General features: G+C 44.6%; 1 protein-coding gene across 1 annotated transcript; it reads left to right on the forward strand.

Annotated features, from left to right (window-relative positions):
- The first annotated feature begins 10003 nt into the window (after positions 1 to 10003).
- Positions 10004 to 38903, forward strand: SERPINF2 (serpin family F member 2). Its single transcript, XM_044283879.1, has 8 exons — positions 10004 to 10097; positions 10241 to 10298; positions 20773 to 21205; positions 21425 to 21568; positions 26879 to 27082; positions 29722 to 29864; positions 36884 to 37088; positions 38218 to 38903. Exons 2-8 carry the CDS (start codon positions 10242 to 10244, stop codon positions 38541 to 38543), a joined length of 1512 nt encoding a protein of 503 aa, XP_044139814.1. The 5' UTR covers positions 10004 to 10097; position 10241; the 3' UTR covers positions 38544 to 38903.
- Positions 38904 to 72089: the final 33186 nt, after the last annotated feature.

The following is a 72089-nucleotide window of genomic DNA, read 5'->3' on the forward strand; positions in this document are numbered from 1 at the left end:
TACCTATCTCCTCATAGATTGTAAGCTCTTGTGAGCAGGGCCCTCATTCCTCTTGTTCTTATTATTGACTTGTCTGTTGCTATGTAATTTATGACTGTTGGTACATAAACCCATGAACTGTAAAGAGCTGCGGAATATGTTGGCGCTATATAAATAAAGATGATTATTATTATTATTATTATATTGGCTATGAATCTTAGATTTTATCATATCAGAGTGAGGGCTTGGTCTGTGTATTATATTCGTGTATTATATGTGTTAGTGCATTATTTTCTGTGATTTTTCTTTTATAAATGTAGCTATGCACATCTGCATATTCATTTATCATATCCTGCAGGATGTTTTTTTTTCTTTTTCAGTGATTTTTGTTTAGTCTGTAGTATATACTTGAAGGAGTGGCACCTTCAGGTGTGAATGCGCTTCTATTTCCTGGGAGTAGCATTCTTGTGCACTTTAGCCCTGCCTTTCCCACAGGCGACCTTGATTAGGTGGTACATATAGGTGTGCGTGCTCCTCCTCTCATTGGTTGCTTGGTGCACACAGAGGTAACTAGGAGCAGCACACTATATGTGAAGGGTCTGCTCTCCTGAATGTAGATGCCCAATGGCAGTAGGTATAGAGTAGGACCTGCCTGACTGGGACCACCTTGACGCTGGTAGGCGGGCACAGATGTGTCTTGATTAAAATACAGAGTGGGCCATTTATATGGATACACCTTAATAAAATGGGAATGGTTGGTGATATTAACTTCCTGTTTGTGGCACATTAATATATGTGAGGGGGAAACTATTCAAGATGGGTGGTGACCATGGCGGCCATTTTGAAGTCGGCCATTTGAATCCAACTTTTGTTTTTTCAATAGGAAGAGAAGAATGTGTTCAATGTGCTGCCCCTTGTGTTTGTCAATGCAACCCTCTTCTCCCACTCTTCACACACTGATAGCAAAACCGCAGGAGAAATGCTAGCACAGGCTTCCAGTAGCCGTAGTTTCAGGTGCTACACATCTCGTATCTTCACAGCATATGCTGTGCAGCACCTGAAACTACGGATACTGGAAGCCTGTGCTAGCATTTCTCCTGCAGTGTTGCTATCAGTGTGTGAAGAGTGGGAGAAGAGGGTTGCATTGACAATCCAACACAATGGGCAGCACATTGAACACATTTTATAAGTGGTCAGAAACTTGTAATTAACTCATGAAAGAATAAAGTTACGTTAAAACCAAGCACACCATTGTTTTTCTTGTGAACTTCCCAATAAGTTTGATGTGTCACATGACCCTCTTCCTATTGAAAAAACAAAAGTTGGATTCAAAATGGCCGACTTCAAAATGGCCATGGTCACCACCCATCTTGAAAAGTTTCCCCCCTCACATATACTAATGTGCCACAAACAGGAAGTTAATATCACCAACCATTCCCATTTTATTAAGGTGTATCCATATAAATGGCCCACCCTGTACATTGGCTGAGAGTCTCAGATTTTATCATATCGGAGTCAGTGCTTAGTCCATATAATATATTTGCATCTATTGTGTTAGTGAATTATTTTCAGTGATTTTTCTTGTATAAATGTAGCCATCTTCTTCAGTGATTTTTGTTTGGTCTCGGCCAGAAACCTATCACAGGCTGCCCATAGAGCCCTTTTCCTCACACGGATCCAGAGATCTCCCATTCATTGCTCCAATACATTTTCCAAGTCTTCAGGCAGGTATCTTAGGGGGGGTGTCCTTCCTCAGGGGGCATGTTCCTTCTGCTCCACCTCTGTCCCTGTAACTGTCACCTCATCTAACAGTTGAAGGATGGAACTAAGCATGTGCATCCACCTTAGTGATATAACAGGTGGACGGAGAAATTAGAAAAAGAACAAACAGCAGGTGGCGCTATAGAGATCCATTTTATTGAATAGCTCAGTGGCTTTACTAAATTACAAATTAGAAGCAATCACAACAGTGTTCAGATCCAAGTGCTGGTTTGAAAAAAGTGGAATATTGTTAATGGGAGAACCCTTTTAATGATGTTACAATGTAGGAATAAGCACAACGCTATCAGAAAAGTAGAATACACTTATTAGCAGTCCATTAGCTATCGTGATATTCTTATTCTCTCGATACACACTGACTGTGCACTGTAAATTAATAAAGCAATTATTAACCACATGGAAGATAGAACAAGCTCCAATTTCTGATTCCGCCTATTCCATAACAATAATAATCTGAAGTAGTCGACAACATAAAGCAATTAATAGGAGAACATAATTAACCCCTTAAGGACTTAGGGCGTACCGGTACGCCATGTTTGCCAAGTTCTTAAGGACCCAGGGCGTACCGATGCGTCCTAACTCTAACTTTAAAATTACATTGCGGCGTGGCGGGGGTCAATCGGAACAGGATGTCCGCTGAAATCATTCAGCGGGCATCCTGTCACAACGCCAGGGAGGGGTCATGTGACCCCCCGTATCGGCAATCGCCGCAAACCGCAGGTCAATTCAGACCTGCGGTTTGCGGTTTTACCTTATACGGCGGGTGGCAGTGTCATCGGGTCCCCATGCAGCTGTAGCGGGGACCCGATGGCATGGAAGGCAGCACAATGCTTTCCTTAGGCATCTGTGCTGCCTTCTGCTGATGAGCCTGTGAGATCCAGCCCCCTGGATCTCACAGGTCGGAAGCTGTATGAGTAATACACACAGTATTATTCATACAGCCAATACATTCCAATACAGAAGTATTGGAATGCATTGTAAAAGGGATTAGACCCCCAAAAGTAGAAGTCCCAAAGTGGGACAAAAAATAAAGTAAAAAAAAGTTGAAAAAAATAAAGTTTTCCCCCCCAAAATTTAAAGTTTCAAGTAAAAATAAACAAAAACGTCATTTTCCCCAAATAAAGTTAAAAAAATAGGAAAAAAAAAGAGAAGACATAATAGGTATCGCCGCGTCCGTATCGACCGGCTCTATAAACATATCACATGACCTAACCCCTCATATGAACACCGTAAAAAATAAAAAATAAAAACTGTGCTACCAGTGATCATAAAGGCGTTTGCCCACCAAAATAGTACCAATCTAACCGTCACCTCATCCCGCAAAAAATTATGGCTTAGAATATGGAGACACTAAAACATGATTTTTTATTTGTTTAAAAAATGATATTATTGTGTAAAACTTACATAATCAAAATAAAGTATACATATAAGGTATCGCCGGGTCCGTATCGACCGGCTCTATAAAAATATCCCATGATCTAACCCCTCAGATGAACATCGTAAAAAATGTAAAATAAAAACTGTGCTAAATAAACCATTTTTTATCACCTTACATCACAAAAAGTGTAATAGCAAGAGATCAAAAAGTCACCCCAAAATAGTGCCAATAAAACCCATCATCTCATCCCGCAAAAATCATACCCTACCCAAGGTAATCGCCCCAAAATCTAAAAAATTATGGCTCTCAGACTATGGAAACACTAAAACATGATTTTTTTTGTTTCAAAAAAGAAATCATTGTGTAAAACTTACATAAATAAAAAAAAGTATACATATTAGGTATCGCCGCATCCGTGACAATCTGGTCTATAAAAATATCACATGATCTAGCCTGTCAGATGAATGTTGTAAATAACAAAAAAATAAAAACGGTGCCAAAACAGCTATTTCTTGTTACCTTGCCTCACAAAAAGTGTAATATAGATCAACCAAAAATCATATGTACCCTAAACTAGTACCAACAATACTGCCACCCTATCCCGTAGTTTCTAAAATGGGGTCACTTTTTGGGAGTTTCTACTCTGGGGCGCATCAGGGGGGCTTCAAATGGGACATGGTGTCAAAAAAAACAGTCCAGCAAAATCTGCCTTCCAAAAACCGTATGGCATTCCATAAATATTGAGTTTTGTTTGGCTGTTAACCCTTGCTTTGTAACTGGAAAAAAATCATTAGAATGGAAAATCTGCCCAAAAAGTTAGATTTTGAAATGGTATTTCTATTTTCCATTAATTCTTGTGGAACACATAAAGGGTTAACAAAGTTTGTAAAATCTGTTTTGAATACCTTGAGGGGTGTAGTTTCTTAGATGGGGTCACTTTTATGGAGTTTCTACTCTAGGGGTGCATCAGGGGGCAGGGGCGTAGCTATAAATGCATGGGCCCCATAGCAAAAAAAAATTATGGGCCCCCCCCCAGCCCCTACATATCTATCGGGCCTCCCACCATCCCTTCCAGAGCTCCCACCCAAACACCCATCCTAGATCTCCCACCGCCATGAGCAGTTTCACACTTGCAAGTAGTTTCACACTTGTGGCAGGACGGATCCGACAGGCTGTTCAGCCTGTTGGATCCGTCCTGCCGCTATTTCGCCTTGCCGCCACTCCATCCCCATTGACTATAATGAGAACGGGGACAGAGCTCCAGTGCAGCGCGGCAGTGTGCGGTGAAAGGCTGGCTGCCTAAAAGTACTGCAAGTCCGACTTTTTTGTCTGGTGACCTCTCACCGCCGTGCTGCGCCGGAGCTCCGCCCCCATCCCCATTATAGTCAATGAGGACAGAGCAGCGGTCCAGCGAAATAGCGGCAGGACGGATCCGACAGGCTGAACAGCCTGCCGGATCCGTCCTGCCGCAAGTGTAAAAGTACCCTTAGTCTGTCATATAAGGGCATTGGCATATACTTCTGCTGTGGGCCACAGCAGAAGTATATGCCAATCGTCCACCAGCAAGGCAGCTGGCACTGGGATCTCCATGTTATTGGTCAGTTAATACATCAGGGACCCCCTGGCATAGCTAAGTGCAAGCTGGGTGATCCATAGGCAGGACTGAGTGGCTGCCCTCATCCACCAGCCCGTCCCTAATGCCAGTCAATACCCATACATCAGATGTGAGAGCAGCAGCGATCGATCAGCCAGGATTAATGTGCACAGTGGGAGGCCTCCCTTAGGCAAGTGACAAACTGCCCCCCTCATTATTAGGCAAGTGACAAACTCAGCTCTGCTACATCTACAATGAGCAACTACAACAAATGTAATGCCAAACTGCAGTTCCTCTATGTGATGCCTTGGATAGCTTCCACTGGACCCATGGAACTGCAGTTTGACATTACATTTGTTGTAGTTGCTCATTGTAGATGTAGCAGAGCTGGGTTTGTCACTTGCCTAAGATTGAGGAGGGGGGGCAGTTTGTCACTTGCCTAAGGCCAGGCCAGGGTAATGGGGGCCTCCCACTCAGGCTGTGCACATTAATCCTGGCTGATCGATCGCTTCAGGCCTGCTACTGTGCTGCCTGCAGTCACATCTGATGAGAGTAGTAGTACTAGTACTGGCTGATATTTGTTTCCTAAAGGAGGGGGACGGGTATTGACTGGTCTGGGGCTGCTGGGCTTAAGTTATCACTATCTATGTCACCGCCACCGGCGCTCCTACCAGGCGGGTAGGGGCCCCGGACTCACTCAGGGAGGGAGTAGGGACAGTCACAGACACTTAGACTGGTCTGGACCGGACCACCAGGACCCCGGTCCGGTCGGATGGTCCGTCCAGCCACTCTCACCTCAGCAGACAGGAGTCAGGCAGCGGCGCAGTCGCACTCGTCGCAGGATCAGCCGCTCAGGATAGGAGGAGGGGAGCTCTCAGCCAGGAGAGGAGACGAGTCAGTCAGATAAGACAGTGAGTCACTCGCACAGTCACTGGCAGGCAGCCAGCACCGCTGCACACAGTTTCCTCTTTCGTCTTCCGACCTCAACTGAAGCCGCTCCCTGCTCCCTCCTCCCTCCTCCCTCCTCCTCCCTCCTCCCTTAGCCTGCCCTGCACAGTGCGAGTCACGCACGGCCTCGCCTCCGCTCCGCCCCCTGTGAATCTGATTTCACTCATTTATCAGCTGCGGGCAGTGTTCTCCTGGCTTGAGGGGGCCCCATGGGCCCCCCTGACTTAGGGGCCCGGTCGCAATTGCGACCGCTGCGACCCCTATAGCTACGCCACTGTCAGGGGGGCTTCAAATGGGACATGGTGTAAAAAAAAAAACAGTCCAGCAAAACCTGCCTTCCAAAAACCGTATGGCATTCCCTTCCTTCTGCGCACTGCCGTGTGCCCGTACAGCGGTTTACGACCACATATGGGGTGTTTCTGTAAACTACAGAATCAGGGCCATAAATATTGAGTTTGGTTTGGCTGTTAATCCTTGCTTTGTAACTGGAAAAAAATTATTAAAATGGAAAATCTGCCAAAAAAGTGAAATTTTGAAATTGTATCTCTATTTTCCATTAATTCTTGTGGAACACATAAATGGTTAACAAAGTTTGTAAAATCAGTTTTGAATACCTTGAGGGGTGTAGTTTATAGAATGGGGTCATTTTTGGGTGGTTTGTGGTTATGTAAGCTTTGCAAAGTGACTTACTTCAGACCTAAACTGTTCCCTAAAAATTGGGTTTTTGAAAATTTCTGAAAAATTTCAAGATTTGCTTCTAAACTTCTAAGCCTTGTAACATCCCCAAAAAATAAAATATCATTCCCAAATGATCCAACCATGAAGTAGACATATGGGGAATGTAAAGTAATAACTATTTTTGGAGGTATCACTATGTATTATAGAAGTAGAGAAATTAAAACTTGAAAATTTGCAATTTAAAAAAGAAATTTGGGTAAATTTGGTATTTTTTTATAAATAAAAATGAATGGCCTGGATAAGTCAAAGCGTTTTAGAATTATCAGCAATTAAAGTTACACCGGTCAGATTTGCAAAAAATGGCCAAGTCCTAAAGGTGAAATAGGGCTGAGTCCTTAAGGGGTTAAAGACTGACCCGAGGGTCATAAATCTGATTCACAACCAGAATAATCTACATCTTAGTCTTATTTCCTAAATAATTATATTTTTTTTAACCATGTGTATACTCAAAAACAAATTATAAAGATTTTGTGTGCAAAGGAATTAGGAAAAAGGCAAAAAGTTGCATGAACCCTAGGAGGCCAACAGGATCGAAAAGAAATAGTTTCACGTCTTTCATCTTAGTTTCATCATAGGGAGTCTAGCACCTCCGAAATTGGTTTCAAAGAATTTATACCACCACATAGGGTAGGTGCCCTAAAATATAACCATACTTTTTTTTTATTTTTATTTTTTTATCCAGTCCGCTAATCCTGAGAAATGCTTCTTTTTCATGCAAATAAGGTTTTGGATGCACCTTGGGCAGAGCCATTCTGTTTGGTGCACTAGTGCTCTTCCAGTCAGGCCGCCCTATGCCTCCTCCTCTTGTTTGATTGAAAGTCCCTGAGATTTCCAAGCTGGTAGCAATGATGCAGGGGAAGCCAGGTGCACTGAATGGAGCAACCTTGGCCACGATGCACCAAAAACCTTATTTGCATAAAATCAAAAATACTTATTTCTCAGGATAGATTTTCAGAAGAAAAGAATGGCCATGTTTCGGGGCCTATATTATTATTATTATTACTGATTATTAAAGTGCTATTCATTCCATTGGCGCTGTACATATGATAAGGGGTATACATACATAATACAGACAATTGCATGAACAACACGAGTTACAAACTGGTACAGAAGGAGAGAGGGCCCTGCCCTCGAGAGTTTATGATCTACGATGAGGGTATTCTTACACTGAAACATATTTTAGAGGTCTCAGACTCATAATTCTCCATATATGCATGGAACCTTATATATATATATATATATATATACAGGCCATGTGCACAAGCTGTTTCCATGCGAGTTACTGGACACATCTGCTAGTATCATAAGAAATGCGGCTCAATATTATCCCTGATGCCTGTTGAGATGGTTAGCAGGTGTTGGATAAGCCTGTGAAGCCACTTGATCCCATCTTGTGTGCACAACCGTAATTAAAGTATTAATAGCAGCAGTGATTGGATACTGATATGGATATTACAGGACTCAGTAGCGTCACAGCGACCAGCCCACTCCTCCCAAGAGGCGAGGAACAGGATGATCAACCCTGCTCCTACCAACTATTGCTATATCTTCCTTGCTGGTAGTGATCGCCAGGAAACGAACAGTGAAATACGATATATAACAATAAACTATTTGAAGTACCCCTACTCTGGGGTACTACAGTTCTTCAAACCACCCTTCCACTGCACCCATCCACAGGAAGCAACAGCCTAAAGGGAATACACTGTGAAACAACCATCTCATCAAAGCCACTACCACTCCCATCATCTGCACCGGTCTTTAGGGACTTGCTGCAAACTCTGTTTTAAAATAGTTGTAAAACAGGGCTCAGTTTTGGACAGTACTGTAGGTAAGAAAATTTGGGTGGTTAGCTATGTTAATGACTTTTTTCCACATGTACTGTATGACTGAGACTTTTTTAAGAAGTTGGAAAAAAAAAAAGAGTCCCAAACCCAATCCCATAGTGGGATCGTATAGAAAACTGGAGTAGCGTTTCTAGACAAAAGTGTTAGGGCTCTTTCACACGAGCGCGTCCCTTGTGGGAATCACGGTCTGTGTGAGAGAGGGATTGTGGGGTCTGGACTACAGAAGCGCAGGGTATTATCATGATTGATAATGCTGTGTACGCTTCTGTAGTCCAGACCGCACGATCATTAAAAAAGTTGCAAAAAGAGAGTTAGAGACTTTTTTTTAAACCTAAAACAGGCATTGTGCGCTTTGTAAATGACCCCCAATCATACAAACAATTGACATGCTGCATAAAGGATATGCAAAATGTACAAGAGATTTGGCAAATCTCCTTCACTTTGCTGGTACTGTATTAGGGCTCGTTCACACGACTGTGTGAAGCCTGTGCCCGTGCTGTGGACCGCAATGCACGGGCCCCGACCGTGGCCCAGCCGCATGGGGATCGTGGACCCATTCACTTGAATGGGTCCGCGATCCCTCAGTTCCGCAAAAAGATAGAGCATGTAGTGTTCCGTTCCATGCTTCCGTTTCGCATCTCCGGATTTGCGGACCCATTGAAGTGAATGGGTCTGCATCCGTGATGCGGAATGCACACAGAACGGTGCCTGTGTATTGCGGATCCGCAAATGCGGTCCGCAATACGGTAACGGGCAGCACACGTTCGTGTGAACGAGCATTTACTCTGTGGTTTTTCCAGACGAAAATCAACACCAAAAATAAATGCAGAACTTTTCTATTGATTCCAATAGGTGATCCACATAGCGCTTTTTTTCAGCTTGCAGTTTTAAAAACCGCTCCGCAGAAAAAAAGTGTTCTGTCCATTCTTGACGCATCCCCAATTTCCATTGAAGATTGGCAGGAATAAAAATCATCACCGAAACCACACACAAAAAAAAACTGTGAAAAAAAACACACCTAAAAAATATGGTACAGATTCCGCATCAGGTTTTTTCCCGGTCAGAAAATACTATCTATGAACATACCCTATGGGGGCTGTCGGTCCGTGAAAAAATGGTTGTGTGAATCGAATATATAGGCCTCATTTATCAAAACTGTCTTAGGGCTCATGCACATGGACGTAGTTTTGGTCTGATCTGTGTTTTTTTCATTTCAATGGGGCTGCAAAAGATGCGGACAGCGCACCCGTGTCTTGTCCGCATCTGTAAGTCCGTTCTACGGCCCTACAAAAAAATAGAACCTGTCCTATTCTTGCCCGTTTCGCAGACAAGGATAGGACATTTTTGCAGGAGTTAAAAAAAATATGGGATCCGCGATTTGTGGACTGCAAAAACAGATATGGTCGTGTGCAGGAGGCCTTAGTTGCGCATAGCAGTAGCTTTCATTTTTGTAAAGCCCTTTAGAAAAGGAAAGCTGCCTCATTTACTAATGTATCTGAGCCAAAAAAAACCTAGATGTACCAAATTGTGCCACATTTTTGCCACAGATACCTTAGTAAATCTGGGCCAGAGTGTGAATGTACCCTAAGTGAAAAAAAGTTTCCCCCTACAGAGTGGAGGCGCAAGAGTGTAACTGTCTTTTTAATTGGAGTGGCCTGTGCTGGATTTCCTAGCGTGCACCTATTACTAACCTGTTGCACTGGGTGATTGTGAAGCTCGTGTTTGTTTGAGGTAGTAGATGGGGAACTAGTGACTTCATGAGTGGGAGGACCTGGTGTTGAAATGCTGAGATCCTGCAGTTGGTCTCTTTTCTGAGAGTGTAGGCGACACGGGACAGGTGAGGTTTTCTGCTAGTCTGGTTTCTTATCTACCTTCACTGATGATTAGTGCTCCATTAGTATTGTCCATGGTGAGATATCACTGATCATTCCAGAGCAGCGATCAGATTGTGTATAACCTTCTGTTCTTCTCCTCCTGTAGGATGGATAAAGTGGTGTTCTGCCTCCTGGTCCTGGCTGGTATATGCTGTTCATCAGCTGTAAGTCTGACTTCTCTTTCATTACTTGTAGTGCCATGCTTAAGCTGCTTTCAGGTAGACTGTGATTCCGTCTGGGTTTAGAGCAAGCAGGACCCTGGCTGAACACTGACCCATTCAGCTGGGTATATTCCCTGGAGAGATGGTCTACCTATTGTCTGATCTTCCTGCAAGACTTGCTTATCCTAGTGAATGGGACAGCACACGGATTTCATCCATGTGTGGTCCGTTTACATACTTGTCCCCGTGTTACTGACCAGACTACGGACGAGTGTCCTATTTCTTTTCTGTAAGAGGCTTTAATGCGTCCTTCACAAACAAGTTGTTTTTTGTGTTTTGCATCTGCCTCAAAACCTACTCTGAAATACTCTGTGTTAGGGCTCATGCCGGCTGTGCCCGTATTGCGGCTCGCAAACGGAGGGTCCACAATATATGGGCACCGGCCATGTGCACACTCACGGATATACAACCCATTCACTTGAATGGCTCCGCAATCCGGAAAATATGGAGTGGAAGGCCGCAGAAGCACTATGGTGCGCTTCCGTGGAATTCCGGTCCGTGCCTCCACACTGCAAAACAAAATAGAATGTGCTCTCCATTTAAGTTGAATGGGTCTGCATCCGTCAGCGCAGGCCACACAGACAGTGCCAGTGCATTTGTGGTCCCCATGACTAAACACCATGAGATGGATGTGGTGACTTTTCTAGTCGTAAAATGTATTACTAAAGAAAAAAATTAGTACAGTATTTAAAAATGTTGTTATTGGCTAAAATGTAAATAATATATATATTTATTTATTTTGCAATGCAATTGAGAACTTTTTTTTTTGTTAAAGGAAAATTTGATGAAATGCCCTTTATAAAATGGTATAATTAACTGATAGGGTTAATTTGACTCGTGCGAGATATGGTTATTTGTTGCAGAAATTGTCACACAAAAAAACACTTAATTTGTTGAGATTCAGTTGGATGGGATAGTTGCAATGCAGACATTTCTGAAACAAATCTGCCACATGTGAATACTCCCTTATGTTGTATTCTTTCATCCCCATTGAGCAACATTCAGGGGGGAAAATTGAGCGTTTTTGCTTGTATAGTGTCCAAAGTGTTTTAATGGCTAACTAATGGCACAAGGGCATGTATGTGATTGCACAGGAGTTGATTTGGTTAATGATAGTAGGAGGCCAAATTTTGCCCACGCTTCTGAGTATCGCTTTACATTCTCTGCCCTTACCCAATAGACCTCATGCTAAATGCAAATATTTGCACATTGAATGTCAAAACTGAATTGCCAGGGAAATCTGATGTCAATATTGGGTAAGTTAGAAATGGATACATATGGCTATTGCTCAACTGATTCTTACAGGGAACCTGTCACCATGAAAATGCAGTGCAGTCTGCAGGCGGCATGTTCTAGAGCAGAATGATATACGTTTATGAGAAGCGATTAAGTAAAACTTTTATTTTCTCTGCTCTTTCTGAGCTCAGTAGCCATGTTGGCGGTGCAATCATTGACAGCCTTAGGCCTCATGCACACAAACGTGTGCCGGCCGAGCCCGTGCTGAGGACCGCAAATGCACGGGCACCGACCGTGGGGCCGCTGCATGCGATTCGCGGACCCATTCAGTTGAATGAGGTCCGCAATCCGCATCTGACTGTCTGCACTGCAAAAAAGTAGTGCGTGCACTACTTTTTTGCGGTGCGGAGGCACGGACAGAAAACCCACGGAAGCACACTGTAGTGCTTCCAATCCGTGCCTCCGTTCCGCACCGCATCTCCCTGACTGTGGCCGTGTGCATGAGCCCTTAGTTGTATAAGCCTGTATACATGTAGCATTCCCCTAAGGAGCTGGTGCAGAGGATGGGAGTAGTAGTGGCCCCGATGAGGTGTTGTCTTTTGGTTTGAATAATTAGGCCGGAAGTAAGGCTAGGTCTGCGTGACACATAGGGCACAACTACGCTGCAACATGTGTTGCGTGACATTTTGTCGAACAACAATTTTTATAATGATAGTCAGTCGCAGAAAAATCCATTTTGTCACAGTGTGACACCATAGATTATCATTATAAAAATTGTGGTGCGACAAATGTCCTCGTGTAGACCTAGCCTAAAAGTCTCTCTTTACTTAAAGGGCTTCTGTCACTTTTTTTGGGGGGGGAGGGGGGGGGGGCTAGTTAAATTCCTTATACTGCGATATATGAAAATATAATGGTGTTACTTTCCTTCAGCAGTTTCTTATAAAAACAAAGTTTTATAATATGTAAATCAGGTCTCTACCAGCAGGTAGGGCGTCTACTTGCTGGTAGCCGCCGCAAAAAAGCCCCCTCGTCGTGTTAATTGACAGGGCCAGCCGCGATCTCCGCCGGCCAGCCAGCCGGCCCGGTCAGCATTTCAAAAATCGCGTGCCTCTGTTCATTCGGCGCAGGTGCTCTGAGATGAGGAGGCTCTCTTTCGGTGATGTCATCGGCGCAGGAGACGAGCCTCCTCATCTCAGAGCGCCTGCGCCGAATGAACAGAGGTGCGCGATTTTTGAAATGCTGACCCGGCCGGAGGAGGAGATCGCGGCTGGCCCTGTCAATCAACACGACGAGGGGGCGGTTTTTTGCGGCGGCTACCAGCAAGTAGACGCCCTACTTGCTGGTAGAGACCTGATTTACATATTATAAAACTTCGTTTTTATAAGAAACTGCTGAAGGAAAGTAAGTAACACCATTATATTTTCATATATCACAGTATAAGGAATTTAACTAGCCCCCCCCCCCCCCCAAAAAAAAAATGACTTTAGTGGGGTCCAAGAGCGAAGCTCAAAGTGGTCTCTGTAGGTCAAGGAGAGCCACCAAGAATTCAGTTTTGCCTATAAACAGAATGGTGCTTCCCTGTTTGAGTACCAGTGCATCCCACTGACATCATTATGCATCATTGTGCCCAAAATACCGCGTCATACATGAAGTCAGGATGCCTCGATGCACGCCTGCCCACTTCAGGTGCCGGGAGCCAATCCGGCAAGGCGCAGGTGTATCCAGGAGATGGAAACAGTAGTGCAGAATGAAAGTACTGCACCTTGTGCGCAGTATGATATTCAATAGGGCTTTTTGGCACTCAGTGGGTGTAAACATAAAAAGCAGAGCATAATGGGTTACATTAGATGGTGAATAACAAATATAAATTTTAAAGAAAGGGGAGAGGATAAATCATGAAGGGGGGGGGGGGGGATAAGGGATGGGCAGCAATAAATTCATGACAATGTAGAGCGGCAATGTATGAAGATCAACTCATAGAGGCCCCTGTATGCGTAAGGATAGAGATAAATGGCTGGATGGTGGCAAAGACCGCCATAAATTGCCTGACCTTAGCCACAATAGAGTGAGCCCACTCCCACAGGAGGGGAGGAACAGGGTGGTTAGCCCTGCTCCTGCCAACCATACCTCCTCAGCAGAAATACATGGCGTAAATATAATACAGAATAAAACATTTGCAGATAGCCCCAGGTCTGGGGTACTGCATACACAGCTGCGGACCGTATACGAAACCATTCATTTCAATGGGTCCGCATAAAAAACGGAAGTTACTCCATGTGCATTCCATTTCCGTATGTCCGTATTTCTGTTCCGCAAAAAAATAGAACATGTCCTATTATTGTCTGCATTACAGACAAGGATAGGACCGTTCTATTAGGGGCCAGCTGCTCCGTTCCGCAAAATACTCAATGCAAATGGACGTCATCCGTATTTTTTGCGGACCGCAAAATACATACAGTACGTCGTATGCATGAGCCCTTACACGGTGGATCCTGGACAAATCTTCTGGCACTTGTGGTTAAAAAACTGCTAATCTTTATTTCAAGTGCATAAAAACCTTGTTATGCAATATAAAAAAGCTATGCGTTTCCGGTGAAACACTTCATCTTTCCTCATGGCCACAGTGACTCTGTGGCGCTCCGGTGACTACTTCTGGCGCCAGAGCTACTGAAGAACTGCTTTAGGCTAGTTTCACACTAGCGTTCGTCGGTCCGCTCGTGAGCTCCGTTTGAAGGAGCTCACGAGCGGACCCGAACGCCTCCGTCCAGCCCTGATGCAGTCTGAATGGAGCGGATCCGCTCAGACTGCATCAGTCTGGCGGCGTTCAGCCTCCGCTCCGCTCGCCTCCGCACGGACAGGCGGACAGCTGAACGCTGCTTGCAGCGTTCAGCTGTCCGCCTGGCCGTGCGGAGGCGAGCGGATCCGTTCAGACTTACAATGTAAGTCAATGGGAACGGATCCGCTTGAAGAGGTCACCCTATGGCTCAATCTTCAAGCGGATCCGTCCCCCATTGACTTTACATTGAAAGTCTGAACGGATCCGCTCAGGCATCTTGCGCACTTAGAAATTTTTCTAAGTTATTAATGCAGACGGATCCGTACTGAACGGAGCCTCCGTCTGCATTAATATGATCGGATCCGTTCAGAACGGATCCGATCAAGCGCTAGTGTGAAAGTAGCCTTAGACGATTATGCAGCATACCCCAAACATCTGTTGGAAGATTTATTCAATTGCTTTAAATGTCGTGGTCAAATTAAATCCTTGCTTTTGCAGATTTTCATTAGATAGGTTAGTTGCATTAGTTTTTGTGGCGTTTTTTGTTTTTTTAGTTTTCTCCATTCACAGTGAATGAAATTTCCTTTCCATTAGGTCCTAAATGTAGCCATAAAAAAAAAAAAAAAAAAAAAAAGGGCTTGACCATGCAACGGGCGCCTCCGCCCTAGGGCCCTCTATAGCGCGACCCAGGTATAGGAATGGAGTGGTATAGTGCGGTCTAAAATGTCCCTCTGTGTGTCACGGTGCGCCTACCTGGATACTGCTGGCCCCCAGGCTTTGGCTCCGAAGCAATAAATAGGGGGAATAATTGAGGGATAGAAGAATAACTTGAGTCCAAACCTTGTATGTAGTTGAACAGCAGCTTTAGGCCTCATGCACACGACCGTATGTGTTTTGCGGTTCCCAAATTGCGGATCCACAAAAAAACTAATGTTCCGTATGGCATACGTTTGTTTTTTTTTTTTTTTTTTTGCGGATCCATTGTAATAATGCCAATCCTTGTCCGCAAACTAGAAAAAAATAGGACATGCGCTATTTTTTGGGGCGGAGCAACGGAACGAACATATCTTCATTATGCATCATTGTGCCCGAAATACCGCGTCATACATGAAGTCAGGATGCCTCGATGCACGCCTGCCCACTTTAGGTGCCGGGAGCCAATCCGGCAAGGAGCAGGTGTATCCAGGAGATGGAAACAGTAGTGCAGAATGAAAGCACTGCACCTTGTGCGCAGTATGATATTCAATAGGGCTTTTTGGCACTCAGTGGGTGTAAACATAAAAAGCAGAGCATAATGGGTTACATTAGATGGTGAATAACAAATATAAATTTTAAAGAAAGGGGAGAGGATAAATCATGAAGGGGGGGGGGATAGGGGATGGGCAGCAATAAATTCATGACAATGTAGAGCGGCAATGTATGAAGATCAACTCATAGAGGCCCCTGTATGCGGACAGTCCGCGTTTTTTGCGGACCCATTGAAATGAATGAGTCCGCATCCTATCCGCAAAAAAAAAAAAAGGAACGGACACGGAAACAAAATACGGTCGTGTGCATGAGGCCTTACTTTGCATAAACGTTCTCCAAAATGGTTTACAGGCTTTGTCTTGATTCCAGCAGGCTTTAGCATTAAACTAGCAGGCTTCTTCAATAACTCTGCTTGCTTTCTCTCTCTGCTATACTGATAAGCTGAATAGGTAACGGCTTCCTCTAAAAGCTGCACTTTCTCTCTGTAGTTATGCCAGGGAACTTACCTCCTGGATCCTGAGGCTTTAAGCTTTGGCCTCATGGCCAGCAGAGCTTGAGGTGCTCTGGCTGGCATGGTCACGTCCAGCAGAGACTTGCCCCTGCACACCTGTCCCCTAGCAGGTGGTATACTAGACTTCTGCCCCACCCTTCCTGAAGGAAGTAGGACACAACCCACTTTTCTCTGGGGGGGGGGGGGGGGGTGTAGAATGGAAAGTTCCATCCTAAGTATAGCTCTGCCGTGTTTGCTGCCACCTGCTGGTGTACCAGGCACATTACCTATGAACGGTTACATAACATTGGAAATGCACAGTGTATACAGACGTGGACAAAATTGTTGGTACCCTTTGGTCAATGAAAGAAAAAGTCACAATGGTCACAGAAATAACTTTAATCTGACAAAAGTAATAATAAATTAAAATTCTATAAATGTTAACCAATGAAAGTCAGACATTGTTTTTCAACCATGCTTCAACAGAATTATGTAAAAAAATAAACTCATGAAACAGGCATGGACAAAAATGATGGTACCCCTAACTTAATATTTTGTTGCGCAACCTTTTGAGGCAATCACTGCAATCAAACGCTTCCTGTAACTGTCAATGAGACATCTGCACCTCTCAGCAGGTATTTTGGCCCACTCCTCATGAGCAAACTGCTCCAGTTGTGTCCGGTTTGAAGGGTGCCTTTTCCAGACTGCATGTTTCAGCTCCTTCCAAAGATGCTCAATAGGATTGAGGTCAGGGCTCATAGAAGGCCACTTTAGAATAGTCCAATTTTTTCCTCTTAGCCATTCTTGGGTGTTTTTAGCGGTGTGTTTTGGGTCATTGTCCTGTTGCAAGACCCATGACCTGCGACTGAGACCAAGCTTTCTGACACTGGCTAGTACATTTCTCTCTAGAATTCCTTGATAGTCTTGAGATTTCATTGTACCCTGCACAGATTCAAGACACCCTGTGCCAGACGCAGCAAAGCAGCCCCAGAACATAACAGAGCCTCCTCCATGTTTCACAGTAGGGACAGTGTTCTTTTCTTGATATGCTTCATTTTTTCGTCTGTGAACATACAGCTGATGTGCCTTGGCAAAAACTTCGATTTTTGTCTCATCTGTCCACAGGACATTCTCCCAGAAGCTTTGTGGCTTGTCAACATGTAGTTTGGCATATTCCAGTCTTGCTTTTTTATGATTCGTTTTCAACAATGGTGTCCTCCTTGGTCGTCTCCCATGTAGTCCACTTTGGCTCAAACAACGACGGATGGTGCGATCTGACACTGATGTTCCTTGAGCATGAAGTTCACCTTGAATCTCTTTAGAAGTCTTTCTAGGCTCTTTTGTTACCATTCGGATTATCCGTCTCTTAGATTTGTCATCAATTTTCCTCCTGCGGCCACGTCCAGGGAGGTTGGCTACAGTCCCATGGATCTTAAACTTATGAATAATATGTGCAACTGTACTCACAGGAACATCTAGTTGCTTGGAGATGGTCTTATAGCCTTTACCTTTAACATGCTTGTCTATAATTTTCTTTCTGATCTCTTGAGACAGCTCTTTCCTTTGCTTCCTCTGGTCCATGTCGAGTGTGGTACACACCATATCACCAAACAACACAGTGATTACCTGGAGCCATATATATAGGCCCAATGGCTGATTACAAGGTTGTAGACACCTGTGATGCTAATTAGTGGACACACCTTGAATTAACATGTCTCTTTGGTCACATTATGTTCTGTGTTTTCTAGGGGTACCATCATTTTTGTCCATGCCTGTTTCATGAGTTTATTTTTTTACATAATTCTGTTGAAGCATGGTTGAAAAACAATGTCTGACTTTCATTGGTTAACATTTATAGAATTTTAATTTATTATTACTTTTGTCAGATTAAAGTTATTTCTGTGACCATTGTGACTTTTTCTTTCATTGACCAAAGGGTACCAACAATTTTGTCCACGTCTGTAGGACCTGGAATAAATGCATAAAGGTTAGACCAATAAAGACAGTAGCAAGGTGCAGAAGTGGTAACACCACTCTGGGGTGTTACAACCGTTAGCCATGAACAGCATTGACAATTTTTGTTAGGGCAGGTTTTATGAATTGACAGAACAGAGAGCAGAGCAGTCAATGACAGCACATCTTCCATTTCCTAACCAGTGTTGAAAATATGTTGCTATAGGCAACTGCTTTTGCATCTGCAATAAACTAGTACGATATAGCGTAGCTTGGCAGTGAAATTGCCGCATTTCTGTGAATGGCACTGTGACTTCAGTGTGTCACTATGATTTAATTGACCGTGCGACTATTGCAAAAATTCTTGCAAGTGCAATGAGCTGGACCGTGGGTGCAGTTATACGGATGCCAATTATGCAGTGGGTCAGGATATGAGTGTAATAGTCAATTGTTTTTGTTTGTGACGCCAATTGCAGCATGCACAGGGTACTAATACAGGGCCCTTTAAGGTGTTGCAACTCGCGTACCAGGTTAGGAATGCCAGAGTGGTATAATGTCTCTGTATGGTAGTGGTTATAGTGTCAACGGTGTCGCCTACCTTTTGTACGGCTGGACTCCTGGATCCTGGCTCACTTGCAATAAATGAGTGTGTTGCTAGTAGGAGTAATTGAGGAACTTGGTAGTAATGAATGAGATCCAGACTTGGACTATAATTCAACTTGTCTTTACTGGAGGCAGCATTAATCCACACGGGATACAGCAATAGTCTTGGGTCCCAGCAGATATTGGCAATGTATGGCAGGAATCTGTCTTCTGCTTCTATCATATGCCTGGAGAATATGACAGGAATTACTATCTTCTGCTGTGTATGGGACCGACTAGCTGAGGAGGAATTTGGCTTCTCCTGGTCTCTGGACGTTACTCACAGTTAGCTCACAGGGTATGGTTCTTCCTGGAGTTTTGGAGGTGGCTGCTGCTTGTCACCAGCTGAGGCTGATGGCTCAGACTGGGAATGGTGATCTTTGGTCTCAGCCGAGACATGATCCTGGCTTGGGAACCCTAGAACTGGGAGCTCCTACCAGCACAGCCTTCCCCTAGCCGGGGTGGCTGGCACACTAACTGTAACTTCCTTCCCCACGCATGAGGCAGGATGTGGGCGAGCCCACTCTGCTCAAAGAGGGGGGAGCTAAACTGGAATATACTATTCCAGTCTAAAAAACCGAAACTGTTACTAAGGCCCTGCTAAACATTGCTACCACCTGCTGGTGTACATGTAAATTACAGCAAATACATGTACAAGGCTTAGAAAATGCACATTTGTGAGAATGTGATGTTAATTTACAAAGGATGACAATGCAGATACACCTAACAGGTTGTAGCGGGATAAAAGAGTTTCGTAACATAACTCTGGTAAGTTTCATAAGGGTCATTAGCGACTGATTTTATGACTTGCAGAAAAGGCTACAGAGCCTAAATGTTTATACTGTTAGAGGTCTAAAGCAGAAGAAACTAAACCGTAAATGGAGCCTTCATCCACTGTATAGTCTCCTGCAGCTGCCCAAAACAGGTGATCGGTGCGGGAGTCGGAACCCCATGGATCTGATATTGATGACTTGGGCTACATGCACACGACCGTTGTGTGTTATGCGGTCCGCAAAACACTGATGGCGTCCGTGTGCGTTCCCCAATTTGCGGAACGGCACGGACAGCCTTTAATATAACTGCCTATTCTTGTCTGCAAAGCGCGGACAACAATAGGACATGTTATTTTTTATTTTTTTTGCGAACCACGGAAACGGAGCAACGAGGAGTGCTGTCCGCATCTTTTGCGGCCCGATTGAAGTGAATGGGTCTGCATCCAAGCCGCCAAAACATCGGCCGTGTGCGTGAGGCCTTATCCTGGGGTTTAATAAAATATATAGTAGACATCTCTTTTTTTCCTGGGGCCAATTTCCATATCCCATAGGATATTGTATGTACCTATAATTCATACATTGAAGTAGGGCCTTAACAGACAGGATTGAGTATAGACATGGGTACGGGGACAGGGTACCTCCACCACTAGGGGTATCCCTGGGCACAGGTCTTAGTTCTCCAGGGATGTCTAGGGAAAGGTAATCTTTTCCCGTACATTATCCCCCCCCCCCCTCGTCTCCATATAGCCACACCAGATACCTATGTGAGTATTTATCTTTCCCTGCGAGCATCTCTCTTGATATTTTCTCTATGGTGGGAGTTTTCTTAAAGTATCTGTCTTTAAGTATTGGTTATCACTTGAGCAGTTTCTTGCTCCGTTACCCCCTAATATTATTAATAAAGGTATTATTTTAATAAGCACGTTATTTCCTCTCTACTTACTTAGGCCTTATCCTGAGGATAGTCCTGGAAAACCCGAATAGTCTAAAGTTGGTTATATGATCACTGAAGATAAGGCCTCATGCACACAACCATATGTCTTTTACGGTCCGAAAACACATACCCGCCATGTGCATGCATTTATTTTCTTTTTTAAATAACTTCTGTAGAAATGTCCTATCCTTGTCCACAAAATGGACAACGATAGGACATCTTTTTTGCAGCCCTATAGAAATGAATGGTTCCGCATCCGATCCCCACAAAATGAGGCCTAAAAGAAACAAAACTATTGTAAGAAATCAGGATTATTGATAAGATTGCAATTTAGCTAACTTGATTGATTCTACTTGTCTACACAGGAAGTGAATGTCGAAGATTTTTTTACAGATGCAACAGAAACAACGTCTTTTCATACAACTCCTCGTCCAGAAGCATCGCACCCGCCTATTGTAGAGTCCACCTCAGACACTCTATCAGATATCTATCCTGATCACACAGAATTCTTCACAACTACAACATCAACGGCAGCACCAGAAGAAGCATCTGTACCTGATCCTTCAGCAGTGTTTCAGGATGATGAACACTCGAATGAAGAAGAGGAAGAAGTAGCATCCTCATCATCTGAAAATGTTTGTGATGGGGAGCTGTCACATGCAGACATGCAAACATTTGAACACGCAATGAATGCATTTAGCAAGGACCTTCTGAAACAGGTTGAGCTGGAATCTGAAAGCCCAAATGTTGTGGTGTCCCCTTTTAGCATTGGTCTTGGTCTCCTACAGTTGACACTAGGTAATGACTTCATTCCTATTCAGATCAAATGTTTGAGGAGTTGCATGAGCAAAGCATATTTGAATGGAGTTTCAGCTGTATTGGGTTATCATAAGCAAACATAATCCTTAATCCATATTTTTATGTCCAGAAATGATGGCATTTTACCTTTTTGAAGCTAGTTAAAATCCTAATATTTCTGTATTACTTTGGTATTAATCATTTCTATTTTATATTTAGGTGCTGAGAATGCAACAGAAAAGAAGATCCTGGAGACACTCCATGTGGAGTCATTACAATGTCTACACGAGAAGTTGCAGAAAGTCACAAAGCGACTGGTGGCAAGTTCTTTAAGTGTAGCTACTCGCATGTACGTCAAGAAAGGTGTGTCTGTTAGATGGAGAAACGTTTATTTATGTGTTTTTGTTTTATTTTTATATATATATTTTTAATGTTTTTAGTGTTAACTTTTTCTGCCATAAATGCATTTCTGCTAATGTTCAAGTTGGCAGCTAATGGTCTTGTACATGTCAACGTATGACCAGCATAATTTTTAACCCCTCTATCTTCAAACTATAATGTCTTCACAGCATGAATCTAATGTTAAACAGTAATGCCATACATTTGTAAGGGTCCTTAGGGTGATGGCTAGAGATATTTAGAAATTTGTTTGCGCTTCGTTTGGTGGTAAAAGCAGAATTGCATTATGGATTCCGTTACCACGGACCATATTGCGATTCTATGACGGAATGCATAACGGAATGCCTTTAGAGGCATTCTGTTATTCATTCCGTCATAATAGAAGTCTATGGGGTGCATAACGGATCCATCCCGTTTCCGTTATGCAGGGGAGTCCTCTCCTGCATAATGGAAACGGGATGGGTCCGTTATGCAGGCCATAGACTTCTATTATGACGGAATGCCTTTAAAGGCATTAAGTTATGCATTCCTTCATAGAATTGCTTTATGGTCCGTGGTAACGGAATCCATAACACAATTCTGCTTTTACCACCAAACGAAGCGCAAACGAATTTCATAACCTGAAATTTGCTCTTCCCTAGTGATGGCACACAGCGCAGTTCTGACATGCACTCAGGACGCAGTTTTCAATCTAGCAGCCTCGTTTAAACCCTGGTGTTCTGCATAGTGAAAATAATGTAATTTATACTTGCTACAATAAAAAACTGCATCCTGAAGGCATTTTATTTATTTTTTTTTCCCTTCAGTGTCTTACCACTGACATTTTATACATGGTGTTTTTCCCTGTAGAGAGGGTACAGATGTATCTCAATAAATTAGAATATCATCAAAAACTTACTTTATTTCAGTAATTTAATTCAAAAAGTAAAACTTGTATAGATCCATTACATACGGTGGTCTATTTATTTTAGGGCTCATACACACGACCGTATGTATTTTGCGGTCCGCAGAAAATGCGAATGATGTCCATGTGCATTCCATATTTTGCAGAACGGAACAGCTGGCCTCTAATAGAACAGTACTATCCTTGTCCATAATGCGGACAATAATAGGACATGTTCTATATTTTTTTTTTCGTAACGTAAATACAGATACACAGAAAATACGTTCGTGTGCATGAGCCCTTAGTGTTTATTATGATTAGTGTTGAGCGGGTCCGTACCGAACTTTGCGACTTCGGGTACCTGGACTTAAACCTGAACTTTGCAGCAAAAGTTCGAGTTCGGTGTTCGGGCATTTAATGAAGCTTGTTGAAAGGCTGCAGGGCAGCCAATTAACAAGCTTTTAAGCTGTGGGCACTTAGAAGCCATCACAGCCATACCTAGTAATGGCATGGCTGTGATTGGCCGGTGCATCATGTGACCCAGTCTCTATACAAGCTGGATCACATGAAGCACCGCCCATCATTTCTGAGTAGTGCAGGGACAGGAAAAAGTCAGCTGAAGTGAGGGAGAGGATTAGGAATCTCATCTGGCTATTTATTTATTCTGTGGGTGACCTACAGCGATCTTTGTGTGGGTGCAATGCACCATCTTTGTACCCCTGACACAAAAATATAATAGTTAATCCGTCTGTTAGTTCGGTGGGTGACATATAGCCGTTTTTGGTGTGAGGTACACCTGCACTGCATACGTGACAGGAAAATTTAATATAGTTAACCTGTTAGTTCAGTGGGTGACCTCAAAGAATGCACGACACCATCTGTGGCAAGGTCCACAAACCACCGATACGTAGACCAGTAAGCACGGGCAGGGACGTTATAGCTCCCTAACTGCACACTGGGTAAATGCAGTGGAGATTGGGACTGAGGCGGATAGCAGTTTGGCGCTTGTCCTTCCGCCACCGAGGATTGCAGGGCATTTCTTGTTGCCTCCTTCTTCTACTCCACTTCCTTCTTATCCAGTCAGCGTAACGCCTTCACCACCAATTTCAGCACAGCCAGGGGTAAACAACAGTAGGCTGTTTTGAAACTCATCTGTTTGGGGGGGAAAAAACCCACACCGCGCAGGAGCTGTGGATGGGCATGGAACAACAGACCGATGAGTGGTTGGTGCCACTGATCCTCAAGCCCGGCCTGGTGGTGTGCTATAATGGGTGAAATCTCGTAGCAGCTCTGGGCCTAGCCGATTTGATGCACATCCCTTGCCTGGCGCATGTGCTGAATTTGGTGGTGTAGAGGTTCCTGAAAAATTACCCCTATATGTCAAAGATGCTTGCAGAAAGTGCGGGCCATCTGTGCGCTCTTTTGGCGCTCTCAACCTTGCTGCTGCTCGCCTGTCTGCACTGCAGCGTAACTTCGGCCTTCCCGCTCACCGTCTCATATGCGACGTACCCACAAGGTCGAACTCCACCTTGCGCATGTTGGAGAGACTGTGCGAGCAGCAGCAGGTGATAGTGGAGTTTCTGCTGCAGCACGCACGGGTGAGTCGCTCTGTGGAACAGCACCACTTCACCACCAATGAGTGGGCCTCCATGCGGGATGTGTGTGCTGTGTTGCTCTGTTTCAAGTACTCCACCAACATGGCCAGTGCCGATGATGCTGTCCTCAGCGTTACTATCCCACTTCTATGTCTCCTGGAAAAACCGCTTTGGGCGATGATGGAAGAGGATGTGGCACATGAGGCAGGAGGAAGAGGGATCATTTCCACGGTTATCAGGCCAGTCATTCAAATGTGTCTCGGAGCGTGGGTTCCTGTACCAACAGAGGCCAGGTACACAACTGTCCAGCCAGGACACAGTTCTGGAGGATGAGGAGGAGGAACTGTGTTCGCAGCAGGGTGACACCCAAAGCAGCTCATGGACATCACTGGAGCGTGGCTGGGGGGATACAGAGGACACAGACGATACACCTCCCACAGAGGACAGCTTGTCGTTGCCTCCGGGCAGCCTGGCACACATGAGCAACTACATGCTGCAGTGCTTGAGCAATGACCACCAAGTTGCCCACATTCTAACCAGTGCTGATTACTGGGTGGCCACCCTGCTGGATCCCCGCTACAAGGACAATGTGACGTACTTAATTCCGTCACTGGAGCGTGATCGGAAGATGCGCTGGTTCAATCACATGCTGGTAGACGCGCAGCTGATGGCATTCCCACCTGACAGCGGGGGCTCAGTGGAAGCACAAGGCAGAGGAGGAGCAGGAAGAAGTTACCAATGCAGCTGGGACACCGCCAGCACCCCAGAAGGGAGGGTTAGCATGGCCAAAATGTGGTGTGCCGACAAAGCTTTTCCACAACAACCAGCACCACCAGCTGATATGGAACGTCTTAGCAGGAGGCAGCATTTCAGCAACATGGTGTAACAGTAAGTGTGCACACGTCTACTCGTACTGACTGATGGGTCTGCCCCATTCAACTTCTGGGTCTCCAAATTGGGCACATGGCCTGAACTTGCCCTTTAAGCCTTGGAGGTGCTGGCCTGCCCTGCGGCCAGTGTATTGTCCGAACTTGTGTTTAGCACAGCTGGGGGCGTTATCATAGACAAGCGCAGCCGCCTGTCCACAGTAAACATGGACAAGCTCGCGTTCATTAAAATGAACCAGGCATGAATCCCACAGGACTTGTCCATACCTTGTGCTGAATAGACAAGTATACCGGCCGCACCCAGCCATTGTTATACTCCAGTGCACTTTCTCTTTCCATTCTCTTTTCCATTTCCCAATGTATAAAAAAATAAAGGGGGGAAAAAAACCAAAAACAAAGTCTTGGCTATCTCCTCCTTTTCCACCGCTGCTTCTACCTACACTGCCTCCTCAACCTCCTACTCCACTTTGACCTCCGCCTCCTAGTTCAAGATTATTATTAAAAAAAATTATATTAAGTAATTTCCCTATTCACATTTGTTTGCAGGGCAATTATCCTGCTCTTACCCCCATTTTTGCTTCCTTTTGCAGCCCTTACTATTACAGCCATTTTAGTGCACCAAAGTTCGGGTCCCTATTGAGTTCAATGGGGTTCGAGTTCGGGTCCTGAACCCGTAGTTTGGCCGAACCTGAACATCTACGGGTCCGCTGATCCCTAATTATGATTATGACTTGCATAAAACCCAAAAGTCAGTATCTCAGAAAATTGTAATATTGTAAAGTTCAATATTGTAAACTCATGGTTTCAAACGCTAATCAACACAAAACACCTGCAAAAGTTTCCGAAGCCTTTAAATGATCCGTCTGTCTGCATCAGTAAAATACACAATCATGGGTAAGACTGCTGACTTGACAGTTGTCCAGAAGATGTTACATGCAAAAGGAGCCCCTTGGTCTAGTATAATCAAATTTTCAGAGATTGGGTTTTCATTACCTGTAAGCCATAAATATCAACATTAAAAGAAATACACTTGAAATGGATCACTGTTTGTAATGACTGAGTTTCACTTTCTGAACTTTTTGATATTCTAATTTGAGATGTAACTTTAAAAAGCCAACTATTGAGCAAAAACCCCAGTAGCAAATGTTCTGCATTTTATATTTCACATAGACATTCAGCTAGCATCTGCTGGTAGTTTTACAACAAAAAAGTGACAAACACAAAAATGTTGAAAAGCGCAAAAAATTAAGTAAATATGAAAGCACCCCAATGCACTTCTCACCCAAGGGGCTCAACTCTTCCCATAACTGGGTTATCCAATCTGCCACTTATGCAGCAACAGTAGCTGCATATAGGTGCTTATTCCCCAACATCCATAGGAATTCAATAACATATGTGTTTGAGAACAACAAACCACGCACATTTTGTCCTTGGTCAGACTTGAACCCAGGACCCCTGAACTGCCTTGCAATAATGCTAACCTGGAGCCACCTTGTTGGCTATCGACCCTACAGGGATAAATTCCCAGGTGGCCACCCAAGCCCTCCTCATGGCCACCAGCCTGGTACATAAAGATCTGATGTTCTCTGCATTAATGTAGAAGCACCAGGTACATATGCACATGGCCAGCATGATACAGTTTCATACTGTGTTTCGGGCAGCGGTATTTTGTGCTGCACTGTGGTATTTGGGTCTGCATGATGGGATTGCTGTCCCTGCCTACTTGTGTTGCCCCACCATCTGTCAATTTGAACCCGCCTACAAAATGGGGTCACTTTTAGGCTTTTTCCAATGCCACTTCAAGTTCCCAATCAGCCCCTGCCTTTCTGCTTCTACTTACATCTTTGCTGCACAAGTGAATATTTTTTTTTTTTCAGTGCTACATTTTTTGATTTCTGTTTTTCCTTAGATTTTCATATTAAAAGAAAATTCCTAAAGAGATCTGAGCAGTTTTATGGAACTAAACCAGTGAACTTCAAGCAGAATATGCGGCAGACTCTGGAGGCTATAAACAAGTGGGTTAGTGATGTTACTAGAGGGAAAATCCCACACTTTCTTTCCGAACTCCAACCAAATGTTGTCTTAATACTCCTCAATGCTATACACTTCAAAGGTAACGTGCTTTACTTATTATTTTACCCATTTATATACAATTTGTAGTGTCCCTGTACTGCAGAGATATAGAAATCGGCAACGTTTCGACCTATCCAGTCTTTAGAGTCTTTTAGGTGAGCTTGATGAAGACCGGATAGGTCGAAACGTTGCTGTATTCGGTGGAAATAACCTTGAGAAGATAATGAATCATTGGCGTGCCGCGGTTGATATACTATAACCTGTACTGCAGAGTCAGTGACATGCTATAGGAACCAACGTCAACAAGATATGGTAGAATGGAAAAGTTGGCCTACAAAAAATTGGAGGGGAAATTAACACCTCACTATTTGTTTTCTAGTTTACATCACCACTGTTTTAATATAATCGTTTATGAAAGTGGCTATAATTTTGTAATGTTACTTTTATTGCTCCTATCTTTCTTTTTTGGGCTGTCCATGCAGCTCTCATTTGCTGTGATGTCATGTCTGTAGCGTGTCACAGCAGTGATAGGAAGTCTGTGTCTAACTAGCGGGAGGACCTATAAACTAGCTGGGTGTGGTTAGGGGTTGTGGTAGAGAAAAGTGCATTATGGGTTTGGTTGGTCAAAGCAACAGCGAAAACGGGTCAAGAGTCCAAAAAACCCAAGTAAACTTGGTGTTCATTTCCTGTCTGCTGTCATGAAAGTCACATTCCATTATCTCCTAATTGGTTTGGGGAATTTTCCTGTTTTGAAAACTTGGGGTTCGTTAAAGGGCTTCTGTCACCCTTCTAAACTCATATATTTTTTGGGGGTACTTATAATCCCTATACTGCGATATATCTATACATTGTTATTATTCATTTTCGTTCTGTAGATAAGGCAAAAAAACTTACTTTTATATTATGCTAATTACCTGTCTACCAACAAGTAGGGCGTCTACTTGCTGGTAGCAGCCGCAAAAAACCGCCCCCTCCTCCTGTTGATTGACAGGGCCAGCCGCGATCTCCTCCTCCGGCTGGCCCTGTCTGCATTTAAAAAAATCAAGCGCCTGTCTTGATTCGGCGCAGACGCTCTGAGAGAAGGAGGCTCGCCTCCTCAGCACTCCATCAGTGCGCCTGCGCCGATGACGTCTTTCGGTGACGTCATCAGCGCAGGCGCACTGAGGGGGTGCTGAGGCGAGCCTCCTTCTCTCAGAGCGCCTGTGCCGAATCAAGACAGGCGCTCGTGTTTTTTTTTGTTTTGAAATGCAGACAGGGCCAGCCGGAGGAGGAGATCGCGGCTTATTATAAGTACCCCCCCCCCCCCCCAAAAAAAAATGTGGGGTGACAGAAGCCATTTTAACATCTTCATTTCTCTATTGCAAACATATCCTTCCTGGCATAGTAGGTAGAATTGGTCAAACCATGGAAGTATACAGTATGTGTACAAGGTCATATGTACCAAAGTCATCAAGCTGCCCAGTTAGAATCCAGGTTCAGTAGCCAAGGTTGAAAGTAGCTGACTCACATTTACTAATCTGAGAGAACCCAGACTTTTTGACCAATTGCACCAGTATTTGGTACAAACTGACGACATATGATGCACTTTTAGCTCAGTTTGGCACACACAGTATACTTTTAGAAAAATCCACTTTGCTTATGTTGCCAAGGGGAGTGGCAAAGGGAGCATAACCCAAGATTCCGCATTTTGTGAAAAATGTAACTTGTGGCATATGCACAAAACTGTCTTTGGCCTGGGAAACACGTTCTTTGTGTTGGCCTCGTTTCCTGGGCTGACCGTGGCTCCTCTGAACTGACTGTATCATAAATTTACTATCTGACGGTGGGGCTATTGCAGTGTATTCAAGTCATCCTGGGAGTCCACTGCAATAGTCCCGCGATCAGATACAAACTGGCTGTATCATACACTACTATGATAGGCGGTTTGGTTCAGGAAAGCCATGGTTGATTATGGACGCGTGCATGAACCCTTAAAGTACGCCAACAAATAGTTGGTGTAAACAAAAAGATTTGGTGTCTGTCTAAATGACACCCTCTACAGGATTAGTAAATCTGTCCTATTGTATACTTATGAATGGGGAGAATACTTAAAATTTGTCCCAAAGCCATGAAGCTGAATTTTGCAAAGTTCTGTAACTTTTAGTTTTTATGTGAAGCTGTGTTAAAGAGGACCTTTCACCACTCCTGCCATTTATGTTTTAATAGCTTCATGCATTCACCATGTAATAACAATTCTGGAGAATCTAATCTTATGACTGTTGTGCCTTTCCTTTACTATTTCAACTAGATAGCAATTCATAGTTATGTCATGAGAAGTGAATGGTCCTCTTTAAAAGTGGAATTGCTCTGAGTACTGTCCATGCCCCGACTTTATAAAACAGTAACCGTTAATTCAATCCCTGGGTACGCTTTTTCCACAGATCCTGTTTTAGAAGAGACCTAGTCAGTGCCACCAGCAGGTGGCAGCATCATGCATTGTGGGGAAGGAGGGCTGTGGTTTACCCTATAGGGAGCCTGTGGCAGTCACAGTATATGGCTGTATTGTGGCATGCTACCACCATACAGATAGCACATTTATATATGTCGCTTTCGTTCTCTAGGGCACACTTCTTCGTCAGTTTGTACTTTTTCATGTGGTGACTCGGTTTCATTCAAAACATTGTCCTCTGTTTTGAGCAGGATTGTGGAAAAACAGATTTGACCCAACTAAGACTGTGCAAGATGTGTTTAATATAAATGATGAGGAATCTGTGATGGTGGATATGATGCAATCAGGGAAGTATCCACTCAGTTTTTTTCTACATGAAAAGCTAGAAAGTCAAGTAAGTTTCTTATATTATGAAATATTTATTTTTCTCATTTTACAAAATGTACATTACCTACATAATAATTTCCGACTCCTTGTACTGCAGTCAAAAAGTAAAAAAAAATTGGGTTTTGTGACTTTTTGGGCTTACTTGGCCAAATATTTGAAATAATAATAATACTAATAATAAAAAAAATGTACACCTCATTCCACTTTTGAAAAGTTGCTGTGAAATTGGGTGTAGTTTGCTATGGTAATGAGCTTCACTCCATATTTATCACTTACACTTTTTAAAAAGTTACAAACCCGCTCTAGTAAGGTGTTGGTAAAAGGAAGTGGGAGACTTACAGGGCATCTTTCAGCAGATTTGTACCTATGACACCGGCTGACCTGTTACATGTGCACTTGGCAGCTGAAGACATCTGTGTTGGTCCCATGTTCATATGTGCCGATATTGCTGAGAGAAATTAAGTTTTAAAATATGCAAATGAGCCTCTAGGAGCAATGGGGGTGTGGTTGTTACACCTAGAGGCTCTGCTCTCTATACATCTGCCGCGCCCCTCTTCACTTTGACAGGACCAGGTAGTGAAAATGTGATCCTGCCTGCCTGGCCCTGTTAATTAAAGTGCAGAGGGTGCGGCAGTTGCAGAGAGAGCTGAGCCTCTGGGTGTAAAAGCAACTCCCCCCAATGCTCCTAGAGGCACATTTGCATATACTAAAACTTGCATTTTCTCAGCAATGCGGGCACATATGAACATGGGACCAACACAGATGCCTTCAGCTGCCAACTGCACATGTAACAGGTCAGCCAGTGTCATAGGTACAAATCTGATGATGGATATCTACGCATCATGTCCCATTTATTCTGTTCCTAGGCTGTTGTCTTTGTTTCTTATACAACTCGCTTACATTGAGTATCAAATGCACACCCTTCAGTCCTTCATATACCCAATGTGTGTATATATATAAAAATAAATTTGAGGTTACAAATCAATATATATTACATGAAGATACAACAAATTACACAAAGGACACCACCATACACGGCAGCCTCCTTTTTCTGCCTTCCCTGGATACCGGCCAACTGTGGCCAGTAATGTGTATGTGTACATACAGTGCTGCCCATAATTATTCATACCCCTGGCAAATTTTGACTTAGTTATTTTTATTCAACCAAGTAATATTTTGACTGGAAATGACATGACATAGGTGTCTCCCAAAAGATAATAAGAACGATGTACAAGAGGCATTATTGTGGAAAAAAAAAAAACATTTCTCAGCTTTTATTTACATTTGAGCAAAAAGTGTCTAGTCCAAAATTATTCATACCCTTCTCAATAATCAATAGAAAAGCCATATATTGGCTATTACAGAGAACAAACGCTTCCTATAATTGCAGACCAGCTTTTTGCGTGTCTCCACAGGTATTTTTGCCCCTTCGTCTTTAGCAATGAGCTCCAACTCTTTCAGGTTGGAGGGTCTTCTTGCCATCACCCTGCTCTTTAGCTCCCTCCACAGATTCTCAATTGGATTCAAGTCTGGACTCTGGCTGGGCCACTCCAAAACGTTAATGTTGTCTGCTAACCATTTCTTCACCACTTTTGCTGTGTGTTTTGGGTAATTGTCATGCTGAAATGTCCACTGGTGCCCAAGGCCAAGTTTCTCTGCAGACTGCCTGATGTCGTTGAGAATCCTCATGTATTGCTCTTTTTTCATGGTGCCGTTTACTGTGATTAGGTTCCCTGGTCCATTGGCTGAAAAACACCCCCAAAGTATTAGGCTCCCACCACCATGTTTGACAGTGGGCATGGTGTTCTTTGGGTTGAAGGCTTCTCCTTTTTTACACCAAATGAAGGAAACATCATTGTGACCAAACAATAACATTTTTGTTTCATCTGACTAGAACACAGAAGACCAGAAGTCTTCTTCTTTGTCCAGATGAGCTTTTGCAAAGGCCAAGAGAGCTTTTGTGTGCCTTATCTGGAGAAGTGGCGTCCTCCTTGGTCTGCTTGTCTGCCTTAAGACATTGCCACCAGCAGAGCCCAGATTCACCAGGATGGCCTTGGTGGTGGTCCTTGGATTCTTTTTCACCTCTCTAACTATCCTCCTGGCCAACACAGGTGTCACTTTTGACTTCCGACCACGTCCTCTGAGATTTTCCACAGTGCGGAACATCTTGTATTTTTTGCTCAAATGTAAATAAAAGCTGAGAAATGTTTTTTTACAATGCCTCTTGTACATCATCTTATTATCTTTTGAGAGACACCTATGTCATTTCCCGTAAAAAAATTACTTGCTGGTTGACAGGGCCGGCTCCAGGTTCATGTGGGCCCTTGGGTGATAAATCCCAGTAGGCCCCCATGAGGCATTTTTTTACATTGACATGTCCCCCTGTGGCTCCCACACGGTATAATGACCCCCAGTGGCCCCTATACAGTATAATGACTACTAGTGGCCCTTCACACAGTATAATGAACCCCCAATTCCCCCCCCCCCTACTGTATAATGACCACCTGTGGCCCTGCATTCAGAATATTAACCCCCAGTCACCCCTATTCAGAATAATGACCCCCCCCCCCCCCCCCCCAGTAGCCCCCACACTGGGGGAATACTGAATGGAGGGGGTCTGGGGGTCATTATACTGAATGGAGGGTCATTGGGGATCATTATACTAAATGGGGGACACTGGGGGTCATTATACTATGTAAAGGGCCCTCACAGTATAATGACCCCACAGTGACCCTCCATTCAGAATAATGACCCCCAGTCGCCCCCACACTGGGGGTTATACTGTATGGAGGGGGCACGAGGGGTCATTATATTTATTAGGGGCTCTGGTGGTCATTATACTAAATGGAGGGTCAATGGGGATCATTATACTAAATGGGGGGCACTGGGAGTCATTATACTGTGTAAGGGGCCCTCACAGTGTGATGAATGACCCCCCCCCCCCCCCCCAGTGGCCCCCTCACATACCTATCATTGCAGGGGAGCTGGTGGTCCTGTCATTCACTAACCTCAGCTCCCTGCGCTCCTTCTCTCCTCCGGCCCGCTGCAGCAGTCAGTCAGGCCTGGAGGAGAGAAGGAGATGTGCAGTGATATAGCTAGAACTGACTGGGCCCCACAGCAAATTTTAGTACGCCCCCCTCCCCCCCATGTGTGTTCACATCACGTTTTTCCTATCGGTTTGATGTATACGAATGTGCAGCACTCCATGTTTTTGTATCCTGCAGAGTCAAGTAAAAAATGCATACGTTAACGTATATGTTTTTTCTACCATGGAACTGTATGGTGAACGGATGCCACTGTACGGCATCAGTCTGAGGCATCTGTTAATGTACGCATTTTTGGTATATATTAAATGGATGGCACAAATGGGATGTGAACCCAGCTCTAGTGTCAGAATAAGCACCAGTACACAGCGGAGCAGCGTGGCGGAGAGGGGAGGCCGCCATGTACTGACAGAGCGCTACCTGGTCCTGGTGGTCAGGGATTAGGACTGTGCTTCCCAAGGATCCTTTTCTACAGGGAAATACAGGGCACAGTATAATACACTAGAATCTATATAATATAAAGATATTAGCCCTACCCCCGAATAATAATACAATTAGGTGGTCATTTATTATATAGAAATACGTCTATATTAGGCGTATTTCTGACACAGATTGTGGCACAAAGGTCCTTAGCACCGCAATCTGTATCTTTTCCCGCTTATGCCAGGTCTAAAAAAAGTGATGTGGGCATGGAAGGGGATACAGTTATGGCCATGCAGTTATTGGATACCACCGCCATATAGTGATAACACCGCCATACAATGATAAAACCACCATACAGTGACCGGATAAAAGGGTATAAGAGGGCACAGTACAGGGAATGACTATGGGCACTGCACAGGGTGTGGTAAGAGGGCACAATGCAGGGTATAAAAGGGGTACAGTACAGGGTGGGGGGCACAGTCACATGACCCTGTGACGTTAGAAGGTCCTTATGGTGAATGCTGTTCAGATGCCACCATAATGAGAGGCAGAGGAGTGAGACAGGGGCCCTGGATGGACAGGAGGGGTGGACACAGCAAGTAGGTTGAAGGGGCTCTGAGGGGGATTCATACACTACAATACAAGTAGTGGCAGGAGGTCTGTGCAGGGCAACAATAGGAGATAGGAGGGTGAAACAGGAGCTCTGGATACATGAGGGAGGAAAGGAGACAGCAGGGGCCCCATGAGGATGAGATAGGACAGGATATGGCGGGGGGGCAGGTGTCATGGAGACCAACTGCTTAATGAAACAGTAACACAACTAAATAGAATGAAGCAGCAGCAGATCGAAGAGTCCCTTCCCCTTCTGTCCCACAGACAAGAGACAGTCACAGTGCAGACTCACTCACAGACTGTCGTCACACTTCTCTGCTCCAACCCTCGTTTCTCTCCTCAGGCAGCATGTGCCCTGTGTAGAGGGGGCGTGTCTGAGTCTCTGCAGCTCAGAGGGCCCACCAAAGGGGTACTGCGTAAGTGAAATGACAGCAGAGAGAGCTCCCATCTGTATTGATGGAAGTGCTCATAGCAGCATAGTGGGCTCCCCCAGGAGCATTGGGCCCCGGCACTTGCCCGGGGATGCCGGGTTATGACGCCGGCCCTGCTGGTTGAATAAAAGTAACTTTAAGTCAAAATTTGCCAGGGGTATGAATAATTATGGGCAGCACTGTACATCCCCGCAATATACCGTCTCCTGGATCTACATGTCTAATCCACTCCATCCAGTACATATAGATATGCAATAGCCAGAATACGGGTGTATGCTGACGCCAATTTAATGCAGTGGCAGGGTCAGGTGGATAATAATCTGTATTTGTCGTGACGCCAATTGCAGCGTGTGCAGGGTACTATCCCAGGGCCTTTCCAAGGAGTTATAACGCACGTCTCAGATTAGGAATGCCAGAGTGGTGTAATGGCCTATAATGTCTCTGTAGTATAGGGATAATTGTGTCAACTGTGTCTCCTACCTGGGTGCGGCTGGTCTCCTGGCTCACTTGCAATAAATTTTAGTGTAGTGATCAACTTGCAGGATGACAGGCCGAACTGGATGGACAAAGGTCTTTTTTCGGCCCTATGTACTATGTTACTATGTTACTATGATAGTAGGATTAATAGGGGAAATTTGCAGAATGAACGATATCCAGACTTTTAGATGAAGTTCAAATGTTTCTTTACTGAAGATAACTTTCATCCAAGCAGTATACAGCTTTGGTCTCTGGTCCCAGCAGGTTTTAGCAATGATTGGCAGGAATGAGTGCTTCTGCTTTAAATCTGGAGCTTGCAGGATAAGTCATCTGCTTGGTAGCTCTGTAACTGTGGCATGAATTAAGCTCCTGCACTTTTCTGTAATTTCTGCTGTATGGGGACAGACTAGCTGAGGAGGAATGGCTTCTCCTAGGTCTCTGGACCTATTTCTCAGATGGTTTCTCAGGGGATGCTTTCTTCCTGGAACTCTGGAGATTGTCTGTAGTTTTCTGCTTCTTCATTCAGCTGAGGCTGACGTTGTTCAGGCTGGGGTATATGATCAAGTTTCAGCTGAGACAAGATCCTTGCTGTCTTGCTTATGCAGGGGAACTCCTCACACACACACACACACACACACACACACACACACACACACACACACGCGCGCTACACTAACTCTAACTTCCTTCTCCACCCATGCTGCAGGATGTGGGAACAGACCACTTTGCTCACAGAGGGGGAGCCAAGCTGGAATAATCCATTCCAGCTTAAATACACTAAACTGAGACTAGTACCTTGCCAAGTGTTGCTGCCACCTGCTGGTGAACCTAGAAAATTACAAGAACAATGGAATTTAACATGGTTTTAGATGCACATTTGTGAAGACATAATATAAATTATATAAGATGACAATATACAGGCTCTTAACAGATAGTAGCAGGCTACAGGAGTGTAGTAACACAACTCTGGGGTGTTACAGATACTTATGCTACAAACCCATAAACAGGCGCAGGCAATAGAATACAAAGACCCACTTGTAAATGGAACTACAGGTTGCAAATATATGTGCAGTACCCCGGGGCAGGGGGTATCTGCAAATGGCTTGTCAATTAAATGCTATGTTTAATATATTTTTAATTATTGTAGTGCCTAGTATATTCCCAGCATAGGTCTTTTTCTGGTAGTGACAGAGTTAACTCTCACACAGCACTTTGCAGGAGGTTGCTAGGTGGTGGCTGGTTCCACGCATAGCTCGAGTGTTGTAGGAGAGGGAGATGGAAGAGTGGAGGACACATTAATGTGAGCCCCTCTCCTTGGGCCTTAGGATTTAGAGACTAAGTGTGCCCTCAGATTATGGTTCTCTGAAGCTCAGGCCTAGCTCTAAGGAGCTCATGCAACATAGATCTCTTCCTCAGCTAAGAACACACACTATTGACTAGCAAGGGGGGAGACCCATATCCATCTCCTGACAACCTAAAGGGGTTGAGTTAAGATGTTAACCCGAACATCCATACAATGCTGTTGGGTATACAAATTTAGCAAATCGGAACACTTAACAATTGAATGTTAAAAAAAATTCTTCTTTTGCAATGACCCTATTCTGGGGTACTACATCTACTATATCCAATTATCAGGTATTTTTTTATGCGATGATATCGCTGTCAGGCTGAGAATCATTCTCCTGTAACAGGTGGCATAAGAAAACTGGAGTAGGATTTCTAGATAAGTCTCTAGGCAATGCAGGCAGCATGTTGTAGACCAGGAGGAGCTGAGTAGATTAATTTATATCGTTTTGTGGGAAAGATTCAGTAAAAACATCTGTTTCTGACTTTATATATCTCTTTATAAATCTGTCTTTGACTTCCTCATTGATGTAGGAAGTGTTGACAGTGAGTGAGTGATGGCATTCTCTGTGTAAATGTGTATACATAGCTGTCAGTCACTGATATATCGCCTCCCCTGTGAACAACTAATTCAGAAAAAGCTCAGATTGAAATGTATAAATTCTGTAGGATAATCTGCTCCTTTCTTCTCCAAGGTGGCCAGATTACCTTTTAAAGGAAACATGAGTTTTGTCATAGTCATGCCTCTTCAGATGAACTGGAATCTCTCAAGATTGCTGGATAACCTGAATAGAACTGAACTTTATAACCGATTCCATAAGGAAAAACCAACAATCCTAAGAGTTCCCAAACTAAATCTGGATTTTAAACTGCAACTTAATAATGTCCTATCCAAACTTGGTAAGTTTAAGCTTTTATATGATCCTTGGCATGGCTAAATAAGTGTATTTTTGAATTTTTAGCTGAAATACTGCATGCTTTAGGGAATTTTTTTTTTTTTTTTTTCTTTTGTTGTTCACATAGGCTTCCAAAACACCTAGAAAAATAAATAAAGGATGTTTAGAAGCTATGAACACCTTCAATGGCTCACTTTGGGCTAAAATAACTTTATTTTTTTCAATTGTTCTTTATTAAAAGAAATGTTAATAGTTTTGTTCTACAGAATTTTCAGTATCATTTCTGTTTTACAATGAATCTGTCAGGGAGCTGTTCAGATGGCTTGATGTGTAGCCCCTTATCTCTGATCTCCTAATAGCTCATAAAACAGCCATTATAGCTAAATATAGCTTAAATGAATGTCTGAGCTGTCAGGAGTACAGAGATAAGGGCTATACATGGCCACCAGAACAGCCATATGGATTCAGTGTAAAACAGAAAGCTATACAAAAATGCTGCTGTCCAGTGTAATTTTCACCCCTTTTACTGTTTTTCACTCACTTAGGCCTCATTTACATTTTGTTTTTAATTGAAGTGTGCTGTCTGCATTTTCCACGGACAGTACACGTACACCTTTATTTTATTGTGTTTGTGGGTGACATGGGTCATTAAAAATCATGGAGACATGCACTACTTTGGTCTGGGATACGGACCTAACATGCCTATGGGTCAGTGAAAAATCATAGACAAAACGCAGATGGTATCAGTGTTTGGTCAATTTTTTTTTATTGACCACTGATGGCAGATGCTTTGGAAACTAACTTTCAACTGAGCAGTGTCGGTGGAATATGGCTAAACATATGGAGGACAAAAAAAATTGATACACGGACCTTCATAGAGCCTTCATGGACATCTTAACGGATGAAACATGGGCAAATTTTTTTCACGGACTTCAAATGGAGACGGAAATGTGTATGAGGCTTTATCTGGAGGACTTTTAACTTTATGTGGGTGGGCAGCAGCAAAGCATCTACTTCTCCCAGGGTGCAGTTGTAGAGTTTTGGTGAGACTATTCCAGTCATGGTATTTTTATTTCTGAATGTCCTTTTCATTGTGTTCTATTACAAATATTTTTTTTTATTTTTATTTTTAGGACTTGAACAGTTGTTTACTCATCCAAATTTGAAAGGAATTTCAGATGATCCATTATTTGTATCCAGTGTTGAACATCAGTCCACGTTGCAGCTGAATGAGGAGGGAGTTGAGGCTGCTGCTGTTACAGCCTCTGTTATGTCACGCTCATTGTTCACGTTTAGCATTAACCGCCCATTCTTGTATTTCTTGTTTGATGATATCACAGGCCTGCCTATTTTCTTGGGGTATGTTCGCAATCCTAAACCGGGGTCTCAAAAAAAGACAAAAGATCAATCAATTAACCTGGATTCTAGGCGCTTTACCAAGGGTTCCATACCCAAATAAGATGTGTTGACCTAAAGAAGAGGTAGCTCCTGAGTCCTTAGTGGGGCCATTTGGTATAACTTATGGAATCTGTTATGGAAAGACTAGTAGGTCTGAATTGACCATGTGTCTTTTCTGGCTCACATATGTCTTGCATACTTTCTCACATGCGCTTGAAAGCCATACAACTTAAAAATATGGGACTTTGATAAATCAGTCAACCTTTTTATAGATAAATATTCTATTTTGGAAATATTAGTCTCCGTGTTGTAAGGTCTGGGACACGACATCTCTTTGGGAATACCAATATTTATCCTTTATATGTGACCAACTTGTTTGTTACCTGATGAATAAATCTGTTGAAATACTGTGTTTCACTCATCTAGGCTTTGCTGTTTGTTCCGGTTATATAGTGGATGTTAAGTTTATTAATATTGAGCAAAGTGTGCCTCTCCATGAGGGTACTATATGGTGGCACGCCTTTGGCTTTGTGCTATTGTGGATATATGTTCCTCTAGAAGCAAGTGTTATCTGTCAACTGTCAGAATGCCATTTTTGTCACACACCCTTCCTACCTATAGTGTAACCATTGTACCTCCTCCAGTGGTTGCCACAAGCAAGTTGGGGCCAAGTGCAACCTGAGTTAAGAGGTGGATACGCATTGTCAGTTGTGTAGAGCAAAGTCAAATTTATTAAAGGGCTTGTACATGGTTAGACAAAACTGCAGACAGCTCTTGTTAATGTCCTATCCATTCACTGCTATGGGACTTCCATAAATGGTTCCCTGAGCATGCTCCATTTTTAGACATCCCATAGCAGTGAATTTTATAGTGCAAGCCGCACAAGCATGACCACCTCTCCATTTATTGGTGCAGAGCTGCCAGAAATAGCTGAGCCAATGCTTCGCTGTTTTCAGACTTCCCATAGAGGTGAATGTATGTTGGCTGTTCATGCTCAACTGCTCTCCCTTCAATTAAGAGGCCCTGTTTTGAAGATGGGAACTGGTCCCACCTTGGGATCCTGCTCTTATAACATTTATGGCATGTTCTGCTGATATGCCATAATTGTTGAGCTGGGACAACCCCATAACTGTAGCACCACTAACAACCTTTGGACCAGTGTGGCACTGTTTTGGGTAGGAGGCGGACTTTTTTTTTTTTTTTTTTTGGGGGGGGGGGGGGGAGATATTCGGCTTATGGGTGAAATTTCAGGAGGAAACTAAAATGCACTTTACAGGTGAACTTGGTGATCTTCTCTAAACTTTTGAATGCACATGTCCAACTGTTGAATGTTTCTGCTCTTTTTGCACAACTTGCTATTCTCTAACAAGGAGCTTAAAGGCAAAATTCACAACAGGTGTTTGATCCATGAATCGCCCAATAAATTTCCTGGTTCAATTAGAATTGGTATTTAAACAGTCCTCCTCATAATGCGGTTACATTTTGACATCATGAAACCAAGATAACACCTAACAATTGATCAACAGTACCTCTCCATTGCGAGGCTTCAAGCAGGATGTCCTCAGACAGAAGTGGTCACTGAGCTTAGAGTGTCGGTGTCATCAGCAGGTCACTACAGAGAGATTGGAAGAGTCACAGAAAGGCATAGAAGTGGACATGCTCTGGCCATGTCCCACAGTGATTACCTCTTCATTGTGAACAATGCCCTGCGGCACTAGATGATGAATGCTGCACAATTCCAGGCACATTTAAGGGAGGTGAGAGGCACCCAAGTGTCATGTCATACCATTTAAAACTGTTTACATCAGCGTTGTCTGCGTGCTAGATGACCTGTAAGGCTATCTGACCACACCACCAGGCACAGGCATCATCATTTTGCATGGGCCAGGGAGCATCTATGCTGGACGAGGGACCAGTGGGCCTCAGTGCTGTTCACTGATGAAAGCTGATTCACGCTGAGCAGAAATTATGGCTGTCAAAGATGATGGAAACGTCAAGGAGAGCGATATGCATCAGCCACTGTTGTCACCAGATGAGCTTTTGGTGGAGCTGTTAGTGTGGGCAGGTGTGTCTAGTCAATGCAGAATGGCCCTACACTTTGGTACAGTGACAAACCCATACTACATGGATAACCTCATTAATCCTCTCATTGTGTCTCTGCATGAGCAACATAGGCCTAATTTCATCTTCTTAGATGACCATGTGCCAACTCCTCAAGGTCTCATCACTAGGGAATGGCTGATGGAGACTGGAGTACCTTAAATGGAGTGGCCTGCACTTTCTCCAGACCTGAATCCCATTGGAAACCTATGGGATCAGCTGAGTCCTCATGTAGAGGCTGTACCCCAGAACCTCAATGACCTGAGGGCCACCCTTCAAGAAGAGTGGAATGCCATGCCTTATTTCCATGATGTCATATCACTGTAGTGTGAACTTTTAAAGTTATCCATAAATTTCACCCGAAAGCCAAATATCCCAAAATTTTTGTGAGTAGGGTTTGTCTTACACATGTTGCCTTCAGAATTCTAGTTTCTTGGGTACTAAGTAGGAAATATAAAGTTACTTTTTTCTAGTGGCAAGAAAAGTCCTTGAAAAAGTTTTTTTAATTTAATAAAATGCACCACTCAAAATATTTTTTTTTTCAAAGTTAAAGATGATTATTTTCAAGGCTGCCAGGTGAACAATAACCTGTTTGGGGTCACAGATTCTAATTTAGATTGCTGCACTAAATGTAAAGCATACCCACAGTTGTAAAATAAACCAGCAATACAGATGAATACCTTCTCTTTTTAGGGGTAGTCATTATTCTTAGTAATGAGCAAAGTTTAGAAAAATTTTGATTTGGCTGCTTCTCTGAATTTTAGAAAAATTTGCTTTGCGATGGGGGAAAAAATAAAATCGTACTTGCCTCATCCATTTTCATGGGACTTCGTGCGAGATCTTCAATCAAGATGGCTGTGGCAAGCTCTTCGCTCTCAAACAGATGGGGTAAGTATGATATACCTTTTTTATTTTTTTTTATCGCCAATCATGGAAAATTAATTTGTTACCTTCAAAGCACAAGGAAATTCAGCTTTGCGGCAAATAGATTTTTCCCTGAAATTTGTAGACTTCGATTTGCTTAAGGGCATATGCAGACGGCCGTTGCCTGGCCGTGGCCTAATTGCGGTCCGCATACGGCGGGTCCTCAATACACAGGAACGGGGGGGGGGGGGGGGGTGCACCCCGCATCATGGATGCGGACCCATTTGGAACGAAGTATGGATCGGAACCCCATGGAAGCACTACGGAGTGCTTCCGTGGTGTTTGTTTGTGCCTCCGCACCGCAAAAAAATAGAACATGTTCTATTTTTTTCATTTTATTTTTTATTTTTTACGGTGCAGATGCATCATGCACCCATTCAAGTTGAATAGGTGTTAATCCATCCCAGCCGCCGTACAGATGTTGCCCATGCCCAAATGCATGTAACGGCCGCACAACTGCTGTGTGCGTGAGCCCTAACACAAATTATTTTCCTCCCTTTACAGCCACCTGTAGTTCAGATATCCCTGCCTGTAGGATGTATGTAAATGTTTAAAAGCCTTCTTGTTCACCAGAAAAGGGTTGCAAGGGGCAACGTGTTGTGGGGCAGCATGTTTGTGCTTTCCCTCCTTCTTCTGGTTCTTTTCCTGTCTGGTGCTGGAAGGGTTAACTTCCTGCCTAGGTCTGTTCTGGGTGTGGCCTCATGGCTCTTCTTAATCTGGTGCTTTGAGTCTGAGGTCAGTAGTTCTCCAGCCTTGTATGCTGGAGCTATGCTCCTGCACTAGATATTCCATCCTTCCAGTGTGAGGGCCACCTAGTTAGACATTGAGGTCATTCATTGTCTTCTCTGTCATCCTTATGTACTGTATTTTCCCCATTCCTTGTATATGTTTGGGGGGGGGGGGGGGGGGTTTATGTACAGGGTGTGTTATGTCTAGTGTTGTGTTCCATGTCTGGTCTGTTGTCCAGCATGGTTGCTAGACATTCCCCTGTCTGTCTATGCCTTCGGTGAGAGGGCCCCTGGGTTCCCCCGGAGTCCCACAAGTCAGTGAGCAGCTCTGCCTGGGGCCGCCATGCATTCGGTCCGCATGGGGGTCCAGTTAGTCTTGGTGCTGATGTTCCACACTGTTGCTGCAGCAGGTAAGTGCTTGTTCCAGTGTGTTATCGTATCGCTGGGTTCTTACCTGCTGACCCAGTTGCTGCTCACGGTCTTCCCTTACCTTTGCTGCTTGGCCTGTGAGACTCCCTATTCGTCCGCGTTCTGGAGGAACAGGTTGTCTCTTGCTCCTAACCTTTTTTATTCAGGGATCATCCGTGTAACCTCAGGGTCCAAAGTTCCTGTTTGAGCCCACCTACCATCTGGGTCTGTATACGGTTAGGAGTCAGGGCCAGGGTTACCCTGCTTTCACACCTGAGCGTTTCCCAAACGCGCGTCAAACGCGCGTTTTTGATGCGCGTTTCTGACGCGCGTTTTTGTAATAGTAAACGCGCGTTTGACGCGCGTTTGTGTCATTGACTGCAGTGTCCTATGGCCACGAACGCGCGTCAAAACGCCCCAAAGAAGCTCAAGTACTTGTTTGAGCGTCGGGCGTTTTACAGCGCGATGGTACGCGCTGTAAAACGCCCAGGTGAGAACCATTCCCATAGGGAAGCATTGCTTTTCATGTGTTGAGCGTTTTACAGCGCGTTTGAACGCGCTGTAAAACGCTCAGGTGTGAACTTAGGGTTAGGGTGGCTTAGGAGGTGACCTGCTCCTTTTTCCTGGTGTCAAGGCCTAGCTGTTTCCCCTTTTTCCTATTGGTGTTCAGTGGGGATTTTCCCCTAACTCCCCACCGTGACACTCTCCTTTAGTGTATGTGCGTGGAGGCTCCTACCTGGTAGAAGGAAGAGCCCACTTCCTGGGGCACAGGGAAAAAGATGTGCATTTATAGAAACTATCAGAGAAGGGAAACTAAGAGCAATGGCATAGACCGCATCCAAGCGGTCAGCATAGAAGACAATCAGCAGCTGCACACTACTCGTGCTGCTGTGGGAGCAGAGAGCCCGCTGTCACTAAAAGGAAAAATAGAAATGACATAAACATAACTCTCCATGTATCACCATAAAAATGGCAAAAATGATTTACCTAATCAAATGGGAAAACCCTTATGGCTTTCAAAGACTCATGTACTAAAATGTGCCTGATCATGGAGCAGGTAGATGGTCCATTCTTAAACTAGTGAAATCATAGTATTGGTTCATATCCATTTAATTATTTTCAAAATGTAATTAAATCTATGGGGAACAAACAAATCCCAGGTACCTATGAAAGTGAAGTGTACAACATGGCAGCTACACAAGCCGTTCACTATGAGCAGCTGTTGCTACAGACTGATAGTATTGTTAGGCCATTATTCTTTTATTAATCTTCTACAGTCACATTTTACTAACAATTGTTCACTTCATTATTCTGAATTTTTATTTGAGTAGAAAAAGGGCTTTATAATGACCCCCGAAAGGAAAATATTCAATAAATTCCAATCAGTTAAACCAACAACGATGGCATGGGAGTGAAAGGGCAGATCACATTACTTGAAAGTTCACCATTTATTATGTTAATGGTTATTTTCCAAAATTATCATTAAAATCAGAATGCCGAGAGGGGTTATTGCAGATGGGAAAATAAATGACTACACACTTAATAACCAAGTTCATAAACTTGGAGGAAGCAATTGATGTTAATTTATGCTCTAGATGTAATTAGCACAAGTACAATTATGATTTTAGTGCCAGTGAGATACCTGATTGCCTTACATAAGTTATTATTGAACTGCAACTGGCAAACATGTAGTATGGACTTCATCACTAGGAATGAACCATATTAATCTGATTTATTTTCTAAACCTAGAATCTGGACATGGGGTCGGTCACCTTCTAAAATATTTTTTTTATAATGTCCAAACCTAGTGGTACTATCCTAGACTTATTTCAGCGCTCCATTTTCCCCCACTGTATGGATCTGGTGTGTTAAGCTGCCTAGGCCATGGCATCAACGTGCATCTGCAGTGACCCCCCCCCCCCCCCCCGAGGAGCAAGTGCAGAGGATGGGAGTGGTAGTGGCCCTGATGAGATGTTACTACAGTGTACTCCCTCAGACTGTCTCTCCATGGGGTTTGGAGCACTGAAAGGATCAGACAGACCTTCAAATGTTTTTCTTTATGGAGTCCAAAGAATGAGTTACAGTACATCCAGATGTTGTCTGTACTAAGTGCTGTGCAATGTGTCTATCTCCAGATGATGCGCTATGGTAGCAATAAAAATTGCAGACAATGGCACTCTATGGTAGTCCTCTCTCTCGATTTCCCTTCGCTACAGCTATATACTGACATCTGTGGCTGTAGATATCCACTTGATAAATACAGGCTTTTGGGTTTGTCTGAGATGGGCTATGGTGATAGATGCTTTAATGTGTTCCCCCTCATCTGCAGCAGGGTCTATGAAGTTATAGTTGCTGGTCGCCTTGCTGACTGTGGTGCTGTTGCTCTGAAGAATATCCACAGTCTTGGACCGTCAGTCTCCATGGAGCAGTTTTCCTCACAGTGGAGCTCATTCTCTGGTGAAATCTGCTGCATCTTCTGAATGCCATCATGACTGCTGCATAGTGTTCAATGAATAATTCAGATGAAGAAATGACAGTGCCACTTACTGATATGGTGATATGATCATGTTTTTCTAGGTAGCTGCAGGAGCACCTGTGTGACCAGAGACCTATTTCAGCTGTATAGTAGTGTATGTGTGGAGGCTTCATTTCCCCTTGGAATTGAGGGTAATGCGTTAGGCCCAGTTAAAGTGAAAACTGTCACTGTAGATGGTTAATGTCAAAATGTGCCCCAACGATATCTTATGGTAGTTATGGGGGAGGAGGTATAATTTCTTTGTTTATTTTTTTTATAAATAAAAAATGAACACGGTGCCACCCCTTCCAAACCACAGCTGTAGCTCCATCATGATAAAACTATACATGCACTGCTTTAGGATGGTAACTTTTAGGACCCAATCACTTGACTGTATTTTTGGTCTGCATCTGATCCACATTATTTGCACATGGACCTATTCATTTCTATTGGTCTGCAAAAACAAAAAAAACGGACAGCGAACCATGTGCTGTCCACATCCGTATGTTCGTTCCGAAGTTCCACAATAGAGATGGAATAGGCTTTGCTACAATGGGACCGCAAAAGAAATGGACGTCATCCTGTTACGGGGTTCCGAAGGTGCACTCTGTCTCCCATTAGCTGCAGACCTGCTGCTTAGCTTCGGGAGCAATGATCTGTGCTTGACCTCGTTCCCAGGGTGGCTTTGCTAGCTGGGAGGTTCCTTGCTCCTAAGTCTGCCTTGAGTGCCGAGCTGATCACTCGGTGCTCGACTGGTTTGTCTGTCGGTCATGTGACGCTGGCCACGTCACATGACCCTCACTCCCCACTATAAATACAGGCAGCCTGCTGGCCACAGGTTGCCTGTTAATTTAGGTTCCACCTGTGATGTTGTATTTCCTGGCGTACTTACCTCCTGCTGTTTCCTGACGATCCTCTGCCTGCTCCTTGTGTACTTTGCTGCTCTCCTGGTATTCTGACCCCGGCCTCCTCCTGATGATCCTCTGCTTACTCCTTTGGTACTTCACGACTCTCCTGGTATTTATGACCCCGGCTTCTCCTGACTATTCTCTGCTTGCTCCATTTGTACTTTGTAGCTTTCCTGGTATTGACTCGGTCCGTTTACGTTCTGTTGTTTGTCTGTCTGTCATCCCTGCACTTAGCTCAAGCTAGGGATTGCCGTCCAGTTGTCCCCTGTCATTAGGACTCGCAAGGCAAGTAGGCAGGGCCAGGGGTAAGGGTGGAGCGCAGTGGTCACCACCCTTCCCTTACCCCTGTGTGTGTGTGTGTGTGTGTGTACGCGACCGTTACAGATTAACAGGCCCAATAACCACTGTATTATGAATCCTCTGACCCTGACTGACCATGTCTCTAATCTGACGCAGATGGTGCAGGAGTTAGGGGAAAAACTCAGTTCTTTTGAGTTAGGGCAAGGTTCTTTCACTCCTCAGGCCTCCACTCCGCATTTTGAGCCCCAGATTAAGCTCCCAGAACCCTTTTCTGGAGACCGGAGGAAGTTTCTGTCCTTTAAGGAGAGTTGCAGACTTTACTTCCGTTTGTGCCCCGTGTTCTCTGGCTCTGAGAGTCAACGCTTGGGCATTATCATTTCCCGACTACAGGGTGATCCCCAGGACTGGGCGTTCTCTTTACCTGCTGGCACCAGTTGTTTATCTTCTGTGGAGGGGTTATTTCAGGCCCTGGGTACCCTCTATGATGAACCAGACAGGGCTCTAGTAGCCGAGACGGCTCTAAAGGCACTGGTTCAGGGCAATCTACCTGCGGAGGATTATTGCACCCAAATTGAGAAGGTGGTGTGTCCCCTCAGGGTGGAACGAACCAGCCCTGAAGAGTCAGTTCAGGTTAGGTCTGTCTGATAATTTCCTCCAGAGACCTTAGAGGAGATGATGACCCTTGTTGTCCGACTTGACCGGGTTAGAGAGAGACCACAGGAACAACAGTTTTCTTCCTGGATGGTGGTCCAGCCAGAGGCCTATCCCAAAGACAATGCTGAGGTCTCCACCGAGGAACCCATGCAGGTTGGCATGACCCGAGGGAATCTTCGCCGCAGACGTGGAGAATGCTTTTACTGTGGAGATCCTGACCATTGGATCAACCAGTGTTCTAAAAAGGTCCTCTCTGTCAAGTCTCCTAAGGCAAGGCAACCTAAAGACCAGGTACACCCTGATTTTTCTAAATATAAGCTTTTGGTACCCATTACGATTTCTCTGGGAGTAGATAAATGGCCGGGTAAGGCCTTTATCGATTCTGGCTCAGCAGCCAGCTTTATTGACTGAGTATGCTGTAAGATTGGGTATTCCAATGTTTGCTTTCCTATCCATGTCATGGCTATTGATGCTACTCCTCTTATTGGTGGTAAGGTGAGCTCATGTACCTCAGAGATTTCTCTAACCGTGGGTGTGTGTCAGATGTTCCCTTTTTGTCCTGGAGAACCTACCGGCTGAGGTGGTATTAGGGTTGCCTTGGCTCCGACTACATAACCCCACTATAGATTGGTCCAATGGGGAGTTGGTGAGATGGGGGCCTGTGTGACTCATGCTTGTCCGTGGTTCAGGCTGGGGTCTCAGTAAAGTCAGATACTTTACCCACTGTTGTTAGGGAGTATTCTGATGTATTCTCATCACCAACCCCGGAGGTTCTACCCCCCCATAGACCTTATGATTGTATTATAGAGCTAGTAGAGGGGGTCAAGTTTCCTAAGGGGCGAATTTATAATCTTTCTAAGCCCGAATGCAAGGCCATGGAAGATTATATTAAGGAGAGCCTTAGTAAAGGGCATATTAGACCTTCTGTCTCTCCTATGGGGGCAGGGTTTTTCTTCGTTAAGAAAAAAGATGGTGGTCTTAGGCCATGTATCGATTACCGGAGATTAAATAAAATCACTGTCCAGAATAGATACTCCCTCCCATTTATTTAACCAGGTTCTGGGGGGCAACCTGGTTTTCCAAAATTGACCTGAAAGGGGCATACAATCTAATCCGAATCAAGGAGGGAGACGAATGGAAGACGGCGTTCAATACTCCGGTAGGTAGGACACTTTGAATATCAGGTGATGCCTTTTGGACTCAGCAATGCCCCAGCTGTGTTCCAAAACTTCATGAACAACATTCTTAGGGAGTTCTTAGGTAAATTTGTTATTGTCTATCTTGACAACATTTTGATATTCTCTCCTGACTTCGAATCCCATGTGTCTCATGTTAAACAAGTATTAGAGGTGTTGAGGGAGAATCAGCTATCCGCTAAGCAAGAGAAATGTGTCTTTGGTGTACAGGAGATTCTGTTTCCTCACGCCTTCAAGATGGATCCTGGTAATGCTAGCAATTAAGGAATGGGTAAGACGTTCATCCTTAAAGGCGTTACAATGATTCTTAGGTTTCGCCAATTATTATCGTAAATTTATTATGAATTTTTCCGTAATTGCTAAACCGTTGACCGACCTTACTAAGAAAGAGGCGGATTTGGAGAATTGGTCTATTGAGGCCATTTCTTAATTTGAAAAATTAAAAAAGGCATTCAGTAGCGCTCCCATTCTGATCCAGCCTGATCAGGAGAGACCTTTTTATTGTGGAGGTGGATGCGTCCAAGGACGGCGCAGGAGCAGTCCTTTCACAAGGTCCTGCTAGCCTAACTAACCTGAGACCATGTGCCTTCTTCTCCAGGAAATTCTCTCCCACGGAGAGAAACTACGACATAGGGAATAGGGAGCTGCTGGCCATTAAATGGGCATTTGAGGAGTGGGGCAAGGCATTGTGTAACTGTTCTCACTGACCATAAAAACCTTTTATGTTTCTCGAGTCTGCTAAGAGGTTGAATCCCCGTCAAGCCAGATGGGCTCTGTTTTTTACTCGTTTTGATTTTTCCATTACGTTCAGGCCGGGAAGTAAAAATGTGAAGGCGGACGCATTATCTCAGAGCTTCCATGCTTTTCAACCTACTGAGGTACCACCTGAATCCATCCTACCAGCAAAAATCTTCATAGCAGCTCTAACCCAGGATATCTCGGCTCGCATTAGCTCTGAACAACATCTGGCACCGGTATCCACCCCAACAGATAAGTTGTTTGTTCCCGTACAATTTAGTCTCCAGCTGTTGGGTGAGTGTCACGATTCTGCCTTTTGTGTACATCCGGGTGTTGAGGGCACTAAGGATCTGGTTTCTAGATCTTATTGGTGGCCCACTCTAACTAGGGATGTCAAGTCCTACGTGTCAGCCTGTGAGGTTGTGCAGCTGAATCCTCTTTAGGAGACGATCCTGGCACTTGCTGGACTAGCTGCCGCTAGTGAACGCGTACCGCCGGAGGTCTGCTCCGGCCCTATTGACTATAATGGGGGCGGGCCGGAGTTCTGGCGACAGCTGGCAAACATGCTGAGAGGCGACCGGAATAAAACTACGACATGGAATTGAGTTATGGTCGTGGTAACTGGATCCATAACACAATTCTGCTTTAACCACCAAACGAATTTCATAACATGAAATTTGCTCATCCCTATGTAGAACTGCACCTGGTTTTGTCTCACAATCGCTGATTAGAAATCACTGACCAAAACACTGATATGTGAATGAGCCATTAGTCTTTTCTGACACTAGGGGGAGCTGAAAGCATATGTTTTTTTTTTGTTTTTTGTTTTTTTAACCCCCCTTTAGAGGTAAATGTAAGCAGTCAAAAGGTTATCATTTAATTCTGGATATGTAAATTAAAAAATAGATTCATCAACAGCTCAGAAGATATGCTGTATAGCGAATTAACATCTATTTAAATAAAATGAAATTACTGTGACACTCCAACCAAAAAGCACAATCAATCTACCCATTAAAGGGGTATTCCCAATGCAGAATCTTAGATGCTCACAAATTAAGACCCCCGTGCTGCTGTTTTTCCATGTGATCCTGTTAGATCATTTACATTGTACAGTCGTGGCCAAAAGTTTTGAGAATGACACAAATATTAGTTTTCACAAAGTTTGCTGCTAAACTGCTTTTAGATCTTTGTTTCAGTTGTTTCTGTGATGTAGTGAAATATTATTACACGCACTTCATACGTTTTCAAAGGCTTTTATCGACAATTACGTGACATTTATGCAAAGAGTCAGTATTTGCAGTGTTGGTCCTTCTTTTTCAGGACCTCTGCAATTCGACTGGGCATGCTCTCAATCAACTTCAGGGCCAATTCCTGACTGATGGCAACCCATTCTTTCATAATCACTTCTTGGAGTTTGTCAGAATTAGTGGGTTTTTGTTTGTCCACCCGCCTCTTGAGGATTGACCACAAGTTCTCAATGGGATTAAGATCTGGGGAGTTTCCAGGCCATGGACCCAAAATGTCAACGTTTTAGTCCCTGAGCCACTTGGTTATCACTTTTGCATTATGGCACGGTGCTCCATCGTGCTGGAAAATGCATTGTTCTTCACCAAACTGTCGGATTGTTGGAAGAAGTTGCTGTTGGAGGGTGTTTTGGTACCATTCTTTATTCATGGCTGTGTTTTGGGGCAAAATTGTGAGTGAGCCCACTCCCTTGGATGAGAAGCAACCCCACACATGAATGGTCTCAGGATGCTTTACTGTTGACATGACACAGGACTGATGGTAGCGCTCACCTTTTCTTCTCCGGACAAGCCTTTTTCCTGATGCCCCAAACAATCGGAAAGAGGCTTCGTTGGAGAATATGACTTTGCCCCAGTCCTTAGCAGTCCATTCACCATATTTTCTGCAGAAGATCAATCTGTCCCTGATGTTTTTTTTGGAGAGAAGTGGCTTCTTTGCTGCCCTTCTTGACACCTGGCAATCTTCCAAAAGTCTTCACCTCACTGTGCGTGCAGATGCGCTCACACCTGCCGTCTGCCATTCCTGAGCAAGCTCTGCATTGGTGGCACTCCGATCCCGCAGCTGAATCCTCTTTAGGAGACGATCCTGGCACTTGCTGGACTTTCTTGGACACCCTGAAGCCTTCTAAACAAGAATTGAACCTCTTTCCTTGAAGTTCTTGATGATCCTATAAATTATTGATTGAGGTGCAATCTTAGTAGCCACAATATCCTTGCCTTTGAAGCCATTTTTATGCAACGCAATGATGGCTGCACGTGTTTCTTTGCAGGTCACCAAGGTTAACAATGGAAGAACAATGATTTCAATCATCACCCTCCTTTTAACAGGTCAAGTCTGCCATTTTAACCCAATCAGCCTGACCTAATGATCTCCAGCCTTGTGCTCGTCAACATTCTCACCTGAGTTAACGATAAGATGATTACTGAAATGATCTCAGCAGGTCCTTTAATGACGGCAATGAAATGCAGTGGAAAGGTTTAATTTTCATGGCAAAGAAGGACTATGCAATTCATCTGATCACTCTTCATAACATTCTGGAGTATATGCAAATTGCTATTATAAAAACTTAAGCAGTTTTCCAATATTTATGTAATTCTCAAAACTTTTGGCCACGACTGTAATCTCCACTAGTAATGGTTCAATGTATTTATCCTTTTACATTGCAATATCTGCTCATTAAGCTGGAAACATAAGCAATGTTTCATCCTGATATAAATTAATAGTGGATTTTGTTTTATATTGAGACGGATTTCAGTAATACTGCAAAATTAGCTTGTGGACAATGTTCCAGCTATTTGGCACTATTACTAACAAAGGATCTGTCATTTCTCCTGACTTCTCCTTTTTATTAACTACTTGCATCCCCTATGTAATAATAATTCTGGAGCATCTCTTATGACTGGTCTAGTGAGGCATGCACCCTGTAATCAATGAAGCTAGTGTTACCATTCTTATGACTATATGTTTTACCATTCTTCTATTATTCCTATAAGAAATTTATGAATGAATTATTTGCAGTTTGCATTAAAGGTCCTTTTGGGTGGTACCAGTTGGGGTTGTGTCCCTGCTCAGTCTGGCACTATCCAATAAGGCTACTTTCATACTTGCATTTGTAATTCCGGTGTTGAGATCCAGTAGAGGATCTCAATACCGGAATTAACCCCTTCAGGACACATTTTTCACCTTAAGGACCAGGCCATTTTTTGCAAATCTGACGTGTCACTTTATGTGGTGATAACTTTAAAACCCTTTTACTTATCCGAGCCATTCTGAGAATGTTTTCTTGTCACATATTGCACTTCATGACAGTGGTTAATTTTAAATTAAAATATTTCTTTTTTTTTTTATATAAAAATAAGCAAATTTACCAAAAAAATGGAAAAATTAGCAATTTTCAAAATTTGTATTTCTTTGTTTTTAAAACAGAGTGATGCCTCCTAAAATAGCTATTGCTTTACATTCCTCATATGTCTACTTCATGTTTGGATAATTTTGTAAATTTAAATTTTCTTTTTTTGGGATGTTAAAAGGCTTAGAAGTTTAGAGGCAAATCTTGAAATTTTTCAGAACATTTCCAAAACCCACTTTTTAAGGACCAGTTCAGGTCTGAAGTCACTTTGTGAGGCTTACAAAATAGAAACCACACCACCCATAAATGGCCCCATTTTAGAAATGACACCCTTCTAGGCATTCAAAACTGATTTTACAAACTTTCTTAACCCTTTAGGTGTTCCACAAGAATTAAAGGAAAATGTAGATAACATTTAAAATTTTAACTTTTTTGGCAGATTTTGCATTTTTTCCAGTAACAAAGCAAGGGTTAACAGCCAAACAAAACTCAATATTTATTGCCCCGATTCTGTAGTTTACAGAAACACCCCATATGTGGTCGTAAACTGCTGTACGGGCACACGACAGGGCTCAGAATGAAACGCCATATGGTTTTTGGAGGGCAGATGTCACTGGGATAATTTTTAAGTTGCCATGTCACATTTGAAGACCCCCTGATGCACCCCTAGAGTAGAAACTCCCAATGACCCCATTTTGGAAAGAACTGCCACCTTATCCCGTATTGTTGGTACGATTTTAGGGTACATATGATTTTTGGTTGCTCTATATTACACTTTTTGACAGGCAAGGTAGCAAAAAATTGCTGTTTTTGCACTTTTTTTTATTTTTTGTTATTTACAATGTTCATCTGACAGGCTAGATCATGTGGTATTTTTATAGAGCAGGTTGTTATGGACACGACAATACCAAATATGACTTTTTTTAGAGTCTCCATATTCTGAAAGCCATATTTTTTTTATTTTATATTTTTTTTTGTTCTTATTTAGGGGCTCAATTTTTTCGGTATGAGATGACGGTTTGATTACTATTTTAGGATGCATATGACTTTTTGATCGCTTGGTATTATACTTTTTGTGATGTAAGGTGACAAAAAAAATGACTTTATTTGCACCGTTTTTATAATTTCTTTTTTACGGTGTTCACCTGAGGGGTTAGTTTGTGATATTTTTATACAGCAGGTTCTTACGGACGCGGCGATACCTAATTTTTTTCTTTTAGGTTTATTTAAGTTTTACACAATAACAGCATTTTTTTAACAAAAAAAACATGTTTTAGTGTCTCCATAGGCTGAGAGCCATAGTTTTTTTATTTTTTGGGCGATTGTCTTAGGTAGGGTATCATTTCTGCGGGATTAGCTTATGGTTTGATTGGCACCATTACTTTTTAATCGCTTGCTATTACACTTTTTGCGATTTTTACTTTGATTTTTTTTTTGTTTTTTTACGGTGTTCATCTGAGGGGTGGGGCTGTGGTATTTTTTTTAGAGCAGGTTGTTGTGGATGTGGCAAAACCTGATATGTCTCCTTTTTAAAAAAATGTTTTACATTTAACTCAATAAAAGCACTGACCGCAGCAGTGTGAGGGTTAATGCCCTGACATCTGTGTTTTCACTGATGCCGGCGCATACAGCAGGGGTCCGGCTATCAGTGACTGCCGGGCCCCTGCACCCACCCGATCAGCCCGCCGTACATGTACGGCACTGGTCCTTAAGGGGTTAAACAGATCTGTTTTGATTTTGCACATCAGGATGCGGTTGTGTGAAATGAAAACAGGAAAAAAACTGATCCGTCACCATTTACTTACATTATTTTCAGTGACTGAAACGTTGTTTTTTTTCTTTCCTGTTTTTATAACTGCAGCTTGCAGCGGTTTGTGTCCAGTCACAAAACGGAATGCTGCCGGAACGGAAGACATCCTGATGCATCCTGAACGGATCTCTTTCCATTGTATGGGGACAAACCAGAACATTTTTTTTTTTTCCGGTATTGAGATCCTCTGCCAGATCTCCATACCGGAAAACAACAACGCAAGTGTGAAAGTAGCCTAAGGCCCCTTTTAGAGAAAATTTGATTCGGTAGGTTAGTCGAATTTTCCGAAAAAATTATATTCGACCTGAATTTATTTGTTGCCAATCGCATTAAAAAACAACTATTTCCTAGCTGCATAGAGCCTGTATAGTGGTGTAGAACACTGTGCCTTGCAGTAACACGCATAGGGAGTCTGCTGTGGTAGTGAAACAATACTGTGAGTCAGTATGACACGCACATGACAGGCGTTGCTCTTAGAATCACTGCACAGTTCACTTATTTGGGCAGTCATGGTGCCAAAACTGACCAAATAACTTAAGTGTGAACTCAGCCTTACAGGTCGATGTTAACGTCAAGAAGAAGTGCACTCCTTTTATACCGTCAGCTGGTTCCACATAGATGTCTACATAACCTGTTCTATTAAACGCTTATACAAGTAGAGCCCCCCCCCCCCCCGACAGAGTGGAGAGGCTACCAAATCATAAGCTAATTCTGATGGGACCATACAGGCCTTACAGCTGCTACATAGACAGGAGCCATTGTGAGTCTCAGAAGAAAGGTCAAATAAATAATGACGTCAACCAGGCCAAAAAGGCAAAATAGTGGCTCAGTCATGAAATGGGGAGGGTGGAAACAGCATGAGTAGTCCACAGAGTGGTCCAATGACATAGTGGTGAGGTGGCAGCAGCGTGAGGAGACCACAGAGTGGTGATGTGGCAGCAGCATGACGAGACCACAGAGTGGCCCAGTGACATATTGTTGAGGTCTCAGAAGCATGAGGAGACCACAGAAAGGCCCAGTGACATATTGTTTAGGTGTCAGCAGCATGAGGAGACCACAGAGTGGCCCAGTTACATAGTGGTGAGGTGGCAGCAGCATAAGGAGACCACAAAGTGATGCAGTGGCAGCAGCATGAGGATACCACAGAGTGGTGATATGGCAGCAGCATGAGGATACCACAGAGTGGGGATATGGCAGCAGCATGAGGATACCACAGAGTGGTGATATGGCAGCAGCATGAGGATACCACAGAGTGGTGAAGTTGCAGCAGCATGAGGACACCACAGAGTGGTGAAGTTGCAGCAGCATGAGGACACCACAGAGTGGTGAAGTTGCAGCAGCATGAGGACACCACAGAGTGGTGAAGTTGCAGCAGCATGAGGACACCACAGAGTGGTGAAGTTGCAGAAGCATGAGGATACCACAGAGTGGTGAAGTTGCAGCAGCATAAGGAAACCACAGAGTGGCCCAGTGACACAGTGGTAAGGTGGCAGCTGCATGAGGAGAGCACCGAGTGGTAATGTGGCAGCAGCATGAGGATACCACAGAGTGGCTCAGCGACAGTGTTGAGGTGGCAGCAGCATGAGGAGACTATAGAGTGGTGAAGTGGTGGCAGCATAAGAAAACCACAGTGACCCAGTGACATAGTGGTGAGGTGGCAGCAGCATGAGGAGACCACAGAGTGGTGAGGTGGCAGCAGCATGAGGAGACCACAGAGTGGCGAGGTGGCAGCAGCATGAGGAGACCACAGAGTGGCGAGGTGGCAGCAGCATGAGGAGACCACAGAGTGGCGAGGTGGCAGCAGCATGAGGAGACCACAGAGTGGCGAGGTGGCAGCAGCATGAGGAGGCCACAGAGTGGTGAGGTGGCAGCAGCATGAGGAGACCACAGAGTGGTGAGGTGGCAGCAGCATGAGGAGACCAGAGTGGCCCAGTGACATAGTGGCGAGGTGGCAGCAGCATAAGGAGACCACAAAGTGATTCAGTGGCAGCAGCACAAGGATACCACAGAGTGCCTCAGAGACATAGTGTTTAGGTGGCAGCAGCATGAGGAGACCACAGAGTGGTGAAGTGGCAGCAGCATGAGGAGACCACAGAGTGGCCCAGTGACATAGTGGTGAGGTGGCAGCAGCATGAGGAGACCACAGAGTGGCCCAGTGACATAGTGGTTATGTGGCAGCAGCATGAGGAGACCATAGAGTGGTGAAGTGGCAGCAGCATACAGAAACCACAGAGTGGCCCAGTGACATAGTGGTGAGATGGCAGCAGCATGAGGAGACCAGAATGGCCCAGTGACATAGTGGTTATGTGGCAGCAGCATGAGGAGACCACAGAGTGGTGAGGTGGCAGCAGCATAAGGAAACCAGAGAGTGGCCCAGTGACATAAGTGATGTGGCAGCAGCATAAGGAGACCACAAAGTGATGCAGTGGCAGCAGCACAAGGATACCACAGAGTGCCTCAGAGACATAGTGTTGAGGTGGCAGCAGCATGAGGAGACCAGAATGGCACAGTGACATAGTGGTGATGTGGCAGCAGCATGAGGAGACCACAGAGTGGCGAATTTGCCAGCAGCATGAGGAGACCACAGAGGGGTGATGTGGCAGCAGCATGAGGAGACCACAGAGTAGTGATGTGGCAGCAGCATGAGGAGACTACAGAGTGGCCCAGTGACAGAGTGGGTAGGTGGGGGGGCAATACCAGCACCAACTGCAGATGGTGGCTGACAGTAGGAGCACCTGGCAGCAGGTGTGGCATCAGGTGGGTGGGAGCATCAGAATAGTAGCTGAAGCAGGTAGCCAGAAGAAACAGGTCTCTTTTGTTAAAGTGTTGGTGTGGCACCATGGATGATCTAGTTTGATGCATCAGGCATTGGTGTTTGAAAATCCTGGCTGATCCACGCCTGATTCATTTTAACAAAGGTCAGTTTCTCTACATTTTGGGTGGACAGGGGAATTTCTCATTGGGGTAACTATGGCCCCCGCCACACTAAACACCCGCTCTGATGCCGCACTGCTGGCCAGGAAGGAAAGCTTGTCCAGGGCAAACTCGGCCAGTTGTGGCCACAAATCGAGTTTGGCTGCCCAGTAGTCCAGGGGATCTTCGATGTGGGGTGGCAGGGTACACTACAAGTATGCCACAACCTGCTGGTTCAGGTTGTCTACCTGCTGCTGCTGGTGAATAGTTTCTTCAGTAGGTGGGTGAAGAAAAATGCTAATTAGCGACTCTAGACTTAAGTTGCTGCTGATGGAGCTGGTACTGCTCCTGCACACACCCCCAGCAGCAATGGCAGGGAAATGTAAGCGCAGAAAGCCCCCCCGGTCAGACCTGCATGAGGATGGGTGTTGGGGCACATAGGCAGCGGCCAACTGACTACATAGGATGTCTCGATAGTAGTTCAGTTTGTCCTCTCTCTCAGCGGGTGTGAAAAAGGCCCCCGTTTTGGACTGGTAGCGAAGGTCTAACATGGTGGAGAGCCAGTAGTCATCCCTCTTGCGAATGGTGACACTACGCAAGCAAGTGAGAATGCATCGGGCCATTTGTGCAAGTGACACGCAACAGTGTGTCTTGGTCCTCTGCCTCATCTTCTTCATCCCCCTGTAGCTCCTCTGGCTGCTCCTCCTGCTCTTCCTCTCCTGTCACCTGTGTAGAAAAACCACCCATTTCTCTACACATTTCTTGTGCTCGAATGTACTCCTCCTCCTTTTTTAGCATAGCCCCCACAGGGCTCATGTGGCCGTGAGATGTAGTTACCACATTTCCTGTCCCCAGGCCAGCCAGATTTAGCAGCATCTGTTCCAGGACATGAATCGGTGGAATGACGTTGTTTATCCCGTAGTCCTGGCGACTGACAAAGTGGCCTCCACAAAAGGCCCGTGCAAACGGCAGGTGTCACGACAGGTGTCATGAGCTGCCACTGGCTAACATCGAAGTTACACAGGGGAGTACCTCTTCCTGCCTGTATTATCAATAAATCGTTTATGGCCTTTCTCTGTTCATATATTCGGTCCAACATATGGAGGGTGGAATTCCAACGGGTGGAAACGTCGTATATCATTCATGTTGGGGAATGCAGCTGCAGCTCAAGGAGGGTGTGCTTTGCAGTGTACGAGTGGCTGAAGTACATGCAAAGTTTCCTGGCCATTTTCAGGATGTCTTGCAGATGGGCAGAAGACTTCAGGAACTGCTTTACAACCAGATTGAACACATGTGCCATGCAGGGCGCATGGCTCAGCCCTCCTTGACACAGCGCCTACACCATGTTCTTCCCGTTGTTTGTAACAATGGTTCCGATTTTGAGTTTTCGAGGAGAAAGCCAGGATTCGATTTCTTGATGAAGGACACGGATAAGTTCCTCCATTGTGTGACTCAGTTTGCCCAGTCAAACTAGGTGCAAAACAGCGTGATACCGCCATGCCATGTACATGTGGTATGCCAGTGGGGCACTGTGAATTGTTCCTGCAGTGGAGGATGAGGACACTGTGGTGGATGAGGAGGCAGAGGCGGACATTGTCGCAGGACCAACGGCGTGAGAACGTGGAGGCGGAAGCGGCGTCACCAGCCAAGTTTCTGGTGTGGCTGGGCAGGACCGTAGTTATAGCTCCACACGTCGGTGCTGCCGTGCACTTTGGCAGACACCGACAGGCTCAAGGACTGGCCTACCTTCTGTTCTACATATGTGTGCAGGGCTGGTACTGCCTTTTTTTTTTTTTTTACAAAGAAATGACGGCTTGGGACTCTCCACCTCGGCTCGGCACAAGCCATCAGTTCTATGAAAGGTGCAAAGTCCACCACTTGGAAAGGGAGGGACTGCAGCACCAGCAACTTGGCCAGGAGCCCGTTCAGCTTCTGCACCATTGGATGAGTGCCCGCATACTGTTTTCTGTTGGCAATCGCTTCGGTGATCGATTGCTGACGGAAGGTGAGGAGGTGTAGGAGAAGGAGCAGGAGCATCAGGACCAGCAGAAGATGGGAAGGACAGACAGCTCCCTTTGGCTGAGGTGGTGGAGCCTTGACTGCATAAAAGTAGGTGTGTGCCACTGGGTGATGCAGCGGTTGGTTGGACCACCACATAGGAGCCACAGTTATCCCAGGCCACGGTTATGCTGCATGTGTTGATGCAGGGCTGTGGTGCCTGGCCACGCTTCACCTTCTGCCCACAAATCCGGCAAATGACCATAGTCACCTCCTGCGGCGGCCTAGCAAAAAATTGCCACCAATTTCATTTTCCCACCAACACTCCGCACTGACTGCCTGCTGCCGCTGTGAGCCCCTGCACCGCTACTTTACTGGCCGATAAACTCCTGTCAAGCAGGTGATCTACCGCAGGCACGTTTTGCTCCCGACCTCCCACTGCTACCACCCTGTTGGCTCAGCCGCTGCCTCACGCACAAGCTGCCACCCTCTTCTCCTGATAATAAAGCCCCTTCTTCACCCGGCCCCCAAGTGCGATCGGCTACATAATCTTCATCATCCACTACTGTCTGCATGTCACTGATGTCCCTCTCAATGGTCTCAGGGCCAGGAACCTGACTGCTCGCAATACCTGCTCCCACGCGACTCTCCTCATCACTACTTGCCCGCCTACCGGAAGAAGCGGCGGATGTCTCCTCCAGATCTTGACTGGGCAGCAGCTGCTGACTGTCCTCTAGTAGCTTGTCCTTGCTGAAAAGTGTAGCCGAGCCTACGGCATATAATACTTCTAATGCTGAGTGAACTGAAAATTGCAGAGGAAGGTTTAGGGCAGTTGGGGGCACAGGGTCTGCTCCCAGGCCATGCCAACTGAGCGTCAGTGTCAGAGGAACCCACCGACTCTTGGCTGTGGTTGTCTGATGTCACTTGCAACAAACTCAAATTCAACCATTCAAGCACCACTGGGTTGCTGGTCAAGACACGACCGCTAGATGACACCAGGAGCACAGGCCTCTCGCTGCGACTCCTGCTGCCACCTCCCCTTCTTCTGCTGCCTGCGACAGAAACATTTTGGCCACTGCCTGTTCCCTTTGAAGGGCCTGTCACCTTTTAAATTAAAATTACAATAATAATAACCCTGGCAGGTACCTATGGCCCCGGAAGACCGGGAAAAGACCGCTTTCACTACGCCTATGGGCCTGTTTGAATTTAATTACATGCCTTCCGGACTGTGTAACGTTCCAGCGGTTGATGGAGCATTGTTTAGGCCATAAGAACTGTGAGACTGTATTGCTATACTTGGATGACGTCATTATCTACTCCAAGACATATGAGGAGCATTTAAAACATCTGGCTGAAGTGTTTCAAGTCCTCGTTAAATATGGCCTTAAAATAAAGCCGTCCAAGTGCCATCTGCTGAAACCAGTGGTAAAGTACCTGGGACACGTTGTTAGTGCAGAAGGAGTCCAGCCTGATCCTGATAAACTTGCTGCTGTCCGTAATTGGCCTACTCCTACCACCGTGAAGGAGGTGAGAAGTTTCCTCAGCTTTGCAGGATATTACAGATGCTTAATCCCGCATTTTGCACAGATTGCGGATCCGATCCAGGAACTCCTAAGGGGGCATCCCAAAAAGAGTCCAAAGGCTCCTATCCCTGTTGAATGGAATGAAGAATGGGAAATTGCCTTCCAGCTCCTAAAGAAGAAGCTGACTGAACCCCCTGTCCTGGGTTACCCGGATTATCAGAAGCAGTTTCACCTCTATACGGATGCCAGTAAAAGAGGCCTGGGAGCCGTGTTGGCTCAGGTGCAAGACAACAAAGAGAGGGTGATTGCCTACGCTAGCAGATCCCTGAGGGGAGCTTAGAAAAACGATCAGAATTATAGTTCCTTCAAGCTGGAGTTCCTTGCTTTAGTGCGGGCTGTGACTGAAAAATTCAAGGACTACCTTGCTGCCACTCCGTTTGTCACCTTCACGGACAACAATCCCCTGGCGCATCTGAATACAGCCAAGTTAGGGGCTCTGGAGCAAAGATGGGCCTCCCGCCTTGCCAACTATGACTTCACTGTGAAATACCGGGCAGGCCGCTCAAATGATAATGCTGATGCCCTGTCTCTAATTCCCACTACAGAAGCACCAGATGAACCAAAGGATGCCTGGGAAGAAGTGGAGATGCCGGCGTTTTACAACAAATTTGCTCAGCGATCAAGATAATGTTCACACTGAAAATCACTCACCTACTGATCCCTCTCCACCGAATAATCCTAGGGGCAAACAAGAAAGGTGGATTAAGCTCCAATTAGAAAGTAGAGTCCTCGGTGAACTGCTCGACTTCCTTACTAGTGCAAGGACTCCTGAAAGAGTCCGCAGGAAGAGCGCAGACCCAGAACTATTGAAATTGGGGAGACATCGCCACCAACTCTTCCTTCAAAAAGGCCTTTTGCTAAGAAGGAGCCTAGATCCAGTGTCCTGCAATAGGGTGTACCAGATCCTAATACCACGTTGAGATGCCAGCCTTGTATTAGAGATGTATCACGACCGGTCTGGACATTTCGGTGTGCAGAAAACTGAGGCCACCATTCGCAGAAGGTTATATTGGATTGGGATGAGAGAAGACATTGAAAAATGGTGCCGGGAATGTACTGCCTGTGTCGTCGGGAGAAGTGAGCGCCATGACCAGAGAGCGCCTCTCCATCCAATTGTGAGTAAAACTCCCCTGGAGCTTGTTGCCATTGATCATGTGAAGTTGGAGCCAAGTCGCTCAGGTTATACTTATGCCATGACCATTATTGATCACTTCCCTAAGTTTGTTGTAGCAGTGCCTGTGAAGGACTTGACAGCCAAGACTGCGGCGGAAGCATTCTGGAAGCATTTCCTCTTGCCCTACGGCTGTCCAGAGAGAATCCTCACCGACCAGGGGTCTGCGTTTGAATCACAGTTGTTCCAGGAGATGTGCCTGCTCCACAATTGCCAGAAAGTCCGGACCTTGGCCTATCATCCGCAAGGTAACGGACTCTGCGAAAAGATGAATCAAACTCTCATTGAAATGTTGAGCAGTACCCCCTGAGACAAGGGGTAATTGGCCTACTCTGCTGCCACAACTTATGTATACGTATAACAATGCAATCCACTGCTCCACCGGGTACACGCCCTTCTATTTGATGTTTGGCCGTCAAGGGAGGCTGCCTGCCGACCACTCCCTGGATGTGCAAGTACCTGATGTCATCAACCCACTAAGAAAGACTGATTGGGTGGTGGAGCCTTAAAGACGTCTCCTTAATGCCAAGGAGATTGTTCAGGAGCGCATGGAAAGTGCCCGAGAGCAGCAGAAAGACTATGACCAGGATGCTCATGCAGAACCTCTTGCTATAGGAGACGTGGTGTGGTTGAAGAATAACCACCGAACCAGCAAGCTGGACAGTAAGTGGGAGAGGACTCCCTAAATCATAACTGATATTCCTAATGCTGAGACCCACGTTTACCAAATATCCAGGGAAGGTAAAGGCTCCCAGATCGTATACAGGAATCGTTTAAAGCCCTGCATAGAAGGAGAAACTGCCGCATTGAGCCAGAGTCTCCTGAACCAGAGTCATCAGCTCAACCTGTTGATCCTATGCAGGCTGTTGAAAACCTGTTACATGACAAGGAGCCACTTCATTGGTTCCTCACACCCTGGTTGAACTTGGTGGTACCGGCTCCAGTTCCTGCTAGTCCTCAACCCTAGGATGACCTGTCCCATGGTGTATCTGATAGGGCTCCAGAGCCTGTGGATTCCTCTGGCCCCCCTGAACCAAGGCAGGAAGAGCCTCTGCCAGTAAGGAGGTCCACGCGGCCTACTAAGGGGCACCCACCTGTGAGATTCGGAGACTACGTTGTTGACCAGAGTAGCTCCTCCCGGGAAACCCCAGTTTAACTGTCTACAAGACCCGAGTACGGACTCATGTCGTTCTTTTGAGCCTCCAGGAACATATGTTATATTTACATACCAGGCCTGCTAGGGGTGTAGTTTCTCCTCCTAAGCTGTAGAGGAAGCTAGGGAACCCCCTAGTTTATATAGTTAGGCCCAGACAGGGAGGAGTTAGTGCAGTATAATCCAGGAGGCTAGTTAGCTCAGTCTAGCCTGCCTGAAGTTCCTGAGCAAGAGTTGGCTCAGAAGTTAATCCAGGGGAAGAAGTTACCTCCTGAAGATAATTAGCACCTTAAAAAGGACAGTGCAGAGCTGTCACAACTGAGGATGGGGGAAACCCTCAGCCATGCAATGTTACACGTATGTGGAAGCTGCTTGGCCAGGACAACAGAATTAGGGAGCAGGTCACCTCCTACAGCGTCCCTAACTCTGACCCTGACTCCTAGCCGTATGAGCCAACCCAGATGGTAGGAGGGCTCATACTCGGGAACCTCGAGTCCCTACTAGCCCTCAACCGATCCCTGAGCTAGGAGCTGGGTAAGACAACCTGTTCCTCCTAGTCACGGAGGAACAGAAGTCTAAACTGGCAAAGCTGCAAAGAAGGGGAAACATAAACAGCCTATGGATATGGCAGGTGAGTGAAACCACTTCCACACCTACCTGCCACAGACACACTGACTGGATCCTGTGCTCATATGCTGATGTCCACACCAAACATAAAGGACACCGCACACACACATAAATACACAGGAACCCAGATCCATGGCTGCAGTAATATAAGACATCACAAGAACATAAAATAAACATCACGCATAACTTTTATGATGACCACAAGGGTGGCCCTCACTGGCAGATGGTATAAGAGACCAGGAGGATGACTCCAGCTTACAACAAGGCTGGAGTACCACTCAGCTTCAGATCTCAGCAGAGGCTAAATAGCCCAAGTGGCCACACCCACACAGACACACACAGGAAAGGGAATTAACCCTTCCAACGCCAGAGAGGGTAGTGAAACCACTTAAAGGGGAAGTGTACAAACAAGTATCACACTGCAGCTGTTACCGCCGGCAACGACATGCGTGGCAACCATGTCCTGGGAGCCAGCCAGAAGGCCGAGACACTGCCACCACGGGCAACCGCAAGTGAAGGGAAAATGTCACAGTTCACACACACATATATAAACCCCATGCACACCAAACAGATAAAAGGCACACCTGCAAAGACAGGTTGCCAAATGCAACCGCATGCACTTGACAGCAAGCTGTCTAGCGACTGCTCAGGCTGCTATACTGCCAAATAAGATCATGTTGCCAGTGGCAACCACACGTGAGGCAAACTACTTCAGCCCACACCTGTGATTGAACAACAAGACAAGACGCAGGCAACTGCATGCGGTTCCAGGAGTCACGGCCATGACAATGTTCGTGACAAGAGCGACTTTTATCCAGCCAAGTACAAAGCTGAAGGGCAGAAGGATATTTACAGCAAGAGGATATATACCAGAGGAAGGTTTCCCTACCCAAGGATAAAGCCAGCAATAGGGCATACAGGCCTTGGTGAAAGCCAGACAGGATCTGAGGAAAGTGCAGCCTGATCTGTAAGTGTTTATTCCCTCTGAGTATCTTGCAAAGACTTTGCCTGCCATTTATATGAAGCCTGCCTGTATTCAACCTTTTACATATGGAACTAACTGAAGCCTGTATATAGTTGGACTGTTCAGTAAAAAGAAGTTCTGGTTCACTACAACATTGTGTACCTCAATTATTCCTACAACAAATTGGTGTGCCACCATTACCGGCACTGGCATCACAAACTTTAAGGGATCTTGCCGCAGGCACACTAAACCTACAACATCCAGGGCACCTCACCTATCACCTGGCCTGGTCCCTATACACAGAGAGTGCCCCAGAGGATCCATGTGCCAGCCTCTCCATCACTGCTGTATCAGAGATACTTAAGAGTAGCTGTTCAGTTGCAGGACAAAATCCTTCATGTACAATTTCGGGCTCTTCCCTTTCGGGTTATCTTAAACCCCCAGAATATTCACAAAGATTGTGGCAGAAATGATGGCCCATCTGAGAGAGAGAAATCTGGTCATTATCCCATATTTAGACTACTTTCTCCTTCTCTCTCAGACGTCAAATCAGCTAGAACAGCAGATTTCATGGTTCAGGGAGGTATTAGACACGTTAGGTTGGGACCTGAACATAGAGAAGTCCAGCCTAGTGCCGAGTCAAGTGTGTACCTTTTTGGGGATGTCCCTAGACTCCAGAATGCAGATGTCTTTTCTTCCCCTTCACAAAGCTTGCCTCATCAGATCCCGGGTTCAGTGGCTTTCCTCTCGCCAGTTAGTGTCTCTGAGGGAAGCCATGTCGGTCTTAGGTCTCATGACTGCGGCTTTTCCCGGAGTGGAGTGGGCTCAATTCCACTCGAGACCTCTCCAACAACAAATTCTGGAAATGTGGGACAAAAATCCTTTGTTCCTAGACTCAGAGATTAATTTATCACCGCAGACTCTCTCCTCACTGGAGTGGTGGATGAACCTGTTAAACCTTCAGGGAGGTGTTCCATGGCAGAGACAAAATGTCTTATTCCTGACCACAGATGCAAGCCCTTTCGGTTGGGGGGCTCGCATACAATCTCTCCTCCTGCAGGGTCAGTGGAATCAGGAGATCCAGGCCCATTCTCACAATTTCAGGGAATTAAACGCTATCTTAATGGCCCTGAGCGAGAGTTTTCAGCTAATAAAAGGCAGAAATGTTCAGGTTTACTCAGACAGCATGACAGCAGTGGCATACATCAACAGGCAGGGAGGTACAAAATCCCTGAGTCTTATGTCTCTCAGTCCCAAAAAATTTAGTCTAGCAGAAAATTCTCTTTTATCAGTTTCTGCAGTTCATTTAAAAGGGAAAGAGAATGTAATAGCAGACTTCCTAAGCTGCCATCAGATTCACCAGGGAGAATGGTCTTTAAATCGGGAGATATTCAACAAGATAGTTGCATTATGGGGTCTCCCATTCATTGATCTCTTTGCCACCAGAGACAACAGAAAGGTAAAGAAATTATTCTCTTTTTCCAAAAGAGCGTCCGTCTGATGTGGATGCCCTAGATCAATCTTGGAGAGAGGAACATATTTACTCTTTCCCCTATTGAAGTTACTGCCGAGAGTACTGAGGAAGATAAGAGAGGAGAATGCCTCGGTGATCATGATAGCTCTCTTTTGGCCAAGGAGGGTTTGGTTTTCTTGGCTACGCAGGATGTCAGTATCTTCCGCTTGGGTCCTACCAGTCTTCCCAGGACTTCTGACTCAGGGTCCCATCCTTCATCCAGAGGTGGAGAATCTGTCTTTGACTGCCTGGCTGTTGAAAGGCAGATTTTGAGGAAGAAGGGGCTATCGGAGGAGGTAGTAAAGACTGTCAAGACTGTCATGTCCAAAATCTACTTACCGGTTTGGAAAGCCTTCTGTGCATTTGCAAATAGACCAGTAAATGTATTTGAAGCTCCTGACTTGCCTTTAGTTTTAGAATTTCTACAAGATAGATGGAGACAGAAGCCTAGACCTAGTACTTCAAAAGTACATTTCAGCCTTGAGTGCTCTGTTTGAGTTCAGGCTGGCTAAGCATCCCTGGATAAAAAGATTTATTACGGCGATCTCTAAATTTAGCCCCAGTACAAAAGGTTAGAGTTCCTCCATGGGATCTAAATCTAGTTCTGTCCGCCCTTACGTCAGAACCCTTTGAGCCCATTAAAGAGCTCTCCATAAAGGTCTTAACATTGAAGTTAGCCTTTTTACTAGCCATTACGTCAGCTAGGAGAGTAAGTGAAATCTCAGCCTTCTCTATAGAAAAGCCATATTTAAACATTTTTGAAGATTGTGTGATTATTTTACCGGATCCTTCCTTCCTAAGGTGTCTTCTTCCTTTTATCAATCTCAGGATATCATCTTGCCTTCCTTTTGTGCCTCTCCAAAAAATAAAGAATCAGAATTCCATTGTTTAGATGTCAGGAGATGTTTATTACAGTACTTGGAATTCACCCAGTCTTGGAGATCTTCCTCTAAGCTCCTCATTCATTTTCAAGGCAAAAAAAAAGGGTCGGCTGCTTTCTCACAAACTATAGCCAGATGGATAAGACAGGCTATTCTGTTAGCTTATTCCTCCAAGGGGATTCCCCCGCCGACAGGATTGGTGCCCACTCTACCAGAGCGGTCTACTTCCTGGGCAGAGAGCCTCTGCCTCCATTGACCAAATTTGTAGGGCTGCCACCTGGAGTTCTCCTCACACGTTTGTTCAGGCTTCAGTTACCTTGTCAAGAGGGTCTAGTATTTGGACGTAAAGTCCTTTAGGCAGTTGTCCCTCCCTAATCTGATCTCGCTTCTAGATCCAAGGGTGCTGTCATAGGCGAGGGGGGGAAATATGCGATTACACTTGCCGGTAATCTTTTTTCCTTGAGCCTATGACAGCTCCCATTTCATTCCCTTCCCCAAAAAAATAAATGTGATGGATATATATATATAGGTTTCTTATTGGTATGAGATGTTTGTTTCCTTAGTTCTTGAAATAGTACTGGCGTGAGGGAGGTTGGTACCTCCTTTTAAAGTAGTTGTGTTTCCTGTCTTGAGGAGGGGGCGGACGCTATCCAAGGGTGCTGTCATAGGCTCAAGGAAAAAAGATTGCCGGTAAGTGTAATCACATATTTTTTGATTAATAATGTTTTTTTGGGGGGGAGTTTATTAATCAGCAGTGAAGTTACAATTAATTGTCGTTCAGCAGTGAAGTTACATTGTACTACAGCCATTGAAATGGTGTCGAAAAAGAAAATATAAGTACGTCCCATCACCCGTTCTGTGGTGAATTGTGATTGTTATTTTTTTTTTTTGTGGCGTAGAAATAGGAAAAAAAAAAGGGAGAATATATATGTCATAATTGGCATTCAGCAGTGAAGTTACATTGTACTACAGCCATTTACATGGTGTATTATTAGGAAAGATACACATGTCCCATTAGCTGTTCTGCGGTGAATTGTGATTGTCATATTTCTTATTTTGGGGTGTAGAAATAGGAAAAAGAATACGTCTTAATTGAGATTCTGCGGCGAATAAGAAATGACATCTCCCCCTTTTTATTATTAATAAAGGAACATTGTAAGTTTTGAAGAGAGATAACAATAGCGCATTTGATACTCTATAGGTTAAGTCTCATAGGTGATTTTGAACATCTGCCACTACGAGTGACGACTGGTCTATTGGCCCTCTCGGTAGTTACTGGGTCTTATCACCTCCTACTGGCATGTCCTGCGCGTGGCTGCTGGTAGATGTACTAGCTTGCTCAGGATTGCCAGTACCATAGGTCTGTGGCCCCACCTCTGTACATTTTTCACAGTCAATGGGCACACTTGTCCGTTATACCAAGCGAGACTGGCTTATCAATGAGATATTGCGACGTAGGTTTTTCTGCCACTCGTAAATCCACACGATTGCGACGAAAGAGAGTTCCGTCAACGCCCACTAGATACGAGCGTGGTGCCATTTTTTTCAAACTAGTACCCATTCTCCAACGACCTGTTAGATCCCCAGGTAAGGGTTTTTTATGGATTTGTTCTCCAATAATCAACTCTGGCAGATCCCTGGCCGATGTAGCATATTAAGCCTTTGATATTTGTCTCTTAAACTTTAACTTTTCTGTAACACCTTGTACCACACAAGGTTCCAGAAGCTTATTCGCTGCCAGTAAGGAAGTTTTCAGACTCCTTGACTTGACTCCTTGCCGGACTACTATCCATGCCTTCGGTTGGATTGTTTCTCCAATGTAAAATGGCCTTCCACGAGTCTTTACCATCACCGTGTGCTCTCTTGCAGAAGTTCTTAACAATCTCTTTACAGCTGCTTAGGCTTTGTCATTCGCCTGTGGATGACGTGATGTGGAAGTAAAGTGTTCAAACTCCCATTCCATTGCAAATCTTCTAAATTGCTTCTAAATCAGGAAGAAGGTCTATTTCCCAAAAGTCTGAATAGTGGTCAACTAATATCAAATATTCTTTGCCTGTGTAGTAGAATAAGTCCATACTGATGATCTGCCATGGATGTGTCTGTGTCTCGTGTGACATCATACTTTTCTTTTGTTGGAAGTGGGCATTTTCATTGCAGATGGGACAATTACTGACAAAATCTTTGATTTCACCTTGCATGTTGGGCCAGTAAAGAGTATCATGAGCTTGTCTGTAGCATGCTTCACCGCCAATGTGGCTAGAGTGTATTCGTGATAACATCTCCGCTCTTAGCGATTTAGGCACTATGACCCTTGGGCCTTTGTACAAGATACCATTTTGTACGCTGATCTCATCTCTGAAGGACCAATATTCCCATAGAGTTGCAGGAATTGCTACTTTATCATTGGGCCATCCACTCAAGACAACAGATTTCAGAGCTTGTAACGTTGTGTCACCGTCAGCGTGTTGTATGAGTTGCTGCAGATGCTGAGCAGTGACATTAAGATAGTCTGCTTGATTGATATCGGCAAAGAAAATTTGTTCCTCTTGCAGCTGACAAATTGTTTGATGCTCATGCTTACTTCCAGGTGCCACATTATCCAACGTTGCTCTGCTCAAAGCATCGCTGATATACATTTCACTTCCTGGATTATAGACAACATTGAGGTTGTAATGCTGCAATATAAGAATCATGCTCTGCAAACGCTTGGGAGCACACAGCACACAAAAGGGGCTTCTTGAATATGGTCCTACGCGCTGTAAACTGCTCAACAGGCGAAAACCCATGTTTCCCTATGGGCATGGTTCTCACCTGTGCGTTTTACAACGCGTACGAATGCGCTGTAAAACACCCTACGCCCAAAGAAGTACAGGAGCTTCTTTGGGGCGTATTGTTGCGCCATAGACTTCATTGGATGCTTCTGTGGTCAATCACAAGAACGCGCGTACGACGCGCGTTTCCTATTTCCAAAAACGCGCTGTAATACTCCCCGAAAACGTCCGACATAAACAAGCGTATCAAATACGCTCAAGTGTGAACCAGGCCTTACTCATTCTCTCTAAAGAGCACTTTGCAGTGTCTCCAAAATGACCACAGCCATGCAATTGGATTCTTATTAAGTCCTTCTGCAATTCCCAGACTGAGAAGTGCAGATCTTGGACATGGGTGGCCAGTCTGTCTCAAAGTGTGGTACATACCGGAGGCAAACAGTCCTTTCCACAGCAGTAAAGTCTCATGCCATAGAAGAGCCAATGTCTTACTGACGCTATCTTGCTTGGTCTGAATGGTTGTGGACCTTCTATAAAGTATCACACAGTACATAAAGCAGTGAGTGCATTAACAGTAAATCACAAGATTTAACTTGGCAACATTAACCCTTTTGTCAATAATTAACCCTTTGCAGTAGTCCGCTGGAGTACTGCACTTAGATTTTTCATCAGCAGGCTAATACAATCTGCTGTAAACCATACTTGCTAACGCCTGAAACATCTGAGAAGCTTTCATAAAAAAGAGACCTCCTGATCTTCTGGAATTTGGCAATTTTCCTAAGCACGGCATAGCGGTCTGGATTTCTTCATATATTGTAAATGCACGTGGTGTGAGGATTTGGATCATTATATGCAGTCCAGTGCCCAACGTGCATTGGGAACATGAAGGGTACATGACCACACCTAGAAAAATTCTAGCAATCAATGTTCTCCCATAAGCCAACTTAAGTCTGCTTTAACCTATGTATGTCAGTATAGCTCCTTGTGACACCTGTGTGTTCTCTAGACAACTGAAGTAGGGCTGTGACCAGTAGATTGAAACGTACCTTTACCTTTCAATTATCTCAGCAGTTCGCAACCCTCACAACCATGTTTAGTAGCATCATCTGCCCAAGTTTGCCAGGTGCTGATATCAGTCTTGAGATTTTCATAGTATGTACAGTCAGGGCCATTTCTACAGCCAGGCGAGGGGTGCGACCGCACGGGGCGCGTGTCTCCAGCAAGAAGAGTGGGGCGCCGTCGACATCTATTTACAGTCTGGAAGCGCAGGCTAAGTTAAAAGTGCTACTGCGCTCTATTGCTAACCTCTGGCTACAGGCTCGGTTTCCCTGTAGGGGGCAGAGCTTGGCAGCATGCCCGGAACACCCCCAGACCAGTGCGTTGTTCGAGGTGACGTCACAGGCAGCGCTGCTGTGTGCATCCATTACTTCAGGCGGGAGCAGAAGAGTGCGGCGGGTACCATTTTCTTAGTCTCTCCAGTCTCTCTGCTCACTCACTCACTGCACTGGCACAGAATCCAGGGTGTCAGTCTCTTCAGCCTCCGGTCCTCCACCAGCAGATTCAGTCAGGAAGTGGCACTAGGCCAGCCCAGGCCCCAAGTTAGGTGCAGTTAAAGAAGTATTAAGTTAAAAATACAGGCAGTATGGCAGGCCTATACAGCTGCATAGTACATGTGCATATATATATATATATATATATATATATATATATATATGCTAAGTGCTGTTACTGTATATATAATTATACTCAGTCTCAGATAATACTATAGATAGTATACTGAGTATAATTATAACTTAGATGTACAGTAACAGAGCACAATTGTACATATGTACTATGCAGCTGTATAAGCCTGCTAAATATATATACAGTACAGACCAAAAGTTTGGACACACCTTCTCATTCAAAGAGTTTTTTTTATTTTCATGACTATGAAAATTGTAGATTCACACTGAAGGCATCAAAACTATGAATTAACACATGTGGAATTATATACATAACAAAAAAGTGTGAAACAACTGAAAATGTCATATTCTAGGTTCTTCAAAGTAGCCACCTTTTGCTTTGATTACTGCTTTGTACACTCTTGGCATTCTCTTGATGAGCTTCAAGAGGTAGTCACCTGAAATCGTTTTCACTTCACAGGTGTGCCCTGTCAGGTTTAATAAGTGGGATTTCTTGCCTTATAAATGGGGTTGGGACCATCAGTTGCGTTGTGGAGAAGTCAGGTGGATACACAGCTGATAGTCCTACTAAATAGACTGTTAGAATTTGTATTATGGCAAGAAAAAAGCAGCTAAGTAAAGAAAAACGAGTGGCCATCATTACTTTAAGAAATGAAGGTCAGTCAGTCCTAAAAATTGGGAAAACTTTGAAAGTGTCCCC

The sequence above is a fragment of the Bufo gargarizans genome, chromosome 3 (genome assembly GCF_014858855.1).
Source record: "Bufo gargarizans isolate SCDJY-AF-19 chromosome 3, ASM1485885v1, whole genome shotgun sequence".
Lineage (NCBI taxonomy): Eukaryota > Metazoa > Chordata > Amphibia > Anura > Bufonidae > Bufo > Bufo gargarizans.

Coding starts and splice junctions, on each gene's coding strand:
- SERPINF2 (XM_044283879.1), top strand. CDS start 10,242: ATGGATAAAGTGGTGTTCTGCCTCCTGGTCCTGGCTGGTATATGCTGT. Junction 21,569..26,878: donor TCGCATGTACGTCAAGAAAG/GTGTGTCTGTTA, acceptor GTTTTTCCTTAG/ATTTTCATATTAAAAGAAAA. Junction 29,865..36,883: donor ATGAAAAGCTAGAAAGTCAA/GTAAGTTTCTTA, acceptor TTCTTCTCCAAG/GTGGCCAGATTACCTTTTAA.